The 52,794-nt window shown below is 39.8% G+C and overlaps 1 protein-coding gene and 1 long non-coding RNA gene across 6 annotated transcripts; both read right to left on the bottom strand.

The window, feature by feature from the left end:
* Nucleotides 1–28,961: 28,961 nt before the first annotated feature.
* LOC112432906 (uncharacterized) lies at nucleotides 28,962–31,478 on the bottom strand. 4 transcript variants are annotated; one of them, XR_013096506.1, is made up of 5 exons: nucleotides 31,035–31,478; nucleotides 30,428–30,553; nucleotides 30,068–30,176; nucleotides 29,841–29,962; nucleotides 28,962–29,720 (listed from the first exon to the last, which is right to left on the bottom strand). It is a non-coding gene; the product is annotated as an uncharacterized LOC112432906 (long non-coding RNA). The 4 variants fall into 4 exon arrangements; XR_013096508.1 differs by having other exon boundaries at nucleotides 30,138–30,176; XR_013096507.1 differs by having other exon boundaries at nucleotides 30,428–30,548.
* An 11,407-nt stretch (nucleotides 31,479–42,885) lies between these two features.
* On the bottom strand, nucleotides 42,886–48,406 carry LOC112432905 (kelch-like protein 10). 2 transcript variants are annotated; one of them, XM_076881540.1, is made up of 5 exons: nucleotides 48,176–48,406; nucleotides 46,608–47,088; nucleotides 45,581–46,195; nucleotides 44,712–44,861; nucleotides 42,886–43,321 (listed from the first exon to the last, which is right to left on the bottom strand). In XM_076881540.1, the coding sequence occupies exons 1-5, from the start codon at nucleotides 48,325–48,327 to the stop codon at nucleotides 42,959–42,961; spliced, it is 1,761 nt and encodes a 586-aa protein (XP_076737655.1). In that variant the 5' UTR covers nucleotides 48,328–48,406; the 3' UTR covers nucleotides 42,886–42,958. The 2 variants fall into 2 exon arrangements, with proteins under 2 accessions (XP_076737655.1, XP_076737656.1); XM_076881541.1 differs by having other exon boundaries at nucleotides 46,839–47,088.
* Nucleotides 48,407–52,794: the final 4,388 nt, after the last annotated feature.

Here is a 52,794-nt window from a genome sequence, read left to right as displayed (position 1 = left end):
AGCTGGATGCAAGCCTGCATTCAGCAGAGGACCACAGGCATCTTCATAAAGCCATCTCACCAGATACTGAATGACTGGCACTACAGAAAGCCATGAAGGAGAGAAGGGACAAGGAAGTTTTGTCCAGTGTAGAAGACGAAAAAGCCCCAAAATGTGCTGCTGAATCTTGCTGCTACTTGCATTCCTTTGAAAATGATCAAGTTTCAAGAGCTGGTGCAGAGGATTGGTGTTTATTTTAAACTCTGTGCTAGTAAAGCACATGATCACCTTATTCTGTGCTCTCAAAGTAAATGTAACTGGATTCTACATGAGCCTGTGAGTATAGTTTTACAACTAATATATTGTGTGGATTGTTCATAATGGAAACTTTACCTTCTTCATCTGCAGGGAAATTAAATTTTGGAGATTTCATTCTCATATGCAAAAGTAATGCTCCGTGATGTTTCATTTGTCTCACAGACAACAAATGTATTGTTGATTAATTACCTACAATGAAGCACTGTATCTCATTAGATGTGGAATTTGCTGACTAGCTGGTATCTGATCTTTAAGTCCATCTGGGAGCAATATATCAGCGCTACACTAATAGCCCACTATGCATCGCTTTGGAACTTTTTCTGCATGAAACACAAATTTCATTTGCAGTCAAATGAAATGGAAATCTCTGAAAGTCAAAATGAAAAAAGATGAAAGGTATGAGCAGCCTGTGAGATTGTGTATCCTTGTAATATTTCAGTGATGCTAACTTTATTGTTGATCGTCATGGCAAGGATAGATGAGAGAAGCTGGCAGGGAAAGGTCATTTTTCATGTCACTCTTTATCCTCTCCCCTCTCGTACTTCCTCGCTGTCTTTCTTTTGTCTCCCTCTTTTTTTCTGCCAACTTTGCAAATGTAAGGCTTCGCCCTCTCTCGTTTTCCCCCCATCATTCCTCCTCCACCCCTCTCCCACCTTCTCCTCCCTCCTTCTCCTCCTCCTTGCATCTCCCTCTATCTCTGTCATCATCTCACCCCTCTTGCTCCATCGCTCCTCTCTCTCTCTCTCACCACGCTCCCCCTCCCTCTCCTCTTTCCTTTTCTTTCTCGGCGTGAAATGTGTAGCTCATTAGTTTGCTCGCCACACCGTCTCACGTCAGTCTGTCCTTCACATCTCGCTACACTGCTAAGAAGTCATTTACGCTGCTGCGTAACCCCACCCCCACCCCCTGCAAACCTCACCACCACCAGCCTCCATATGGTTTCATCATGGGTGGAGGCCTGGGAGATACTTGGCTTGAAAGTCAAACGTGCCCTGTGATTAGTTTAAGTTGCTCTGTAACATTTACTTATAAAAGTTTACTGTCAAGTAAGTTGGGTACTATGATGTTATGCCAAATTATATGTATTTATCTCTGCCTGCTTACTATGTTGAAGGTAATATTGAACTAAATATGAATTATATTTATGTGTGGGTCACAGTTACTTTGTGAATCACATGGCAAGGAAAATTTTAAAATACAATTTTTACAATGTATAATGTAAACAAAGTGAACTTCACCTTATCCAAGACTAGAAAGCGGTTTGCACATTCACTCATCAGTAATAGTCAATAATAAAAAATCAATCAAATCATGTATGACATGCTTACTATTAAGTCCAAGAAGGCAAGTGCTGATATGGTGCTGATAAAAATATGTGAAAATATTCTAATTGTCTGTGTTTCATTCATTGAAATGGCTTGTGTTATGGCTTAGCATTGTGTTTACTTCTTATATTTCATAAAGATGATGATAAAATGATAAACATTTATCTGGAGCAATGGAACTCGTCACTAACACCTTTTTTTTTTTCTGAATAAAAGACCTCATGCTCCACTTTTGAAATGCTCCTGGTGTGATATGAAATCCTTCAAAGAGCAGCACAAAACTCTGTTACACAGATGCAGAAACAGACATGGCAGATGCAGTGCACTCCTGAGGTAACCCCGGCAGAAGAAACTGCCTCTTTATCAGGTCAGTGCACTCCTGGGTAGCAGGTAGTGTTACACGGTGTTACTGTCTAAAACTAATTACACTCCTTTCGAAGCATTTAGCAGTAATAACTTTAAGTACTCATTTCCGTGTGACTTTATCAGCATCTCACATCTTTTTTACAGCATTGAGTTCATTGCAGGCATTCACGTATGGAAGCTCTCTTATAGTTCAGCACTTCAACCAGGTTGAGGTTTGGACTTTGGCCGGGGCTTTCAGCACATGGTTCTGTTTTTTTCAGCCATTCTTAGGATAATTGTTTTGTTGCATGACTCAGTTTCATCCAAGCTTCAGCTGTTGGGGAGATCGCCTCACATCTGACTCTAGAATATTTATACAGAGGAGTTCATCGTCGACTCAATGGCTGCAAGGAATCAAGGTCCTGTGGCTGCAAAACAAGCCCAAATCATCACTGCTCCACCACATTGCTTTATCATTGTTATGAGGTATTTGTGCTGATGTGCGCATATATTTCTGCTTTTAAAGAGGTGTTCACACCTTTTGGTGATCATTTAATCAAGTGTGCATTTGATTAGCAATTCCTGGCTGCTACTTACCCTCCTAATTCCTATGGAAGGGGTGTACTTCCACAGACTTCACAGAGTTTCCTTTTCACACGACTGTATCTTTGTCTGCTGCTGTGATCTCGCAGAGCTGAGAGAGTGGCAGAAGAACATATTTAGAAAGTTTATTTAATGTAACAATACTGCATGGAAACCATATCCCATATGATTAAAATGTACTTTAGATATCCAGCATAAAATCACTTTTTTACAAAGTGGATCTCAGTGTTTCATGTGATTTGCTGTTGCTTAATGATTTTTGACATTTTAGCTGAATGAGATGGAGATAATGCAAATGATTTGTTACCCTGCTTAGGAGTTTAGTCGCGTAATTGCAATTTGTTTGGTTATATAAAAATATTACATCATTTACATGTGTGATCTCAAAGGCCCTGCACGCCCACAGTCTGCCCACACAGGCATTTTCACTTATGTTACCTAATAAGTGATGTGCTTGATTGACATTCAGCGATATCGCTAATTCCCAGTACAGCTTCACTCAATTTACACCAGAATAGAGGTCTAAGTGAAAACACCTGTGTAGGTGTGCTGGGCTTTTAAACTGCAGAGTAGCCCAATGTGCATAAAATATATGTAAATAAATGAAAGATGGCATATAATAAGAGTAGAAGTGTAAAGAAGTATAAAAAGGAAAACGTTCAGTAGTACATTAGTTTAGTGCTAGTGTATTAATGTTTTCCGACTGAGATTAATTATTGTCCATGCTTTATTTCTGCTGCTTTCATATGAGACTACAACTCCAAAACAGAGTTACAGTTATTAAAGTTTGTCATTTTGTAATTAGTTTTTATTTTTATGTCTTTTTTTCAGTTTTTGTTTTAATTCAATTTCGTTCCAGTTAGTTACCAGGGTTAGTTTTTAATGTTTCAGAATGTTTAGTTTTACTTTTGTTTCTTATGAATTTTTAGTGGGTAGTTTTAGTCTCATTATGTTTACGGGGATATGCCAGAGGCAAGATTTTGAAATATTAGTTGACTCGCAGTCTTGTAGAGATCCAAAGTCTCAATAAATATGTCCTATATACGCTTCATAAGGCAAGTTGGGATCATTTTGCTTAATTAACAAATACTAAAACACTGCAGGGTCTTCACTGAAGGAGAAGGGCCATCTCTAACAGCATAGAGGCAGTGGAAAAAAGGCGTCAGGTGGCTCTGGATAAAGAGAGCAAGCAAAGGCTTGATCAGCTGGGTCACCTGAGTGAAGGTGTCTGATGTTCGAGAGACCCAAAACACCCGATGACCTCAGGACACACCACAGAGGATGTACCATAGCTTGGCATCTGAATGTGTGTCATTACAATAAACAAAGGCTACTTCCTCTATATGTATTATTTTATTTTAGTTCATTTTCACAGCTCGTTTGTCAGCTTTTGTGTTTTTAAACGTTTGTTTTAGTTAACTAAGTTTTCGTTGTTAGTTAAATTTTAGTTATGTCTCCAGAAATACCTGTTAGTGCACTTTCATCGAGCAGTGAAGTTGTTCTACATTTCTAAAGTGTTGCTTAGATTTTGACCCCTCAGATTTGATCCACCTCTCCATCTACCGTGAAATCTGGTGACGTTGCGCCAAAAACTACTACTCCAGCGTTATTCTGTAGTTGAGAGATGCACTCACCAGGGGAGAGAAGCAGCAAATATACACATCCAGTCTCTCACTGTGCCATGATGACAAGCAAGGAGCAGCTGCCTTCTGTTGTTTTAATCCCCAAGGACGTTTTAAAAAAATGCCTCACTTTTTAAACCTGATGTGAATTATATGGATCACCTGAAGAAATGAGATGCTGGAGGATCCTTCACAACACGTGCAATCTAATTACTCCATCTGAATCAAGATGAAACTTCTGGGGCCAAAGCGAAGTGCCCAAAGTGCACATCCTCTAATAGCTACTTAAATGAGTCAGCCCCATAGACTCCAATGTAAAAACTTAAAATCATAAAGCGTGTTTACAGAAATGGTTTTCGCCTCTATAGATAGCTTCCTCCTTCATTACAAGTGTACACTTGATCCCATGGGATCCTCATAGATTATTCCATGAGGCTAAAGCAAGAATAATCCACGATGTCCCATAATGCCACAGTCAAGTTAAAAAGTTGTCCTGTGGGTGTTGCTGGTATTGATTTCAACCTGCTAAAGGATATTCTGAATTTGTTTGATCTACTCATAAAATAATTCATTCTCATTCTTATTAAATGATGTGTTTTGCTATATCACGAAGACATTAAATTTCATAACAGTCTGAGTTTTATTACATTTGAACTAATTTATGTTTTAACCATTTTTACAGTTCCCACACTTCAAATTTAGCCAACTAAGTGATTGTAAACTCGCTAAAAAATGTTTTTATCATTGGTTGCTCTCCATTTTTGTTTATGTGCTGAGTAAATATTATTTTGTTTGATTTGGATTTTTCCAAGCAGTTACAAGGCTCATGAATTATGTATTATGGCTGCACTTAAATTCTGTTCTGGCATTTCACGCAGGTGCATGCTTGTATTTTTAATATCAAGTGAAACTACTTGTGATTCTTCCAAGTGTAGATGAAAATGCATGACAAAATTACGCTCCTCATATTCTTTTGGTGTCGTAACAGTGCCTCTCTTTATAGCTTCCAAGTTTTATATAGTGTTTCCTATATTGTCCTTTATTGTCATTTCTACTGGAATGACTACTGTCGATAATGGACCTGATTTTCATCATTATTCACTATCAAAGGTTAAAGTGGATTTGGCAGGTGGGGGAATTCTAATATCAAGGGGCAAAGGATTACACAGTAAATTTAATTTTGGTTTGTTTTTTTAAAACTATATTTCAAAAAACAAGAGTAGTGCTGCTACGCCAATATTAAATGTTTTAATATTGGTGGGGTGGATTTAGGGTTCCAACTGATTTCAATAAGGTATAAGCAGATGTTTCATGCTTTTTATGGCTGATTTCAACTCCTATACAGTATAATGCTAGTATAAAAGGTAGAATTAGGTGAGTGAAATGAATAAAAAGATGAGATAATCATTAAATATTATAACTGATAATATATAAATTCATAACAACTCTTAATGTACACTAACACTGACCATGAAGAGGCTGCTTTGTAGCAGTCCAGCATACTGAATCACACTGTAAACTTCACCACGGTGCTGCAAACTAACCACTGTAGCCTGCTCAAAACAATCCTCAGTTTCTCTTGCAAGACGTTTCACAGAGACATAATTCAGCAACACATTGTGTATATACAATGTGTATCCAATATCTGGTTTAAAAGCTCTCAATAGAAATGCAGACATTCTATGTAAGCTTGACACTTCCTGTTTATCAAAATTCACATCCTGAGCTATGTTTGAAAATGTTTGTCTTTCAATGGACAACACAGCAGCTGTATCTTTAGCTAATACACATATTTTGTGACAAGCTGTGCAGAAACAATTTGTGTGTTTGGAGATTTTTTGAGTTGATTGAAAAGTTAAATTTGCTCGCTCGTCTTCTGTGCTAGATGCTAAAGTACCCCAGCTTTATTTACATCTGCACCATGAACGCATCACAGGAACGAGAAGGGCACGAGCGTGCCATGGGATGTCATTATTTTAATTGTTTTCTTATTACTGAGCAAGTGTCGCCACTGGAAGCAACACCGACCTACAGCACACAAAAAACTGGGCTCATTGGACAGTAATATGCATTAATCAGATTTAAATGCTCATTAATTTAAGGTGTCTGGACGCCGTTCTGGGCCACTTTAACCCCTGTTCATTTACTGGGTATACATAACATTTCCTAATAATTCTGCTTCTCTCTTGCAGAGTAAAATCATTATGGGAAAATCGTTAATCCCCAGAACAACCAAAGGCTCCTGTTTGGAGTGTGGCCACAAGTACTTTTGAGCGCTTAGAGACCTTACATTCTACGACTCTACGATACATATACTGTATAACTGAAGAGAAGTTTTGGTTTCAGAAGATTCATAGCTCATTAACTGTATTTATTGCTTTCCCGCAGTGGAAGGCACTGCACTGTATTCAGCATCAACAACCCTCTTTATTACTGGCAAAAGACAGGATTTATGCGCTTTGTGTTATAGCCTGATTCTGTCAAAAACCTGTCACAGTAGTGACTAGTCCACCCAGTATTACTTCCCCTAATCTTCATGTTTACAATAGTGCTGGGAATTTAAAATTATTCTATCTATATTATTCATACAATGCATGCATAATTTTGGGCAATATTGTGTTATGTGATGGCTTCTGGTTAACCATTTTCATACATGCACTGCAGCCGGAGCTTTTCAAGGCGTTAGGTAATGTGTGTGAGAAGTCCGACGCAGGTGGTCAGATTGGACCTCCAACAATCTTTAACTAACCAGCTCTGTAATACAAAGTCTATATGTGGTCCAATTCTTCTGATGTGAGAATAAAAAAGCACTTGTCTGTAAATTCTTCGCTAGCGGGTGGTCATCCTGTGACTTGCCTCCCGCATGCGCTGCTCAGTCAGCACACTCGTCTAAACAACAGTGAGTATTTTGAAAAGTCAGAACTCCTGCTATGTGCTGCATGTGATAAAAAGGCATTTTTGGAAAACCTCCGGCCCTGACTGATTCTGCTGTTGTCTGATATTCTGGGATATACTTCTCTTTTGAGCTTTATCCACTTTTAACTTTTGATCACAAATACACGGTTAGGTGGTGAAGGCCACAGCAAAAACCTTTAAGCTTTTGCCTCAATGAAGTAGTCTGTTGTGGATTTTGAGATGTGTTTACAGTCCTTTAGTAGAGGTCATCCTTTTTTCGTCTGCAGCTTTAGCGCGGAATGATGTCTGACTCAAGAATCTGCCGCTATTTAATTGAATCCATTCTTTCTCTGCAAGTGGAATGTAGCCACAAGCTACAACACAAGCCCAAGGCATGATCCATCTAACACCTGCTTAACACTTAGAGAGCTATTCTTTCTATATAAAGAACAGCTCTCCATTTATCTACTGTGGCTAAAAATTTATATTTCAACCGTAAAGTCTGGAAAACTTCCAAAGTGCATCAAGCTAGTTTGCGGGTGCTTTGAACAGCATTTCTAGCAAGCCAAAGAGCAATTCTCATAGATTTATTTCATATTTATATATCACCAAATCATAATAATAATTACATGAAAGCACTTTGCATTAGAGGACAAATAATTCATAAATAATCCATCAATCGTCTATGGGATTAAGAACCAGAATGGGCATAAAACTTTCTCTAACAGAGATAAACCTTCAGCAGCATGAAGCTCAGGGTGCTGGTTGAAGGTGAAAGAAAAGTGGACCTCCATTTACAGCCATTTCTCACTTACATTACTGATTAAACATATATGTGAAAAAATACATCATGTTGGCTTCTCTTGCTTTATGGCCATCAAATATTTTAATTGTGTGCTAAGCAGCTTAGAAGAGCCCATGGCAGCTGATTGGTCTGTCAAGGTTTGAGAAGTATTGAAAAAGCCCTGAGCTTTCTATCACTTGGCTTTTATAATGACGACTATAAACAAGCCAGGGTGATAGCAAGGTTAATAAATTCCGAAATGTTGGTAAAAGTAATCATTGATACCTTAGACCTCATATCTCTTGAAGAGCCTGAACCTTCATATGAAATTTCAACAATTTTGCTTAAAAAGTCAAAAGAAAATGTCATTTTCACTTTTCATTTGTTGTGAATGACCAGAGGTGACCAAACTTTTGCATGTCACTCAGTATGACTCAGGATGACTGGAGGGGGGCATTACTATAAGTGATGAGGTGCCTCTATTAAAGGGGATACTCAGTGCATTGCAAAATGTCAAGGGCAAGTATGCCTTAATGTGAAAATGAAACAGCCATGTGCACACATGCTGAAGTTGACATTTTAGTGGAACGCGGTGACCGGTCAACCCCAAATACAACTTTTTACCACTGCCAGGGTCCAATCACATTAGGATTATTTTTGGCTCTCGCTCCTTTTACCAGAATTCATCAGATTTTTGTCATTTATACATATTCCCTTCCTTAAACAAGAACCAAGAAACCTATGTCTTTTTTGAGGGGAGGGGACGGCAAAGGTACATGCATCCTCCAGGTACAGTTTTCTTCTCGCTCTCCATCACCTTGGATGTGGATTTAGAAAATGAAAACTCAGATTGCTCTATCCATTGCTGTCTTTCACGGTTTTCTTTCTTTCTGGTTGTTGACAAGGATGATAACAGAGTGATAGCGGTGCCTGCAGAATAAAACAATAAAATACATATATATTGTATACGGGCTTATGTAGGACAGCATGAACTAGAATTACGTTACCCTGATTGTGACAGATGATCGTTGTTCTGCAGTCTACCTGCTCAACAAAGAGAAATGTTTATGACTGCCAGTGTGTATGTGTGCGCACCCAATCAGGCATGCATTTTTGCCTCTGCATATGAGTGGGAGTACTTTTGAGCCACAGTCTGCATTTTAAAAGAGAAATAATAAAGGCAAGGAGGACAGAAAGGAATGAACAGGAGGGGGGGAATGCAGTAATAGGAAATCTGTCTGATGTGGAGTGTGTGTGTAAGCAGATTGCTATATTTTATGTAAATCTTAACCTTTTTCCCAGTGCTGGCTATCAGGCTTGTTGACAGCATGGTGCGTATCTGTCCTGTTGACAAGACGAGCAGAGAGACACAGAGGGAGAAAGAAAGAGAGAAAAGACCTGTCACCGCTGACTAATTACACTGCACGCAAACAGTTGAGTCCTCTGTTTACATTTGGACAGCCAAAAGAGGCCGAGATGAGCATCATTAATCAGACTTTCTATTGCGGCCTACCGACACACACACGCACGCGTGCACACACACACACACACAAACAAACACGTGCACCCATAAGATTACAAATAACCATCACTCATGTTTTTGATTTGACATGAAGGACGGTCTTTCTAATTACCAAAGAGTTTGCAGTGATGAATCCTGATAAAGAGTGCGACCAGATGTGGTTAATCAAAACTCTCCGGGCTTTCTGGAAGCCGGCACAGGGCTGAAAAGCTGCAGCCCGAGTCAATTGGGACACGGGCCATTTCTCTCAAAATCATTTGCAAACTGTTCAATTAGAGAGATATCATAGGATTTGATATGAATATAAAATAAACAGATTTCCCATGGACTCGCATGATGTGTGAAGCTATTGACTGCTTCTTCAAAACTTCACTGAAAGATCGGTCATCAAGGCCCGAGGAAAGCTTTGTGATTTTCCAATCAGCATCTGTAAAAGGATAATAAGTGGCAAATATGAGCAGGAAAAGTTCACTTAGCTTGTTTAGGATATGAATGTAATACTTACTCCTAATGCACTTGTGCAAAAAGGAAAGCAACCTCCATTTGAATTTAAATTCTGCTGTTTTTGTTCGACTCAGTGCTGAGCTAAAGAAATCATATTTATCTGTTTGTGACTCATTAATGCTGGTGATAACTAATGACATTTTTGCTTTTGAATATCTAATAGGGAACAGCAACAGCAAGGTAAGGCAGATGATGGGGAAGGATGAGAAGGAAAGGGAAAGAAGAGAAAATGAAAAAAGAAATCAAGGGGGTACAGCAAGCAAAGGACTCCCCTGCCTTATCGTTTTAGCCATGGTCCACTGGTCTTGGGTGGCTTCAGGTCATCTGGCACTAACACACAGAGCCTCAAGGAGAGATACACAAAATACACACTTAGACGAGGGAGAGTAGATAAAGGAGAGGGTGAGGACGAGGTAAAAACGGGACAAGTTGAGAGAGAGATGCATTGAGTGTAGTTAGTGCTGCAGGATGGAAGGCAGAGGTTTTGACCAGGGTCATCCACAAGGACAGAGGAAAGATGGAGAAGAAAGAGCAGGATAAGATGTGACCTCAGTGACTCATATCTGGAGAAGTTGTTGCAGATAGATGCAATGAAGCTACAGACCAAAAACAAAAAACAAAACAAAAAGAAAGGCGGGGGCTCTGCATTACATGAAAATATGAAAATACAAATCAAAATATTAAGATTTTAAGAAGGCTGCTCTGCACTATACTGTACGTAGATAAAGCTCATAGAGAAATAGAACAGGAATGCTGCTTGTTAGTGATCACAACCATTAAATTGTGTGATTAGAGATTATTAGAGTGTAAACCCTAAAATTGCTTGCATTGTATTTTCATCGTCATTACACACATCTGCACTTTATCTCATATTTCACTTCATGCCCGACAAAGGGCGGTGCTTTCATTAAATTAAAACAAGAGATTCACATGACATTAACTTCGTAATGCCTTTGTGAGCCACAGTATTAGAAAACAACAAGTGAGCTGGGAGCAAACATAAAACAGGAAGAATATGATCTATTTAAACATTTCACGTTTGCCCGTCATGAACTTTTGGAACCAACATGAAGAACAACCAGGTGGAAACTAAATGAAGTGGATTAAAAATGTAGGCTCTACCTTACAATATAAAGCGCCTTGTTGTGATTTGGCGCTATATAAATAAAATTGAATTGAATTGAATTGAATTGAACTGAACTGAACTGAAAGATGATGCAACTTTGATATCCAGGTTGTGTACCTTAAAAAACTATTGGCGGAAGCTTCAATGACACAGTTTGGAATTTTGCAAGCTCACGGCACATAAATATGTGTATATGCTATCAATATTAGTGTGTGTTTGTGAGTGTTTGTTGACAGGTTACAGGTCTTCTGGGCCACTGAGCCGGACAGACAAGACGCATCACTGTCACCTCACGGCTGGTCTGACAGGCAGTCAGGACAGCCATGACAGGCGTAAGTAACACGTTTTAGCTTGGACGCTAACTCACTGTGACATATGCTCTCTAACACACAGGCTTCCCACTCACCACTTACAGCTTCTGCACTAATTATAGGCATCGCACAATGTTTTCGCTGAAATGACAGTGATTTAGAAGAAACTTGTTGGAATGATGCCTCCTGCACATTTGTCAGAGATGTACAGCCAGTTTTGTGCTGCGGCATATTTCTCGGTTTCTTCTGTGGAAGTCTTGGGCACAATGCCTCGCATGTGTTTGTAGGAGCACTTGCAGAGATGACAAATGAGGTATTTGGAGAACAAAGATGTTATAAGTCATCGGTTTCTCTTAATCATGTCGCAATTTAGGAGAGAGGGGCTTTGTTGTTGTTAAACTCAATCAACATAGATAATGTGATCTAACGGGCTCTATCATCATGCAAATGCAGAGAAATCTATGGAAAATACTTTTCCTCTCATACAGTTACGTGTATCATTAATCCATGATGTTTAAAATGTGATGGGAGTAATTTTGTGTGATAAAGTTCTCGTTGGATCAGATAAACCTTCCTGCATTTTCTGCTCATTTCCAAATTTTAAAGAAAAGCTGTTGATCATGTCCGGCAAGTGCTGCATTTTGGCCTACCTAATGGAGGAATCAGTGAATGTTTGATTGATGTATCACGTTTTAACACTGATTTTAAAACAGAAACATTGCTAGTAGCTATAAGTCTGGACCTCCTTGTCTCTTCTGGGCCAATGTGTAGAGCTGTCCATTGATATAGTTCAGACAGACATTGCTGCGCTGCCTTGAAATATCCATTAGTTACACACGAACAGTTTTTAAAACAGGATCTGCCGGAGCTATTGTGTTTATAACCCAGCATAAGATTTAGTTTTTTTGTAACCATTCTATAAACAACCATTCAAATCACTGATGTTTAAAGATGTAAGGCATGTGGATGCTTGACTCAAATGACTTTTTTGCAAAGAAAGTCCTTCATAATATTCTATAGATCGTGTTTACTGGAATAAATAAGCCTTTAAGACTGACTGCATGTTAGAAATACTTGAGGTAAATGATACTTCAAATTCAATAAAAAGGACAATGTATCATTCTCTAGTGTTATGATGTTTTCCCTGTGAGAGACTTCAATTGTTTGCCACAAATGATATTTGGTTTTTTTCCTAATAGAATTTGTTCTTGTTGCTTGATTTACCAAATAATTGAGACGTCAATGTGTATTATTAAAAAGGTCTGGTAACTCGTGAAGGGAAATCACGCACTAACACACAAAGCATCAGTATACGCAATGTGCAATGCATCATACAATACATAAGCATATAGGATGCACATTAGGACACTGCAGGAGCTCATGGGGAGCAATTCATTGTTCAGCTTGAAAATTTGGATTTTACAAACGCACACACGTGCTATTGTGTATGTGTGTTAGTGTGTGTGTGTGTGTGACTGTGTACAGCTGCGTGTAAAATCTCCTCATGTTGAATGCAGACTTTTCAAAGTAATGAGCCATTTGTTTGTGGGGAGATTAAGTGAGCTCGCAGCTGTTACCATCTCACAACTATAATTTTGGTGTTCTTAATTGAAATTTTGCACAGTCTGTTATGTGCCAAGACACATGAAACAAATGAAAACCCATATTTGGGTTTTGACAGTCTGAAGCCCGTGAGCTTTTTTTTTTTTTTTTTTTTTTTTTTTGACTTTTTGTATGTTGTAACTGCAAAAACAACAGTTGCTCTGCTGTCACTTTATAAATATTGATTGTTTAAAATGTGGAGTTCTCTTTGGCTGCAGCTTTTTCTATGAATGTATCGGCTTTGAGCATAAAAATCAAGTTTACGCTGATGTATCTCTATACATCAAAGAGATGCTAACTCTTTACAGTCATGTGAGAAAGGACTAGGTGAGGTCCTGTGAAAAGTATGATGATGATGATTAAATAGCTTGTAGAACCACTTTTAGTAGCATTGACTTTAGATACTCATTTTCTGTGTGACTTTATCAGTCTCTCTGTTTTTAGGGCCACTCTTCTTAACAATGTTGCTTTTGATTCTTTGATGTTTGCAAGCATTAGTTTATGCACAGCTCTTCTAAGGTCCTGCCACAGCATTCACAATCAGGATGAGGTCTGGATGTTGACTGGCCCATTGCAGATCTTGACATCATTGCCCTGTTGCAATGCTTTAGCTGTCAGACAGATGGCTTTACATTTGACTCTAGAATACTTGAATGCTCGATAGTTAGCATGAGGTGTTTGTGCTGGTATTGTTTATTAGAGCCACTCTGGTCTCACCTGTCCAAAGGATAATGGTCCAGAAGTCTTGAAGGTTGTTCAGATGCAAATTTGCAAACCTAAGCTTTGCTCTCATGCTCTTTTAAGAAACAAAAGGCTTTCTCCTGGTAATTATTTCAAATACGCTAACTGAGGCCTTTAGAGCTCAGATGTAGCTCTTTGGGTTTTGCAGTTTGTTTGAGCGTTGAACAGTCTGACGTTCAGGTGAATTTGTTAGGATGTCCCCTCCTGAAAAGATTGTGGCTTCCTGATGATCAATTAATCAAGTTTGTGTTGATTAGTAGCACCTGCTCGTACTTGTGTAGTTGTTTAACTACATACAGTCCTGTGTTGTGCTACAGTAACATCTGTCAGTGAGCACACTATTACTAGTAGACTGTATTAAGACCACTAATGACTAATGGACCATCAGTTTAACATAATTACTGTCTAATTAGTAATACAGCACAGTGCAAAAGTCTTGAGCCCCACATTGCTTTATATATTGATTTCAGGGAGCCAGAATTTCCTGTCATTTGTCTTTGAAAGGTTTTCATTCATGTGACATCACCATTGTTGTGAACTATCAGTGCTCTTTTCTTTCCCCTCACCCCCAACCAGTCACTCCCTGAGCCTGAGTTGCCGTGGGTTTCTTACTTTTAAAAGGGAGTATTTCCTTCCCAGTGTCTCAAAGTGCTCATAGGCGACTTTTGTTGTGAATTGGGCCCATATAAATAAAGCTGAACTGAGTTTAACCAAACTTCTGCAGCCTTCTTCTTTAGCTGAGAGAACAAGAAAACCTAACATTCCATTTTTACTTCACTTTAATGGCTACCAGGGCACTTTAGGAATAATTGTAAAATTTTATTGATCAGCACTAGCTGCACTTTTCTCCTTAGAGGGGTCTAATAACATCACATGGTTCCACTGTTGCAATAAAACAGTCATTTAAGCTGTGTTGAATATAGAGACATTTTGCAGACATGAACAACTGTCTTATTATATCTCGTCACTCACATGGCTTTGTAACCTCTGTCACTCTTTGGATCATCATTCTTACAAATGAATACACTAGCCTGGCTAATGCTCATTATTATCTCCTTTCCCCCCAGTTTTACACTCATAAATGAAAAGTCAATGTCCTGAATACTTTATAAGGCCTGTATCGGCTCATTATGTTAAGGGTCGCCAATGTAACACCCTCCTATAGTCTGTTATTGCCAGAAATGTTGCAATTACATGTCATGTATACTATTAGAATTGGCTGACTTTCCTACAGCGGGGCTGAGCAGACAAACAGTGCCAAAGCTGGAGTCTGTCATGTGCTGGCCAGCGACCATCATTAATGAGTGGGTGAGATGATGGCACAATGACTTGCATGCCTCTAAGGCTCTGTAAAGTGGCACCACAGGGACTTCCTGTACTGCACAAGGAGCTGTCATTGTCTGGGCAATGCACCAGACTCAGCTGGTTAGATATTGATGGCACAGTTTATGTGAATGCACATGTTTTACCCATCTGTTACCAAATGTTAATATGTTGAAGAAGCATATCCAGCATCTGAAAGGTTTGGAGAGGTATTTTAACGGTGTTGATCAAATCCTAAACCACACCAAAGGAGGAACAACTGAAACATCTGGGACTTTAAACATCACAGACAATGTGACTGATGATCCACATTGAAAGCTCTCTACAGGGCCAAACCAAAATGTAATTGCACCATTTTATCATGCTACAGTACCTAATGGCCATTTATAGTAAATAACCTACCTACCTACCCAGAGAAACAGACAATCTACAACCGCCAGTTAACCTCACATTCATGTCTTTTGATTGTAGCCGGAAGCATGAAGAAAACCCACGCAGGCATAGGGACAACATGTAAACTCCACAAGTAAAGACCCCAGAACATTACTTTTTATATTAACAATGAATTAGATGACAATGACAATCCCCAGAGAATCAAGACATGACCTCGGAGTCTCTCTGACTTCTACTGACCTTCTGAGACTACTTTAGCTCATTGTTTTGGTCTCTATTTCTATCACAGGTGCTAAAGGCTGTTACAAACAAAACTTGCAAATGCACTCTGAGCTAGCTGCAAACAGATGAGATTTCTTAGTAGATAAACATTTAGCAGCTAAATGAATGAGCTAAATAGTCAAGGCATTTCCCTCTTTGCAGAAACTTAAAACTGAGCTAAAGGTAGACTTTTTGTTGGATGCAAATTTGCCAAATGGCCTGAAACTCCAAAAGAATGCTAATAATAGTAAATACACTGGACATAGTGGCTTTGTAAAGGGATAACAGAATCTGAGATGATGTGTTTTCACATTTTTTGCTGCCAAAAATAAATTATTGCAGCTTTAAGGATGACAAAGGGCCATCAGCCAAATTTGAGCTTGGACGTGTATTTAAAAGCTTTAATACCCCCTGATTCAAGAGGGATATTAACTACATAAGAGCAGCAGTCTGTTCTAAGTGTATATATTAGGTTGAGTTAATGTAGGCTTTTAGGTTGTATCTATTACATACATCTGATAGTGAGCCATGAACTATATTTCTAATGTTATTAAAACATAATCTTTGTATCACTGTACAGTCCAAAAGCATAAAGGGCTATAATATAAAAGCATAAAACATCCAGCAATCTTCTCCAAACACCTCCTTCAGTATAATAAACATAATAGGGTTTGTAGCTACGAAAGTGCTACAGCTGTAAAAGCTAGATACTTTCACCATTATCCACATTTTTTTGTGCCTTGACATGACACTTGTTCACACTTTCAAAAGACGTGATAGGAAAACAAAGCTAATTCTTGTCTGTAAAGTATAAAAGCATATTGTATATAGTAACCACAGTAACCACATTTAGCCATCTTGATGCTTTTGTTTACAAGTAAAATCCTTGTTTACTCGCACTTCTGCCTTCATACTTTCTAGTGTGAATAAAGCTGACACGGTTGTCCTTTTCTAGTGAGAATGGTACCAATATGAACATTTTAATGTCACGCTCGGGCCCTTGGGACAAAATATGGAAATTTCTTAAAAGTCTCTGGGCTCTCATTAATATCATTATCATCACCACTTCTGCTACTGTCCCACTTCCAATGGTGTGCTAAGGCTTTGTAAAAAAAAAACCAACCCTCAGTTTTCTACGATGTAGTGAAGTAACCCTCCGTTATGTGTCAGAATCATCCAAAAGCAAGCGCATCACGTCATGAGTGACATTAAGTTCTGCATCCGCACGCTCGTCCAGCGCTCAGAGTGAGGTTGTGTGAGAGTGTGTGTGTGAGTTCTGTTGCATTTGGATGCTGAGTGTATGGGTGTTCCAACCAGCCATCCCCCCTGGAGGTCACTTTGAAATGGAATAGATTTTTCTAGATCTCAGCCAAGGCTGTAGGGAAGGTCACTTCATTAATCACAGCTAAATGCCACTGTCTGCCCGTCTCCCTTCTTAACCAAGTAACACCCCCAGATAACATAATTGATTGATACTAATAATTAATTCTCCTCTGTTACAGAACGACACAGAGTATCATTCAGTGGTGAACCGTTAATTACTTTGTAAAGACTCATTAGGTTAATGCCATAGTGCGCTCCGGTGGCACGGGGGGCAAATGGATGTCTTCCTCCAGCAGTGGCCTTTTGTGAAACAGGACGCCCCCCATTTCCCACACACACGTTTCCCCTCCTCTCACTTCCTGTGTTGTTCTACATATCACCGTGTTAGCCTACTTTGACTGCTGATTCAGTGTTGCAAAATGTCATGTCAGATTTTGCTTGAGAAGATCTTGTCAGATGGGTTGAGGCACATGACGGTGGGGGGAAAGCACAGACAAGCAGGCTCAGCATGTGTGCTTTTTTATTCGTGGGGCATACGTGTATATGTTTGTGGCGTGTAAGTACATGTTTATGTTTGTGTCAGATTCTGTCTTGTTCACATGTAAAAGCCACCAGTCACGCAGCGCATCTGCATCGCAAGCAAGAGTAAGAGGACACGCCAGGTTATTTTATTATCTACCAATCTATGCTGTATGAAAGGAGCTGATGCAATAGAGGCTTTTACTTTGAAAATAATACCCTGTGACATGTTTGCATAAATAAATGTGTCATTTATTACCGTCTCGTTCAGTCTCACTGTTCATGTTAGAATATTATTAGTGGAGACGTTTGTTTTTCAGTCACTGAAAGCTTTTACGTTTGCTGTTCTGTCTACAATATCTTTCCTGGGAATAATCTCCTTTGCATGGGAAGTGATACGTTCCTGATTTGATTACGTACAGACGCAACAACTTAGCAGTGAAGAACACAACTGCTGAAAGGCAAGAACAGCATCCTCGGGACCTCCAACAGCATATGAAATAAAAGGGGGGAAAAATGGACCTCTGGACTCGTACTGTATAAATCAATTTTATAAAACAAATTGGCCACATATCACTCCAATTTTATCCTTTTCTCTAAACCTGTGGCCAGTTTATGACTATGGACATATTCTGATCTAAACAAAGCTGCACTGGTCACTAATATGAATAAATTAATAAATAAAAGCAGCATTCATGTGCATTCTAGCTCATCCCACTAGACATTAGCTCCATCTTGTGGGCTGTATTTAAAAACTAGACTTCTGAGCTGGAGGCTGGACGTGACATCTTCTCATGTCTCCACACTTACTGCTGTAGCTCCTAATCGGTAGCTGTCAGTATTGTTATGAAACTGCTTTAAAATTTTTATTGCCGTGTTTAAGATCCCCATAAATTAAGATTATTGCAGCTTTTATTTGCAGCTATAAATATTTCATATTTGAGTCTTTGGGTATAGATGATAGTAAATTATACTTTATACTACTATACCACTTCACGGAGTAACATTTAGGTTCCGTACAGTGATGTCAGAAGCTGATATAAGTCACTCACTGGAACTTAATTAATCAAAGTTCTATGTGTGGCATCAGAGACCCTGAAAAAAATCTCTGAAATTTGACATTTCACTGACATTTGCACAGACAGAATGACAGTGGCTTTCACTAAGCAGCTGATGGGAACTATTTTTGGAGATGACCCAGAAAGATTGACAAAATGCAAATAAACAGAGAAGAGCAAATGGATTTATGATCAATATTGGCAGCAGTAGGCAGACAACAGATGTCTGTCAGATTGGGTTTCTCGGCTAAAGTAATTACAAAGAATAAAGTATGCCAAGTTACTTATAATGTGCCTCTCTGGTAGGGGGAATTTAACTAATCAAATGCATATCTCCAAACTCCACAGAAGGGCAGAGGGACAGTGTGTCTGCCAGAATGTATTTAAAGTTACAGTTAGACCATTAAACTAAGTCTGTGCCACGTGCTAAATTGTCCTTTGAAGATCACTGGCCCAGCCATTAGTAGATTACTCTTTGAAATTTTGTCCACAAGAGAAAGCCTGTTGTAAAGTACATGCATGAATCTGATATTATGGCAGTAGGATCAGGTGGGTTTTATGAAATAGAATGAATGTGAAGTTTATTGATTTCAGGATTACTGTTGCTTACTGTTGAAAAAAAGATTTTAGGTTTGAACCTCCTGCTTTCTTCTGCTCTCCACATTAAAAATATATTGTACGTTGCTCTGTGCGTACTACACCTTTGATAGATAGGTCACCAATTTTCAAGGAGTGTGTGTTGTAAATGGCTTCTGGTCTGTGACTTCTTTTTATGCCAGTTTTATTTTAAATTCTGGTTCTATTAACAATAAAAATAATAGTATACAAATATATATTTTGGATCAAGAAAAGCTGTAAAGGTGACCAGTAATTTTAAAATTTCTTCTAAAATTATGGGCAGCCATTACAGAGTCCTTAAGACTGGTATAATATGTAAATTTTCCTTAGTTCTTGTATTTTGCACAATTTAAAGTCTATTTCATGGTTTCTAATTGATACCTGTTAATCTACCAAAGAGGAAATAAATGCATTAATAATAGTCTGTGTGTCAGTGTTGAATGCATTATAACAATATTCCCTAGGTGGTAGAAGAGGATCTTCTAGATCTTGCATATATGTCTCTTGAAGGTCAGACTATAATCAAATAACACACCCAAGTTTCTGACAGCTGATTTCATGTAAATGCATAAAAGACCAAGGGAAGACTTGGTGCTTGGAAGCAGCTCGTCTGAACCAATGATAAGAATTTCTGTCTTATACCAGTTTAATTTCAAAAAATGTGCACAAACCCTATTCTTAATATCAGTTAAGGCAATTTGTAGGGCTTGAGAGGATAGTTGAAACGGTGGAGATCGACCTGTGTCATTGGCATAGCAGTGGAATGAAATGTTGTTTCTCAGTAGAGAGCATAGGTAAGGGAAAAGGGATAGGTCCCAGTATAGACCCCTGAGGAACTCCAATATTTAGGGCAGATTAAAGAAAGCTGTGGTCATTAATGGAAACAAAACATTTTTGATTGGCCTCTAAATTAAAATTGTATGGTTTACTGTATCAAATGCTGCATAAGTCAAGTAGCAGATTTTATATTCTGTACTTAACACTTAAATGAGCTTATGTAAGTGTTACTGCTTATTGGTGCATCAGTGATTTATTATCTCAGAGAGCGTTAGCTTCAGTATAAAGTGCTTTGTTTGGGGGTGTTTGGCCATAATTAATTTGTTGTAATGCTTTTGTTATGATTTTTCTGGCCTTGTTAGCATTAGAGCATGTAAGAATATGTATTATTTACTATACTTTTAGTCATACAAATGCTGTAGCTGTAACACATACTCTGTTGGTAGGTTCAATTACCTGTATTTTGGTCCAGACAAATATATTAAAGTCCTGGACAGACTATCATTAACATGCATCCCATTTAATTGTTCCCCTAACTTTAGTCAAAGATTTAAACAGAGGCTCTGATCGAGGGTCTTATTGTTTTTTTCTTTGAGAAAAAAACATTTCACCCTGCTTGTTGAGAGCTCAGGGTTTCTCTTGAAAATTGAATCAACTACTTTGATTATATTTTAGTGCGTCCTGGGTTCCTCCTGGTGCATGGCAATCCCCAGCAGTTCTTGGAGGATGAAGGAATTGACACCATTGACTGAACCCCGTGCTCGCCTGACCTGAATCCAGTAGAGCACCTCTGCAACATTATATTTCATCCGATACCAAGAGGTTATACCTCAGACTTTCCAGGAGCTTTAATTACGATTACTATTAAAATTTTGATAACTGTTGACTGTCTTCCCTACACATTAAATGTGTATGACCCTTAATTGACCTAACACTTCCTTAAACCTGATGGGGCCTGCTGACTCTCATTCAGTTCCCCGTCCGCACTTAAGACAGAGAAATAACATTGTCCTGAGGCAAAAAATCAAAAAATGTTATTTTAAACAGCTGAAATCAAAATCTGACTTCAAACTACCAAATATAGTTCTTCAGATGTTCAAGTACATCCACATATTTTGAACATAGTTATTTCTATTTATGTATAAAAAATGATGTTATTTTTAGCAGTAGCTGATACTGCCTCCAATGTGAATTTGTTTCCTGAAAGGACTGCCAGGTCAAAGGTCAAACCCTCTTCAACTTCTCATTTTAGTAAACAGTGTTGTGTCTTGTGTCATCAAACAGAAAAAAATAATAATTACAAATTTTAGGGGACAGCGTAAAGCAAAAAATGTGGTTTGTTGCCCCAAGGCAGCACCGTGCCATAGAGGGCTAATGTGTTGTGATGTGACGCCAGACTACAAAGTGTTACAGGATATGGTGGTCTGTTTTTATCTTTTTTGAGGCATTTTTTCCAAAATGAAAAAAATAAATGTTTTGCTTTCTTTGCAAGCCCCTGGGAACTTGACTGGAAGCGAAGGAGAAGGAAAATAAATAAATAAATATATATATATATATATATATATATATATATATATATATATATATATATATATATATATATATATATATATATATATATATATATACATATATATATATTTTTTTTTTTTTTAAATCACAACAACCACAAATTAAAATACAAAACTGTTCTTACAATGTCAGAGTGTCTAGTTGGATTTGATCACATGGGTTGCTTGGCTAGGCTCACTTAAAGAAAAGAGAAGGTAGTGTTATTTCTTTAAGGACAAAGTAGAAAGAACTCCTATGAAGAGTATAAATGAAGATTGCATTCTGCACAAAATACCAAGGACACCAGTCACACAAAAGAAAGAAAGAAGCATAGAGATTGAGCCACCTGGAGCGCATAAAGCCTGACAGCCAGTTAAGAGCGAGGTCCCAGGACAACTATTGATCAGATAAAGGAAAGCCTTAGGGAACCGAGAGGACAAGGGGAACAACAAGCAGAGAAGCTGAACAATGCTTTCTGATTGACAGAAAGACAAAGTGCTGCTCATGTACTCATGTCTAGGATAAAGGGGGGTTGTTTTAGGGCACAGTATACTCAGCAGAGTAGTAAACACTTTTTAAGCATTGCCATTAGAGCAGCGCTTCCCAAAGTGTGGGGCCCGCCCCCTAGAGGGTGCGCAGAGCCATTGCAGGGGGGGCGTGGTATGAAAAGGAAAAAAAAAAAGAAGAAAAAAGAACGCTTGGACACTGCTAGCATAATGAACAGGTTCTTTGACGGGACGCCCACGCAAACGCAAAGCAGGAGATGAAGCATCGCTGAATATGTTTCCAAACTACGGTAACTTCCTTCTAACTAACTTCCAAAGACTAGAGAATATGGTGAAGCATGTCTTCCCTTTGGCTTCACCTGCACAAGTGCCAAGGTAGGTCTCCCCTGCAGAATTGGTTTTCCCTTTGTCGGGAGCAGCACTGGGCTCTCCAAATCACAGACAAACAGTATCCCACATTCTTGATTTTTAGTTCACAAACACTTGTTGTAATGACTAACTACTCCTGACATTTTGGAGATGTTAGCTCTTTATACAGTAAAGTTACAGTGGGATACAAATAATATCAGGCTGATTTGTTCCCCCTGTCGAAATCACGGAAAAACGGCATTCCACAGTTGTTTATGTTTTTAAGCCCATTTTGCACAGAGAGGCATTTTTTGATTTGATAGCAATGTTGAATATTATTACACAGGAAAAAAAACAACTATACGTAAAATAATCACACCGTGACGCCTCTGCCTTTCTAAACAGAGTGACAATAGGTGCGTGTGTAAATGTAAGCGCATAAAAACAGAAGATAGTCAGATTAACAGTATTTTGTCTCTATCTGCCATTCTGCAATTCATCTCATGTAAACAATAACGTGGTGCACAGCGTGACGTGAGTTTGGGAACCACTGCATTAGAGGATAAACTTAAAGTAAGAATAATCTATTATTTATGCAGTCTAGTATAGTATATTAGCCTCAAATGAGGCATAGACAAAGCAACCATATTCTAATTAATGAATTAATGACTAAAACTAATAGTCACCATTCAAATGTGTTCTAAACTTTCAAAGGTTTATTGACTTTCAGCTGCATCCATGAATACCAGTGAAACAGGACATCTGCCTCACTAAAAAGTACAACAGAGCGGCAAACACAAGCAAGACATAGAAATCTTCAGCCTTAACTAGAAGGTGAGTGATCGTAGGATTGCACACAGCAGAATTACTCACATGCACACATACACACACACAATGATATAGAAGAGAAAGATAGAAGGTGTGTTGGCACAGGAGGACTAGAGGATCATGACACCTTTGTCTTCATGCTCCTACATTGTCATCATATTAATGTTATGCTGGGTAATAATTGTGGGTCCAGATTTAGGTGCTAGCTACATCCTGATGCAAGTTGTCATCATGCAATGCTCTTCCTACTGTCAGTCGATGTTGATCCATTGAACACTTACATCTGTTTAATGGTGTTAAATATCCCAATCTTTGATCTTTGGGCTGAAGGAAGAACAACATAAATGTTCAATCAACAGTCTCTTTATTCCATACAATTCTCATTGTTCCATACAACACTTTTGAGCATTACCATCTGGACGGGAGATATGGAGAGGAGGGTGTCCGCCAGAACTCTTATAGCTTCAGCCCCCCTCCAAAGTCATAAAACCTAAACATCCACATTCTTTCTCTCTCAGTGAGCCTAAGTTATGACCTTGGCTTCCTGTGCAGTATGTTCTGTTCTTTCTAATCAGACAAATAAGGCCATGATTCTCTGAAAACAGTATTTCTTACAAATCAGCAGTATAATGCATCATAAAACAATGTCATTCATTCACAATAAATCAGCAGTCTAATGTAATACAAATCATTCTAATAAATGTAATAGTTATCACCTTCTTCTAAGTCAGGAGAATAATGCAACCTAAAACTACATAATGATTTCACAAGCTTTAATTAGAGGTATAACATGGCATAAAATAGTATAATAATCTCACAATGGACGTATCATACACTATATGGTCAAACATATTCACTCACCCATCCAAACAATTGAAATCAAGTGTTTCAATCACTTCCATGGTCACAGGTGTATAAAATTAAGCACTTAGGCATGCAGACTGCTTCTATAAGCATTTGTGAAAGAATGGGTTGCTCTCAGGATGTCAGTGAACTCTAGCGTGGTATTATGATAGGATGCCACCTGTGCAACAAGTCCAGTCTTGAAATGTCCTCAATATTAAATATTTCAAAAGTGGCACAAAGTGGTAGACCACATTACATCACAGAGCGGGCTCAACAGATACTGTGGCACAGAGGTTGCCAACTTTTTTCAGATTCAGTCAGTACAGACCTCCAAAGTCAAGTCAAGTCAAGTTTATTTATAAAGCACATTTAAAAACAACCGAGGCTGACCAAAGTGCTGTACAATAAAATACAAATATAAAATACAATAAAACACAAGTACATAAAACACCTCACTGATAAAACAATAAATTAAAACAATAAGTTAAACCTTGCTAAAAGCCAATGAGAAGAGGTGAGTTTTAAGAGCAGTTTTAAAAGTTCCTAGGCTTGTGGAGAATCTGATGTGAGGAGGTAAACTGTTCCACAGTCTGGGTGCAGCCACAGCAAAAGCCCTCTCTTCTCTAGTCTTTAGTCTGTACCTGGGAACATCTAAAAGCATCAGGTCTGCTGACCTCAAAGATCTCCTGGGGCGGTAAATGCTAAGAAGCTCTGCCAGGTAAGGAGGTGCAGTACCGTTAAGAACCTTAAAAACCAGCAATAAAATTTTAAAATCAATCCTAAAAGCAACTGAGAGCCAGTGGAGAGAGCAGAGGACCGGAGTGATGTGGTCTCTCTTTTTGGAACCGGTCAGCATGCGAGCAGCAGCGTTCTGCATCAGTTGGAGGCGATGCAGACAGGAACGATCTAAACCAGCATAAAGGGAGTTACAGTAGTCCAGCCGTGATGTAATAAAAGCATGGACCACCCTTTCTAGATCGTTCCTGCACAGGTAGGACTTGACTTTAGTTAAAATCCGTAGATGATAAAAAGATCCCTTGACTACGGAGCTGATTTGTTTATCAAATTTAAAAGCACTGTCAAAAGTAACACCGAGGCTCTTAATGGAGGAAGTACATTCAGAAGTTAGGGGTCCCACAAAATCAAAGGAAAGGTTGGGGTCTTTAAGAAGCCCAAACACAATGACTTCAGTTTTACTTTCATTTAGATGTAGAAAGTTAAGAGCCATCCAAGTCTTAATGTCAGACAAACAGGAGAATAACGGCTGCAGAGAGTCCTTACAGTCTAACCTCAGAGGGAGGTAGATCTGAATGTCATCAGCAAAGGTGTGGAAGGACACATTATGTTTGCGCCAAACTTCATGTGGCCATTAGATTAGCTAAAGAACAGTGTGTAGAGAACTTGATATAGAGCACAATATAGAGAAGTTTAAACTTTGCTGGAGGGGGTGTGGGGTTGTTTTTCAGAAGTTGGGCTCAGCTCTTTACTTCCAGTGAAAGAAACTGAAAATATTTTGTGCAATTTCATGCTCCCAACTTTGTAGGAACAACTTGGGGATGGCTCCTTCCTGTTCTAGCATGGCTGTGCACGAGTGCACACAAGCAGGGTCCTTAAAGACATGGATGAGTGAGTTTGGTGTGGAAGAATCTGACTGGCCTGCACAGTCCTAAACTCAGCCCGAGAGAAAACCTTTGGGATGAATTAGAGCAGCGGCCCCAACCTTTTTTGCACCACGGACCGGTTTATGCCCGAGAATATTTTCACGGACCGGCCTTTAAGGTGTCACGGATAAATACAACAAAATAAAACTAGTACCGGTACAGAAAAAAAGAAGATTTATTCATAACACACGTGAAAAGACCCTTGAAAACCGAGTTAACGATAAAAACAATAACAAAGTAACGCTGAAAACCGATAAAAACCCTGAAAACCATACATTTCACACCTGAGCCTCAACTCTCGCGGCCCGGTACCAAACAACTCACGGACTGGTACCAGTCCGAGGCCCGGGGGTTGGGGACCGCTGAATTAGAGCATACACTTCAAGGCCGGCCTTCTCATCCATCATCAGTGCCTGACCTCACAAATGTCCTTCTGGAGGAATTGTCAAAAATTCCCATAAGCACACTCCTAAACCTTATGGAAAGCCTTCCAATGAGAGTTGAAGCTGTTGTAGCTGCAAAGGGTTGGCCGACACCATATCAAACCCTATGGAATAAGACTGGGATCTCAGTTATATGTGTGTGAAGGCAAAAGGGGAAATACTTCTGGTAATATAGTGTATAATAATGTTTCCCACATACTGCCTGGGCAGCTGAAAATGGTCAAAACTAAAATGTGCTCCTTCTACTCAGAGATGAAAGAATGAGTAATGCAGTGCCTCCATGAGACTCACATATATGGTTTTGTATGAAATGACTTATCAGCTAGTTCAGGGGTGTCAATATGCCAGATCTGATCCAGTTCAGTGCACCCTGCTGCATGACTTTGCAATATGTATAACCTGCAGATGAGGTGAGCGCTGTTTGTTGTGTCAGGAGGATCATTACAGGAGGTCAAGGTCAAGGTAACTTTATTTATACCCACAGGCAAGGTAAATCTGCTTTACAGAAAAAATGATAGCATTTAGCATCCCTTCAAAAACACACATACCTAATAAAGATATAAACCTCCCTGTAGCACATATATAGTAATTTAATATTTCGAATCAAAAACAGTTCTTATTTAATTCAGTGAGAGCAACGGGGACAAAGCTATCTCGGAAATAGAAACCTCCGTCCTGAGGAAAGAAGCTGAAATTCACCCCTTAGCGGATGGGAACTATTTTTAAGGAATGATAAAGCCATCCTCTGTACCTGCTTGGAGTACAGGGAGGCTAAACAAGACTGTGGCTCACCTATCAGATGACTGGACCATCTCACTAACTGATTTAGAGAGTTTTTCTCTGTGACAGAGGTCTGACCAAACCATGCCACCAAACAAAAGGATAAAACAGACTCAATAAAAGAACGATAAAACAAAGTTAAAATTTTTTGGTCAATGTGGAAATGAGCACGTTTCCTAAGGCAATAAAGGTGCTGGTGACCCTTTTTACAAACTGATTTGCAATTTTGATCAAAGTTCAGTTTTTCATTGATTATGGTCCCAAGATATTTATATGACTGCACTTGCTCTATTTTCTGACCTTTAATTAAAGTGACTCCGTGCCCATTTTGTTGTTTCCTAAAATCAACAACCATATCTTTTGTTTTAGATATGTTCAGCTGGAGATAAGACTCCTCACACCACTGAACAAAGTCATCAATGACTGGACCGTGGTTAGTTTCACCCTCTTTCAGTAAGATGACAATAACAGAGTCATCTGCATATTTAATGATGGCCCTGTTTTCATATCTGCTCTGACACATGTTTGTATAGAGAATGAATAATAAGGGCGATAAGACACACCCTTGAGGAGAACTTGTGGAGGAGAACACTGGGTCAGACAGAATCCCATTTATTCTCACTCTTTGTGACCTGTCAGTTAAAAAAATCTAAAATCCAGCCCACCAGGTTTTTCCTGATTTCAAACTGTTCTAAAAGTCTTTTAATTAAAATATGGGGTTGTATTGTATTAAAAGCCGAAGAAAAATCGATGAAAAGAAGTTTTGCAAAAGTCCCTTTACTCTCTACATGTTTAAGAATCAGATTTAGTAAAGTCAAAAGAGTGTCCTCCACTCCTCTATTACAGGAGGCTTAGAATTAGAATTTGTGTCATGAAAATGGTTGTCTGAACTTTTAATTTCATCTGAGACAGAGATCTGATTCATCATTAGTTTCACAGACGTCTTACTTCCTTAATTTACCACAGTACAGTTTAATGACTGAATGTGGAGAAGCACACATATGGTTGAAATTGTAGACATAATCTTCTTGAGAAAAAATCCTCTCAGGATGACGTGTCATCATCTCAATAATCCTTATACTTTTCATATAGTACAACTATCAGGTCCAGTTTTTAACCTTGTTAATGTTAGTCTGCTTTGCAGGTCAGATGACTAAACAGAGGCTGATAAGATTAGGTCACCCTCGCTGCGGGCAGAGAGGGTGACAGGCGAGGATGGCACTGAAGAGAAGATGCTCGGTTTCTGGAGTCTCCTGGTCCTGTCAGTATTAGTAGGATGCATCTGCTGTGTCTTCTCGTGGATGCTCACCTACCTTGACTCATTCCAGCCTGGTATGGATTTCCCAACACTGTGGACAGTGGCCCACGTCAGAGACGTTTAATATTGATTACATATGTCTGAATTGCTAACCCTAGCTCAACAGACCACAATGCCCTGGACTGTCAGTATAGTTACATGCTGTGAACATAAGTACCTTTGATCACAGTTTGTGTTGTAAAAGAGAAGGAATATTGAAAAAAAGATCAACATTGTGATATTATTTCTTCCAAACTGACCAGAAACATGCTTGTCAGACTCTCACAGCAAAGGATCAGACTCACTGTGCATGACGGCTCAGGCCAATGATGTCTGTTAAGATTGTCAGTTGTTTAGTGCTTCTGTACAGTTAGGGTCACGTCTCTATTTCAGAATAATTAATATGCGGAAAACACTAAAAGTTGATTGTCTTCCAATATTCTAGCATAATTAAAAAACTTTGACTCTGTAAGTACATATTATTAGTCCTAATGCCAGTATGAGTCTTCATAACTCCTGCTTTGAAATACTGAACTTTGAAATTTACCTGATGAAAGATAGTTTACAGTGGCACTCTGTCAGGATCATTCTGACTATAAGATCACTGTATTAATCTGAATCCTTCTGAAATGTGCTGTGAATGAATGCTGATGCAACTCACTGTGGGAAAGCTGCTAATAAAATGAATCTGTGACACATGCAACACGTTCACAGAGGAAGAGGACTCAAAGGGAGGACACGCAGAGGCTGTGTTGAAGTCAGAAATCCAAATCTTTATTAAAAAAAAACAGGCGGCGGTTACAAACAGGAAGACAAGCAGTCCATCAAACAGTCTACAGGGTCAAACATTCAGAGAATTTAAACAGCAGTAAAAAATAACTGGACACTGAAAAACTTAAAGCAATGTGTGACGCAATAGAAGGAAGCAGTGTGTTACTGTGTTGTGTTGTTTGTTACGTTGTGATGTGTCATATCGTGTCGTGTTGTGTTATATGTAGTGCCGACGTAGGACAGTTTTTCCAATTTCATTGTACTACTGTACTATGTATGACTGTGCAATGACAATAAAGAGTTATCTTATCTTATCTTATATTCACTGAATTATCATCAATTACAAAAGAGAAAAATGACGATTTCTAAGGATTATTTTCTTAAATGCAATTAGAGTGTGGCTGGTAAAGATGGAAACATACAGAATGTAAACTGTGTGAGTTTGGTGAACTTTGTTAGTAACAAATGAGGTAAAAAAAAAACAACCCCAAAACATACAAAACACAGAAAGAGGCTCTCAGTATTCATTAATAATTAGAAAGAAAAATTCTGGTCGTGGATTTTTACAGTCTTAGTTCCGCTCGCTGTCATCATTATAATCATCATGATAAATGGCGAGGTCCTGAGGTGGGTGGGGCTGTCTCTGTGATGTCACCATGAAGGAACAGCATCTGGCACGTGTTGGTGAAACATCCCAGTACACTGGTGTAGTTTCCTCTCCAGCTGTTTGACATGTGACACTTGAATAGTGTTAGGTCAGGTGACCACATGGTTTCTAAAGTAACTGACAGGAAGTAACCAGGCCGTCAGAAATGGATGGCATGTGTGTAGAGTTACTGGAGTTGGGTAACTCTACTTACCAAAAGCAGAAGCACACAGATGAAGGATCAGATGCTGAATGTTGCAGGAACATGCTCATGTGTGGTGGTCATTCAGTGCTGCTCCGGCAGGTTAGACAGTCCAAGACTGATATGCTGCCCATCTGAGAGTTTGAAAACACACATGGAAAGATTTATTTTGTGTTACAGTCAAAGTTGGATGTTCATTTTTGTCCTTTAAAAATGTTTGTGTATTTGAAAGCACTAACATTTAAGGATGACTTGGATTGTCTCCTTTAAAGGGGAGACAAGTGTATCCACTGATCTACGTCACTTTACCTGGATGATGACTCTTCTCCCCCTCACTCAGAAACACTCCTAATATAACCAAGCAAATAAATAATATTGAAGATTTACTTACATCATTACAAAAACATCAAAAACATCTCCCTTTGATTCTATTTCTCCATTCCTGCTGAACATCAGGCAACAAATATCTCAATAAATCACAGTAAAATGTAAAGCACATGTTTTCTCTGCTTTGTCTAACCTCTGCAGAGCCTCTGTCAAGAAAAACATAACTGTAAGCATAAAACAAATATACATTCATAACACGTCACTGGACAAACCTCGGTCAGTTGATTTCCTCTGTGCAGTGCAGATGAGCATCAGTCAGCAAGTGACTCTGCTGGTTCTTCTGAGGAAACACCACCGTCTCTCCACACCGTCACCATCTGTGAGCACAAACTGCTGCTCTGCCAGCATGTAGGAATCACATATCACACACACAGGGGTGAAGAAACATCAGAGCTCAACTTTGGATACTTTAGATCTAAACAGATCAAAGTAGCTCTTAGTTTCAACAATCAGTGAGCAGACAAACAATGATACCAAACTGATTCTGTATGAATACAATATGGTATTTTCAATACAGGTGTCAAATTAATTTATTAAAACTAATACAGATATATGTATTTTTTTTTGATAAATTAGTTTGCTAAATTATAAGAATATATTTTTTTTTTCATTTAACAATTGCAACTAAAAGAAATTAAATATTGAACAAAAATATATTGTCACATTCTTTGCATGCTCAGCATGCTGAAAGACTTGAAGTTGCTACAGATTTTAAGAAGTGATAATTATAGGGAAGAAACTTCTCTTTTTCATCCGTTTAATCAAACATTTGATGCCTCAGCTGTCTCAGTCCTATAGCGTTCTGCAACTACAACTAACCTGAGGCTTGGATTTGGCTGCAGGTGCCCCTGTACATCCTTCTCAGCAGCACACATGTGGGTACCATTTAATCCCACTTCTTCCTGAGCTTTGCTTCATCACAAGACCAAAGGTGGCATCCCGTGTCACAGTCTTATCATCATCCAGAAGAAACATTTGAAGAAACATTTACGCGCCTCCTGGTTTTGTTTTCTGATCCTGCGAAAAGACTGAGGACAACAAAGCCCAGAGAACACAAGATACACAACATCCAACATTCAGACTCAACAGCCTCCATAAATGAAGAGCACCAGGTTGGTTCAGTTATAGTAGATATGAGCATACTTCACATTACTGGGTATGAATAATAATGAGGAGGCAAACTTTGACGATGCAGAGCATGATGTCCCATCATCAGACTGTAAACAAACATCCACCAGGCTTCTTTGTTGCCAAAATTGATGATTCTCCTATCAGAAAGCACAACAAATTTATAATTATGTAGATAATTACATGTAGATAATGTCCTCAAGTTCTGTATAACCACTTTTTCCTCTCTCTGTGTTTGTTTCTCGTTCGTTGTTGTGTGTGTTTGTGTGCATTTGTCTCTTTCAAACAGGTGCCGGTCCTCACCTCTGCAGTGCTGCCGTCTCCTGTAGCGCTGCATGGTTCTAAGCTAAGTTTCCTTTCCTTTTTCTGTTCTCTCAGATTTGTCCTCAGGTTTGAAGTGTCTGTGTTGTGCAGCTGGTCTGGTCTGTCTCTAGACAGTTCAGGCTTCACCCACTAGTTAAATGGTGGAGGCTCACAGCGACATACTCAACACACAAGTTTCTGAACTCTGCATGAGGGTTTCTCCGACGAAGTGAGGGCCGTGAGGCACAGCTCCCCGTCCCCCGGTGACCCTGCTAGGTCCACCTTCTTAGGGAAACCCTCTGCAGAGGAGCTGACAGAGCCAGGAACTTGTGAGTTGTGTGTGTCCACTCAGGCATCATTCATGCTTGTTCTGTAAGCAGTTCCTGTCAGAAGGAGGAGGCGCAGCAGGAGCGTCGGGGGGCAGTGCCTCTCTCCTTCTGACATTGTTAAAGAAAACACAACAAATTTATAATTATTTAGATATTTACATGTAGGTAATGTCCTCAAGTTCTGTATATATTTACATTTAAAGGATGATCATGGTGTTGATGATGGCGTTAAGCCAGAGGACAGTGTTTCAAATGTTGTTGGTAAATCTTCAGTCACTAAAAGCTCATCTAGTGGTAAAGTGAGCACAACTTCTTCTGCCAAAATCAAGGCAAAAGCAGAAAAGGCAGCATTACTCGCTTGTATGGCAGTCTTAAAAGAGAAGCATGCTTTGGAGGAGCAAGAGCTAAAGCTAAGGAGGAAACGTGAACAGCTTGAGCTTGAAGCGCTGCTTTCTGCCTCTTCTGCAAAGTTAGCTGTTCTCCAAGCTGCTGAAGTTCAAAGTATATCTAACATATCGTCCAATGCTATGAATTCATATTATGAAAGGGAAATCAAGAAAACAGCTGCTTCAGCCACAGTCAAGCCTAGTACACCAGTCAATGAAGATAAACCTGCAGTGCAAATAGTACAGACTGAAAGCAACATATCTGCAATGATCCTGCCAGGAACGGAAATTGAAGGTGAGCCACAAGCTGAAACGGTCATCACAATGCAATTTCACAATGTGGATCCTCCATCGCCCAGGTCAATTCCTACAGCGGCAGAAGGACGGTTGGAGGACATTTGTACCATTTTACAAAGACAAAATGAAATAACTGCAACCCTTGTTCAGCATCAGCGTGCATCGTCATTACCATCCAGGAAAATACCTGTATTCAATGGTGATCCTCTTCAGTATATCTCTTTCATTAATGTGTTTGAACAAGGAGTGGAAGAAAAGGCCAATAAGAGGGACTGCTTGTATTATTTGGAGCAGTTTACAACAGGACAGCCGAGAGAGCTGGTACGCAGTTGTCAACATATGGCTGCAGGACAAGGCTATATACAAGCAAAGCAACTGCTCAAAGAACACTTTGGAAATGAATATAAAATTGCAACTGCTTATATTGACAAGGCGTTATCTTGGCCTGCAATTAAAAATGAAGATGTGAAATCATTGCAAGCATATTCTCTTTTCTTACGTGGGAGTTGTAATGTCATGGAAACATTGCAACATATGCAGGAACTGGACATGCCAGTGAACATGAAAATCATTTTGTGCAAGTTGCCATATAAAATGAGAGAGAAATGGAGAGCGTTCGCATATGATATATTGGAAACCTCTAAACACAGAGCTCAGTTTGAAGATTTGGTTGCATTTATTGAAAAGCAGGTGAAAATTCTTTCAGATCCTTTGTTTGGGGACATTCAGAATGTAACGTCAACAATCCCTGTCTCAAAGGTTGACAACAGACTGAAGTCACAACCAAGCAAACAAATTAAAGGGAACAGCTTTGCTGCTACAGCCACACCCATGATCATGAAAAAAACCTACAGTACGGAAAGGCTGATTACTACAACAAGCCATGACTTTACAGTAAAGCCATCTTGTGTCTGCTGTACTCAATGACACACACTGGAGGAGTGTCAACAGTTTCAGCGGAAGAAGCACAGAGACAAAATGCTTTTTCTAAAGGAGAAAGGGCTGTGTTTTGGTTGCTTAGGTGCTGGGCACATAAGCAAGGACTGTGCTAAGCGTTTGATATGTAGAACGTGTGGTAAAGGTCATCCCACTGTCCTCCATATTGATAACGATGGTGTAAGCCCTGAATGCTATGGAGAGCCATCCTCTTCAAAGAATGTAAAAACTTGTGGTCATACAGGGGCCGGAAGAGAAAGCGGTTTGCTTTCCATTCTGCCAGTTCAAATAAAGTCTGTTAAAGGTAGTCATGTCATACAGACATATGCTTTTTTAGATCCTGGCAGTTCAGCTAGCTTCTGTTCAGAGCACCTCATGCAAAAGCTAAATCTTGTGGGCAAAAGAACTCACTTCCTGTTACAAACGATGGGTCAAGAAAAGGTCGTCTCTGCCCACTCACTTACTGGTCTTGAAGTTTCTGGTTTAGGCAGCAATGCCTTCTATGAACTTCCAGAAATCCTAACACAGGAAAGGATGCCTGTCACCATGGATAACTTTGTAAAGGAAGAAGATCTGATCAGGTGGCCATATCTGTCAAAGGTTCAAATTCCCCACATAATGGCTAATGTGGACCTGCTGATTGGATGCAACGCTCCCAAGTTATTGGAACCATGGGAGGTCATTCATAGCCAGGGGAATGGCCCATATGCTATAAGAACAGCATTGGGCTGGGTCATAAATGGGCCCATGGAAGATGGTAAAAGCAACTTGGACAGCGAGCACCCACCAACAGTTGTAAATAGGATATCTGTTTGTAAGCTGGAGGAGATGCTGAAAAGTCAATATAACTATGACTTTAATGAAAGGGTTACAGAGGAAAAGGGTTTGTCAAGGGAGGACCTTAAGTTCATGAAGATCATGGAAAAATCTGCAACAATGGAAGACGGACACTACTGTTTGAAGTTACCTTTTAAAAAGGATAACATAAAGATGCCAAACAATTTCTCCATAGTTAAACAAAGATTGCAAAGTCTACAACGAAAACTTCTCAACAATGAACAGTTGCATAAAGAATATAAAAACTTTATGGACGAGATGATAAGTAATGGATATGCAGAGCAAATACCTTCACAGCAGCTGTCTTGCGAAAATGGAAAGAAGTGGTACATTCCTCATCACGCAGTTTACCATCCCAGAAAACGATCCATAAGAATTGTATTTGACTGTGGGGCATCATTCCAGGGGACATCATTAAACAAGCAGCTCTTACAAGGTCCTAATCTCACAAGCACATTGCTTGGGGTTTTGCTTAGATTTCGACAGGATCCAGTCGCATTTATGGGTGACATAAAGGCAATGTTTTATCAAGTTAAAGTTGCCAAAGAAGACAGAGACTTTCTGCGTTTTTTATGGTGGCCAGATGGAGATCTGAGCAAGGACATAATTGAGTTTCGCATGACTGTTCATCTGTTCGGTGCAGTATCTTCCCCTAGCTGCGCCAGTTTCGCTTTGAGAAAAACAGCTGAGGACAATAAGACTGAATTCCTAGACAAGGTATGTGAAACGCTGAAAGAGAACTTCTATGTGGACGACTGTTTAAAGAGTGTGGCCTCCACCTCAGATGCTGTCGATTTGGTCAAAGATCTTTCAGCACAGTCAAAGGGGAGGATTTACACTGACCAAGTGGGTCAGTAACAATCGCACCCTGTTGCAAAGTATCTCTGAGGAGCAAAGGGCTAAAGACTTGAAAGAATTAAATCTTGACAGAGACAAACTTCCGGTAGAAAGAGCTCTGGGCTTGCAGTGGTGCGTGGAAACTGATACATTCAACTTCAAAATGGATATCCCTCAAAAATCCTGTACTAGGCGTGGAATGTTATCAATATCAAGTTCCATTTACGATCCATTGGGATTTCTTGCACCAGTCCTGCTGCCTGCCAAAGGAATGCAGCAGGAGCTTTGCAAAAGGAAACTGGGATGGGATGAACCAATACCCCAAACCATGTTGCAAAAGTGGAAAGGTTGGCTCAGTGATTTGCAAATGCTTTCCCATTTCAAGGTTAAAAGGTGTATACAACCAAGAGAGTTTGGACCTCTCTCACATGCACAGCTACACCATTTTTCAGATGCTGGTGAATCTGGATATGGAACCGTGTCATATCTGCGCATGCAAGATAATAGGAAATCCATCCACGTCGCGTTCTTGATGGGCAAGGCAAGAGTAACACCTCTAAAACCTGTCACTATTCCACGTCTGGAACTAACAGCTGCTGTAGTTGCCGTCCGAGTGGATCTCATGTTAAGGGCTCAGTTGAGAATGAAACTCGAGCAATCTATATTTTGGACAGATAGTACATCTGTATTAAAATATATAATGAATGAGGATAAACGATTCCTTACCTTTGTGGCAAACAGAGTCTCATTCATTACAACTGCAACTAAACAATCACAATGGAGATATGTAAGCTCGAAGAAAAACCCAGCAGATGATGCTACAAGAGGGCTCAAGGCTGGGAACGTTGTTCATAGCAGCCGCTGGATCGAAGGACCAAGCTTTCTGCAGAAGCCGGAAAGTGATTGGCCAACCAATTTAATGGAATGCTCCTTAGAACCAGAGGACCCTGAAGTCAAAGGTGAGGCCACAGTAAATGTTACTCAGGTAAAAGACTTGCTAGATGCTACATGTCAATTGATGGTGTACTTCTCAGACTGGAGAAGGCTCAAGGTTGCTGTTGCTTGGTTCCTTAGACTGAAGGAAATCCTTCGTTCAATGAGAAATAAGAAAAAAAGACCGCAACCTTACTCAGATAACCCAATTTGTAAAGGTACTACAAAGGAGAAAGTAAAGAAAACGCAACTGTACAGACTATCTTCAAAGGATCTTCTGGAAGCTGAGCTTGCCATTATTAGATTTTGCCAGCAACAACGATTTGGAGAGGAGGTTGCTACGTTGTCAAGTGGGAAAGGTTCTGTGAGCAGGCACAGCTCAATTTATAGATTAGATCCTTATCTTGACGATAAAGGCCTCTTAAGAGTTGGGGGACGACTGACAAAGTGTCATGGTCCTGGGCCATGTTGGCCCAGTGTTCTTAGTGTTCTTGTATGTTTGTATTTTGTTCCTTGCTTAGGCCATGTTTTCTGAGTTGCCCTGTTGTGTTGTTCCCTAAGTGTTTTCCCTTCATGGCTTTTACCCCCTGTGTGCCCCTCTGTGTATCTGTGAGCCCTCGTCTCTCCTTATGTTTTATTCCATGTTTCCCCTGCCCATTATGTCTAAGTTCTCCCCGTGCTCTCTCTTCCCCCTGTGTGCCCTCTATGTATTTATGAGCCCTCGTCTCCCTTTGTGGTTGTTTCATGTTTTCCCAGCCCGTTATGTCTGTGTTTTCCCCGTGCTCTCTCTCTCCTCCTGTCTGAACCTCTGTGTACTTCCTGTTTACTTTGTGACTCTCACGCCCGTACATGTCATGTTCAGTTCACCCTGCCCTGTCTCGTTATGATTATCAGTGTCACCTGTGTTCCCCGTGTGTTCCCACCTTCCTCGTTAACCCTCTGTGTATTTCTGTCTGCGTCTCCCTCTGTTCAGCGTGACGTCGTCCCTCATGTTGTGTGGATCTCCCTGTGTCTCTCTGCGTATGTTAGTTTACTTTTCCCAGTTTAGTTTTGTATTTCCTGTGTTCTGCCATTCCAGCATTAAAGCTGTGATTTTGAGTTCATCCCCGTGTCTGTGAGTTTTGCGTTTGGGTCCTCCTCCTGCCTGCCACACAGCCGAGCCTTGACACAAAGGGCTCCTTACCAGAAGAAATAAAGCATCCCTTTGTTCTTGCAAAGGATCAACATGTAGCAAGTCTCATCCTAAAGCACATTCATCAACAGCTTGGTCATAGCGGTCGTAACCACACCTTATCCACACTAAGGAGAAGATACTGGATCACAAAGGCCAACTCAGCTGTAAGGAAGGTTATCGCAGAATGTAATTTTTGCAGGAAATATCATGGAAAAGCCTTGGAGCAAAAGATGGCAGATTTACTCAAGGAAAGAATCTTGCCAGATAACCCACCATTCACCAATGTCGGGGTTGATTACTTCGGACCTATTGAAGTGAAAAGAGGACGAGGTACAGCTAAACGCTATGGAGTCATTTTCACCTGTTTAGCCAGCCGAGCAGTGCACTTGGAAGTGGCTAGCTCTCTAAACACAGATGCCTGCATTAATGCTTTGCGTCGTTTTGTGAGTCGAAGAGGTCAAGTCGCTCACATCCAATCGGACAATGGAACCAACTTTGTCGGAGCAGACAGAGAGTTAAGGGAGGCTCTTGAATCGCTGAAACATACCCAAATAGCGGATGCTTTGCGACACATTGGAATAAGATGGAGTTTTAATCCGCCTGGAGCATCACATCATGGTGGAATTTGGGAACGGATAATTCGTATGATCAGAAAGATTCTGAGATCCGTTCTTCAGCAACAACAGTTGGACGACGATGGCTTAAATACGGTTCTATGTGAAATTGAAGCAATTTTAAATGACAGACCCATCACAAAGCTTTCTGATGATCCAAAAGACCTAGAGCCACTTACACCAAATCACATCCTCCTGATCAGAATCAGAATCAGAATCAGAATCAGAATACTTTATTGATCCCTGGGGGAAATTATTTTTTGTTACAGTGCTCCATTTGAAAGGAAAACCATCTTTACCACCCGGACTATTTGACCCTCAGGATATGTATCTGAAGAGAAGATGGAAACAGGCTCAGTACATCTCAGACCTTTTTTGGAAACGATGGATACGCGAATACCTGCCTTTGTTACAGGAGAGACAAAAATGGAACCAAAAGAAGAAGAATCTAAAACCTGGAGATATAGTCATTATAATGGATTCTTCTGCACCGCGTGGTTCCTGGCCACTTGGAAGAGTTCTGGAAGCCATTTGTGACAAAAAAGGACTCGTGCGATCTGCACGTTTAAAAACAAAGACTAATATTCTGGAAAGACCTGTAACCAAACTTTGCTTGTTACATGAGACTGTAATCTAAAAGTGTGTTACTTATGTTTATTTATGTGAATGTATAGGTCTAAAGTAGACTCTATTAGTGGCTCCTTATTTTCTTTGTGATTAGAATTGCCATGTCTGATAGCCATTTCAATTAGGGGCCGGGGTGTAGGAGCCATTCTTGGGTTAATACCTTATGTGGTCACTAGAGGTTACCTTTTTCTGTTTTGATTATGTAATGTAAAGGTATTTAAGGTAGACGCACGTAATCGGCGTCAGGTGTGTCATTGAGAAGGCAAACAGTTTGTGACCGTTGCGCTGTTATGCTATGTCGATACGGAATAAAGACCAAAAATGACAAGATACATACTGCTGGATTTATTGGACTGTGAACATTCATGCATACCAGTGACATCGCGTCACCCCCGTTAACGACCACCTCAGTGGCTTCAAGCGTAGGCTTAGCCTCTACACCAAGGAAACTTAAAAACTCCTGAAGACGCCTGGAGACGGAAGAAGCCCCCCCACTCGGAGAAGGAACACCGCTGCGCCTTTTTCTTTTATCAAATCAAATCAAATCACTTTTATTGTCACATCACATGTGCAGGTACATTGGTACAGTACATGTGAGTGAAATTCTTGTGTGCGAGCTTCACAAGCAACAGAGTTGTGCAAATACAATAACGTAAACAAAGCAAAATACAAGGATGGCTAATCTGAACCTAATAAATATATGTACAATATATAATAGTATATGCATTTCTGGATGTGTATACTAAATGTTTTTCTGTGTGTGTGTGTGTGTGTGTGTGTGTGTGTGTGTATACACATTTTTACAAATTAAATAGAGTAAAAATAAAATAAAATATATAAAAATATACAGAGTTGAGACATGTGCAAAACAGTGGCATTACTGTACAGTGTGTAGTGCATAATGTTGAAGTTCCAGTAGTGAAGCTGAGGTGTCTATGATGTGTTTTAACTTCCCGTTCAGTGTTCTCGTTTCTAAACACTACTTTACCCAGAGTTTGTACAAGGCTTCATTCTCACCCCCGAACAGTTAATAAGGTGATAACGAGCAAAAGAAGTTGATAGAAAAGTTAACATCATTTTATCCGTTAGTAAAAATCAGTGTGTTTGGACTCGCTGGCTGATATTTTAGGGAATCGAGCTCATTCGTTCCCTTGCAGAGAGCTCAGTGTGGTATCATTCATCAGTTCGAGCAGCCAGTTTGGTTCTAAAGAACATGCAGCTGACTGAATGAGGCGTTTCATGATATTTAACCCACCGACAGCATAAAACAGAGTCGTTAGCTGATGAGCAGACTCTGGATTTTCTGTTGTTTGAGACTCGGTCATAGCAGCGTTTCATGTTAAAGTAAAACATGTTAGACTGGACTGACCTTGACCTTTGAGAGGTCAAACTGAAGGAAGCCTTTGTGTTTTACCTTCATTTTTCTGTTTATGAACAAAGACACGAGTCTGCAGAACATATCGTCGATCAGGCCTCTGTTCCCTAGATTTAGACACATTTCACACCCCTTCAGTGAGTCTTGATCATTTCAGCTGTGTTCTGAAATGAGAAACTGAACCCTTGAACACATCAGGGAACTGTTCACAGAGGTCCCAGAGACCTCTATAGGGCCAGAAGTCTTTTACAGACGCAGGGGTCGCCCCCTGGTGGCCTGTAAATGGAGTACAGTTTTTTTGTTTTGTTGCTTCACTTTTCCAACCTGGCAGCTGTGTCAATGTTCTGATGTCTGTGGTCCTTTTTGGCAGTGACGTCATTCCCGAGTTTGTGCATTCCAGCAGGAAAGTCAGAAAAGCAAAGTAAGATGGGATTTATTTTAGCTGCAGCACGTTCATTGATAGAATGTGGTAAGTGCTTAGCATGTGGCTTATATCATGAGTCACAAATACAGGTGAGTGACAGAGCAGATTATGTTTATGTTCTCTGTCACCATCTTGGATTGTTGAGGCTGCCTGCTCTGACTTTCCAAGAAGGAAATACTAGTTGAGGGGGAGTTCCAGATGAAAATTACTACTGGGAGCTCAGGAATTCCGACTTCCGACTCAATCTGGAATGCACCGTAAGCCAAGGGCCAACAAGACAACAGCAGATATTTTGACGTCGCCCCCTGGTGACAGGACAAGGTTACAGCACCATTGTACAACCACACCGCTGCCTTCAGTGACCTTGCTTTTTAGGTGTAACCACTTTTCTGTATCTCTGTTGACACTTAATCGCAAAAAAAAATGTTGTTTGAAGTCAAAAATAGTCTGATAATTATGGGGCGCCGTTTGTAAACTGAAACATGCTGAAATTAACGGCAACATTTTTCCACATTTAGCTCAAAACCTTACAAAAACATGTTTTTTCGAGTAATTTTTTACAACATTTAGTAAAATATTTGTAACTTTTCATCAAATGTTAAATATTAAATCTAAATGTTAAATATTAAATCTAAATATTATATTTAAATCTAAATGTTAAATGTTAAACCTAAATGTTTAGGCTAATATGCAAATTTATTGTACGAATCAACGGAAATACCAAAATAAAAGCTTCCCGAAAACCTCCGGTGCAAAATTGTGTCTGTTCTCACCCCTCATTTCTCCCCGCCATGTGCTGCTTCACTTCTTGCCTACGAGCATGTCCAGCGATTTTGCTGGACATGCTTGAGGATTTTGTTTAAGTGTGGTAATGAGATGATGATTCTTTTTTCTGTATAGCTGAACAGGCTCTTGAGATCCTACATGTGCTGCCATCACTCTTCCCATCCACCTCTGCTCCTCCAAAGAGGGCACGGGATGCGAGTGAGGCTCTGGTGCATGTCCTTGAGGTGAGTTGTGTAAAATGTAGTAGTTGTTTTTTGTTTTTGTTCTTTTTGGGACAACAGTATTAAAAAATGCTTCTGATGAGTGCCAAAGTATTTTATATTCACATATTATATGTTCTAAGCCTTCAAAAGGCACCTAAAACACATTTTTGGAATGAGGGTTCTCACAGGTTAGATCTCTGTGACCAGTAAATACAAACATGGATGCATTACGTGGTAGCACATTTTTATCACCTCAATGATACCTAATTAAATGTAGCCTTGGTTTTCTGTTTTTCAGGAAGGCTAGACAGATGTGAACAGTAATTCCATCGAGAATAATTAAAAGTAGCAATTTCAGATGTGTTTTCTCAGAACCTCAACTTTTGTTGTAATTTAGCTTTAGTTATGTGTTTGAAACAAAAGTGCATCATCCTTACAAAAGTATGTCTGTGTTATGTGTTAAAGGACCAAGAAGACCCTAATACCTATCTGATGAAACGTCCTCTCTCCTGCCCAGTCCTGATTGTGAGTCCATCCAACTGCATCCTAGCGGTAGGAGATGTGCCAATAACCACATTTCCAAAAGACTTGGTTACCGAGGGTGCTTTATACCTTATGGCCTACTATTACACCCTTCACCTTACATACCCAAAGTGTGTAGCCACTCTGCTTTCCGTCATACAGACGGAGGTTCTCTTGGACAAAATCCATGAGAGAGATCTCACATCATCTTACAAGAAGAGCATGGCTGAGTGGACTGCTTTTATTGGCCAGTAAAGCCAATATGGTCAGATGGACTATAGGAAAGGACTTCCTCTCTCCTTCCACGGCTACTACAGTCCATGTTGGTTGTGATTGATTTTTGTTTGTAATTTGGCCAGGTTAGCCCAGTGTTATAATTAAGGGTGCACGATAATATTGGCTAACATGCCGACATTTTGTGTTTGGTTTGTGCAGTGCAGAGACAGCCTCGCTTTTAGTTAATTTTAAGATTTTTTTTTTCTTTAATCTTGAGTTTAGACAGAAGACTATTCAGAAAATAGGCTCTACTGTGAAAGAGTAAATTGACTAAGCTGAGACTGACTAGTTTGGTATAAAAGTAAGAATTGCTTTATTGGGTATTGGCTAGTACAACTGTAAAATATTGGATACATCCTTACTCAAACCTATAGACTGTTACCAGACAGAACCGCAGCTGAAATAACAAGGGAGAGTGAAAACTTCCCTTTATTCTTATGGTGTTTACCTAGCAAGAGTTGAAAAGTCCGACATGCGGCTTATTGTGATCTGGTCACCCTGTGTGCATGTCTGGTATGGCTGCTCAGCAGCCATACATTACAGGGAATGAAAAAATCTTTTCAATTTGTTATTGTTGCAATTGCATTCTCTTAATAAAACCCAGTATCTACAGTGCAGGCTCTCCTACTGAAAGTTTTTGAGATACATACATAAAATGTCCAGTTCACCAGCAGTTTAATGCTCTAAAGATTTATTTCAGTCCTTCATGTTCGAGACTCAGATGTTGACACATGGCAGTACTGCACTTTAAAGATTTTACGTGGACTCTGCTGACTCCATTGCTAATTTCAGAACATCCTCAAGTGGCAGGAAGTCACGAGGAAAGGTGTACTCAGTCAGGTTGGAAAGTCCGGACATCACACAGCAGCTCAAGTCTGTGCGGAAAATATCCATGTCGCACGCCTCATACCACTCATTGGTTAAAGCGGTGTAGTACTCGACGTCCGAAGTGGTGGTGAAGCCATTGAAACCCCCGACGACAAAGAGGCGATCATCAATTACCTCAATGCCAAAGTTGCTGCGGGGGGTCAGCATAGAGAACACGAGGTTCCACGTGTTGGTATGCGGGTTGTAAGCCTCAGCGGTGCGCAGATAGTTGTTTCCATCGAAGCCACCAACCTAAAAGTAAATACGTGGCTCAAATGATTGAATGTAAGTGTAACCAGCTTCACCGTACCCCTGTAAGAAAATGCACCTGCTATATGTCTTTAGCTGCTTTTGCACAGATACTCCAGAAAGTGACGGAAGAATTAAGTTGCAATATTGTCCAAAGTTGCCCTTAATATGTAGCAGATACAAGGAAATTGTTTACCTTAGGTGTGATCTGACTACTGGAAATACTCTGATTGGTTTAGGGTTTTACCTGGATAAAGCGAACAGCTACCTGACATATTCTCATGCTGTTATATGGAGTTTACACATAAAAGTTGTTTAAAAAAGGCCCATTAACGTCCCAGTATTTGCATTTTCACAGGCCCGCATTTGTTGGGAATGTCTAGAAAAGATCAGGGTGCAGTGGTGTGTGAAAATGACTTCTGAATTAAAAGGAGAAAGTAAAATAAAGTAGAAGCCAGCTGTTGTGGAAGTCTGTATGAGACCTTTTTTCACTCAAGCCTCAACTACAGCTATTAAAGTGCTGTTGTCTATTACACCACGCTATTATCAACAAAGATGAATAGCCCTCGACAAAAAGTATTTGTGTTTTCAGTATAAATGTCTTCACAGCTCTTTTGCCTTTAGTCCAAAAAGGAACACTGAGTTCCAGTCCTTTCTTCCTATAACAGATTAAAGTAGCCCTGACAGGCTATAAGTGCCTATAAGCCTGATCAAAGACCCTGAGGTCAGCACCAGGGTAAGGTCACTGCATTCTGCTGATGATAACTTTTCCTTTTTTTGAATAGAGACTTAGTCTGAATAGAAAATAAATACTAAACGGTAGCTAGCTAAATAAAGAAGTGTGTCTCAGAAGGTGAGACTAAAATCTTTGCTTTTTACCAAAGGGTGCAGCTGCAAAACAACTAAATAAGTGGTTTTAAGGCAAATAGCAAGATAAATTTACAGCTAAAAGGCCTACCGTCCCCAGAGGATGAGTTCTAATCACTTGGCTTATTCCCTCATTTTTCTAAAGGTATTGCAGGATAAGTTTGAAATTGTCTCTAACATATGTCCTCTATGGAACGATGAGGATGACAATGTTGGTTTTGAATAAGTATTTCTGTTGTACTGAGTGAAATGTGAAATCATCAAAGACACAACATTTTGGGAATGAGGCACATGAAAAAAAAAAGAGAGGCAGAAACATCACTAATCAGTTAAATTAATACATAGAATGAGTAAGAATGCCTTCTCTGAACCTGTGGTCAGGATAGGAATCTGATCATTGATAAATACAAAACAAAGTTAGCCAAATTCTGTGTCAGCCAAATCTGTGTTAAGCCTTGCTGATCAAAGCACATTACAGATTTGATTTGTATGTTACGTGAGTGTCAGCACTACTTTGTGGTCTTACTGCAAAGACATGATCCGCATATGCAATGACACCTATCCCGCTGCGGCGGCTGTTCATGGGACTGATCATCGTCCACTGGTTGCTCTCTGGGTTGTAATATTCAGCTGTCTGCAGACACTCGTTGCCATTGAGTCCACCACAAATGTAAATCTGAAAACAAAAAAGGGACATTAAAAATTTTTACATTTCTTAGATTTCAGTTGGAAACAATGTTACCTGTAAGTGAAATGTTTCCACATCATTTGTGAAGTAAGACCGATACTCAGTACCCAAGTGTCCAACTGAAAAATATGACAATTAACAAATGTGTGTGTTTTACAATTTTTTTAATATCTGTTATATTTTAGTTGACAAGTCAACTCAAATAAAGTACTGTACATAAATGCAAAGATGCACTTGTGATCAGTTAGAAACAAAATAGATATATATTAGTATATTTTTCAACTTTTTAAACTATACTTTTAAATTTGAAAACATGAACATAGAAACCAGTTTGTGACCTATCTTGCACCTCGCTTCACTGTAAAAATGTGTATTCCCTGACTGGTTGGCAAGTGGTTGCTGGAGGTTGATGGCTGTCACTACTGTGAAATTGTAACCAGGAAGGTTTTGCACCACAAGCCTCCTTGTGTTTCCTTTGGTTGTAAGCAGACTGTTGAGGTTTGCATGGAGTACTCTGACTTACTGCAAATACTCAAACTATTTGCTGTAGAAATCTGTAGAGTCTTTCATACAACCACTGCCTAACCAGCTGAGGAGTACACATTTTCCCCTAGCAACTGGTTGTTACCAAAGGTTGCTGACAGGTCTCTAGGCCTGTGTGCCTTAGACCCTACTCTATTTCTCTGCTACTGTTTTACTTCACCCACCCGGTTGTTAAGTGTTGTGCAGCTGGCGTGGCTCCTCTGTTCGTGCATCGGTGCAATAAGACTCCACTGGTTGATTTCAGGTTGATAGCGCTCTGCACTGCTGAGTCGTACATGCCCGTCGTGGCCTCCCAGGGCATAGATGAACCCGTTCAACACAGTCACGCTCACATAGCAGCGGCGGGAGTGCATGGGCGCCACCTCATTCCAGGCGTGAGTGGTCAGGTCAAACCTACGGACGCTGTTGAAATGCTCCACCCCGTCGAAGCCACCAACGGAGTAGACGTACCCGTTGAGGAAGGCGGCTCCATGATAAGCACGAGGACACTCGAGGTTGTTCGTTACGTTGACCCAGCGGTTAGCCCGGCAATCGTAGGCCTCGATGCCGTTAGTTGGCTCACCACCACTCCACCCCCCAATGGCCAGCAGGATGGAATGAGGCAGGCGGGGACGAGCAAGAGGGTGATACAAGGCAGACATGAAGGGTCTGCTTCCTAGATCATGTATGTCTAAGATGGCATTACTTATCATGGACAGGCACTCAGAATTGGCCTCCACCAGCTCACTAGACAGCACATTGTCCTTTAGGTAGTCTGACGTCATCAATCCCAGTCGGACCTATAGAGAGATGACAGAAGAGAATGTGACTATGAATTTCAACTACATCAGTTTTAGTAAACTCAAGCTTCTTTAGGATAATGCTCCTAATGTTGTTTAATTTTCTTATTGCTAGCAAGAGAGCGACCAAAGTCAGACACCATTAGCCTTTTCGTCAACAGGGACAGTTTTTAGTCATAGCCCTAGCAACTATACTTAATAAATATAATTTATTCTATAGTATGTGTGTAGAGATCTGATACGGTTTTAATGCTCTTGAAGAGAATTTCTTAAATGTGGTTTGGCTACACCTGAAAAGAGCAACATCTCAAGATATTAAAGCATCCTTATACCCAGATGGATCGACTCAATCTATGACTTAAATGCTGAAGATTTAAGTCCAAACTAAATGTAGTAATGAAAGTTTATAGACCTTGGACAACAGAGCGGTGAGGTGTTGTTTCCGTTGTACAGGTACATGGCTAATCCACTTTGTAAGCGCTTCATACAAAGTGGTCTCCCACACATTGAGGTCCTCTCTATCAAGGATGTCAGCAAGTTCCTCCACAGTTAGGTGCAGGAACTCCTCCTCAAGAACAACCTGCTCAAAGTTACTGATGATGTAGTGGTAGGTCTTGGTGCGTAGTTCGGGTGATAAGCATACTTTTGTGAACTGCCAAATGCCAACGCAGTTCTCTGGGCACAGTTGCTCCCCGAGGAAGTCAGAGCAGAGTTTCACAATGTCCATTGCATTGAATTGATCAGCTGCCATGAGAAGTTCCACTACATTTTCCCCCGTTATGGAAACTGAGCCGGTGTATGCAAAGTTAATGATGAGTGCCATCATCTCAGAAGACAAGCCAGGTATGTTGAAGACCTGTTTGTCTGGGTCGCTGCAGTGGGTGAAAAGAGCCCTGAGGGTAGAGATGGAGACAGAGTAGAGAATATTAAAAGGTGTGGAGGCAACAAGATAATAAACTATGTCATGCACAAGTACTCCAAGTAACTCCAAAACAGAGTTTGTACATGTTTAGTGCACTTGATTGTTGGGTTTTCAATGTCTTTATTACATTGGCAGCATGTTTATGAAGCTATTGCCAAACACAATGCAGTCCCACACCATGACAGAGCCTCCACCGTGCTTTAAAGTTAACTCTAAACACTCACTGTTGTACCTCTATGACAAATATTGAAATCAACTCCATAGGGCCAGTTTACCCTGATATTTAGTCTAGTTATTGCGTAATTTGGCATACCTCAGTCTGTTTCCTTTCCTTATGGAAGTTCCAGTGCATGTTGCTTAATTACAGTCTCTGTTTCCCTTCCACAACCATTTCTTTTCTTTTTTTTTCTTAACATTTATTTATTGGTTTTAACAGGTTTTACATGAACCATGAAACCATTTCTGATGAGGATGAGGAAACCATTCCTCTGAAAATGATCGGGTACAAGCACTGGACTAAAAAGGGTGAAAAATGTCCAAACCAAACCTTTATAAGTCTTCAAAAAAACACAGAACTATTGCTCAAGTGGACTTTTAAAAAATCATCTGTTTCAAAGCAAAATATAAAAAAATGAGAGGCAACTCAAAACTTTTGCTCAGCGTATAACTGTATAACACAGTTCAACCTTTTTAGTATCAGGAAGTCTGGTGTGTCTTACTGTCTCAATAACAGTGGGGAAGATATTAATGTAACTTAATAAAACACTTCAATTAGACTTCACACAATCACCAAGTGATTCACAGTGCTTTTTAAATGGCACATTTACTGAAGTGGAATCTGGAGCTCTGTGAAGGTAATGATGAAATCTGCAAATGTTTGCATTATGTTTTGGGTGTATCTGTCAGTTGACCGTGACAAAGTCTTTCTATCAGAAAAGTTTTATGATTCAACCTGTTCCTTTTGGTTGGCACTGTTTCACCAACTAAGACCATGAATTACATTTTTCACAGGTATAAATCAGTCAACTGTCCTTCACATTATCAGGTAAGCAACTCACCTGAAGTACGGCGTACAGTTACATAGGATGATCCTGTGGACCGGAAATTCAACATCCTCCACTTTGATGATTGCATCACAAAATTGTCCCTCCAAACAGAGTTCATTATTTACTGAGCTCGACTTGTATGGCAGCTGGCCTTCTTCACTCATCTTGAGTTTTGTGACTGCTTTTCTTAGTTTTTTTGTCTGCAGTTTGTCTTGAAGTGTTCAAAATCAAACCTAACTGTGGAATTTGGGGAATGGAGCCCATGACATCATCATGACTTGGCAACTGTTGCCATGAATTGTTTTGAAATGTATATTTACATTGCATAAAAAAAAAAGCTTTGTTTTGATTTGATTTGGATTTAAGAAATTGCATATGAGCCTCACAGATAGCATACAGCATTTTGTATGTTTGCCTCACAGAGGTCACCTAGTAAAATAAGCACTTCAAAACACTCTTACGAATGGACTACAATATCATATTTAGCTCATATTTAACCTTAATAGGCCATTTTGTTTAATAAAATCACTTTGTAATATCCAAACACAGATATTACAAAGTGTGATTCATGGCTAAGCTGTTTTCTTGGGTTGTATTAGACTTTTATCTAGTTGGAAAAATGGGCTCCTGCACTTTACTGATGTACAATAGTAGTAAGAAAGAAAGAAACAAAACACATATATACACTGTATGTATAGTACAAGACTGTTATAATGACGGTGCTTGACAGTATTACCTCAGACAGGTGCAAGCAGTCACCTGTCTGAGCACAGACTGCAGATCTGTTGTTGAGCAATTTCTTTCCATTCATAGATAAATGCAGCATCCAGCTGCAATGGGTTCTGGTTGCCTCTAATGAACATGCCAGCCCAAAATTACCCAGGCATATTCAGTGGGAGAGACATCAACACTAAATGCTGGCCAAGGAAGTGTCTGGATATGCTAGTGATCTTTGGCAATGTGGAGGCGACACGCAAACTGCCACAGGCCAGGTTGTTGTACAGGTTAGAGAACTTCATCTCGATAGCTCTGTCAAGTCACTTCCACCAAGAACAGTCAGATGGTCATGCAAGGGATCACGCGGGATCATGCGTCATGCATGCTCAGCCTGGCATCAGGATGCTTCAGTCAGTTGCAGCAGGGTGGCAGTGATGACAGTATAAGGCATAGGTGTCAAACTCTGGCCCGCGGGCCAAATTTGGCCCGCAGCCTAATTACATTTGGCCCGCGAAGCCATACCAAATTATTATTAGAGCTGGCCTACTGGTATTATACAACTAATATACATATTGTTTAGTATTAAACTTTGCTTGTTCCATATTCAGTTTTTCAGCAAAACTTGTTTGAGTCCATAAGAAGAGATTCATTCTTAAATCTGGAGGAAGATTTTTTTTTCAATAAATATTAATGTTAGCCCGCGACCTTGTTCCAGTTTTGAATTTTGGCCCACTGTGTATTTGAGTTTGACACCCCTGGTATAAGGCATACACCAGAGAAGTCATTCCTTTGTCACTATCAGTGGCTTCATCCACCTGCAGAGGAAAGCAGCTACCATGCACCTTATCATTAAGCACTCGATAGGCAACTTTACAGGGGTAGAGCACAGACGCAGTTTTAGCAGAGACACTGTTGAGCACGACGGTTTAGAAGTGTGTGTCTGAAAAAGCCCTCTGACTTGTCTTTGTGCTCTGGATGTTTGGCGTCTTAGCTTGTTAAGCTTTAAACTGTCACAAACTTGCACTTTAAGACAGACACGCTGCGGCCTCTCCTCATCACCCACCGCTGCGCAGGTATGCTTCATCTTATCTTCTTTGGTTTGGAAACTGTAAGAAACTCCATTCCGGGTTTCTCTGAGGCGTGGGCTTTCATCATCAGAGTTCATCCTCCTATAACAATTAAAATATTCTCAAGCATGATCAACGGTTAATTACGGCACCGGCCGGAGTACCGGGAGCAGTTTGGAAGAACAAAAAGACGCGGAGACTGTTCTAAATTGTCATCCCAAACTAACTCAAAGTTTATTCTTTGTGCAGCAGTTTTTATAGGCAGAAGGGTTTGTGTGTCAACAAGTTTCAAGTTACAACCATATAAGGAAGTTCCCCCTAGCTCTGAAAGGGGCCTTCTATAATCTCAACATACCTTTGAAAGGTCCGTTAAACACTAGACAGTTAGAATCCTTTAGTGATATAAGTTTGCACATGGTAGAATACTGCATGTAGTTATTTGCATTAGGAAATGTTTAACCATGTATACCCAGAGGCACATAATCAATTGTGTGTGATCCTTAGCAGGCTGCAAGCCTGGTGTGCACTCCAGGAATGCACCCCCACGTCCTGGGAGCATGAGAGCTTGCACCCCGTCCTATTGTTCCACGGCAGGATCAAGCAGCTATGCCTGTTCCAGTTTAAGTGCCTTCTTTACATATAGATGAACTGTTGGATTTTCCAGACCAGCAGGCCAAGGGAAGTCGCCCATGGGGTCACAGCAAGAGGAGATGAGGTTCAAACAAAGGGCATTGCAGAAACAGGGTCCTTTGTATAACATCATCAAAAACAATATCCTGTAAATGCTACCATGTAGAGCTGGGCGATATGAGATTTTTTCATATCACGATATGTTTTTTTCATTTCAGGCGATAACGATATCTATCACGATATAAGCCAAATAACTATATTTGTAAGATTTAAATGTGCCGTTGCTCACAAGTAAAATGTGAAATAATCAGCAGCTTGTTTTTATTTAAATATTTATTTCCCATAATAAGTTCAACAGGGTAGATGTACTTAAGGAACATGAGACTTTTTCAGATAAATAAAGGCAAATATTGCAAACTACACAAAAGGGAGCCGCTGAAGCGTTTAAGTTTCAAAATAGAACAAACGAAACAGACTAAATTGTCAATTCCACTTAGAAACAAAATATTAATTCTAAAAATAAATCTTAGTTTGTTTTACAGAATAACAGACAAAACTGACAAACTTTTGTCAATATCAAATAAACTGAGAACTAAAAGGAAATTCTCAATCTCTCCTTGTTGTATAGCTGAGCTTTTCAAACAGTTTTGTGCGGTCAGCTGAGCGCACCATCCGCTCCGAGCTCCCTGACCTGCACTCAATCTACAGCAGGCGGTGCTGGACCAAGGCCAGGAAGATCGTGAAGGACCTCAGCCATCCCAACAACGGACTGTTCTCTCTGTTGAGGTCAGGAAAGCGATTCCGCTCCCTGAAGACCAACACAGAGAGACTGAGGAGGAGCTTCTTCCCGCAGGCGATACGGTCTCTCAATCACACCACCACACAGTCCTGACCCACACATACAGTTCTTACACACACACTGGACTTTCTGGACTTTGGTTTTGCACAACACTGGTCACTATATTCTTCATTTCCGGTTAATACTTGTACAGCTGCTGTTAGTGTGTATATATTTATTTATATTTAGATTTCTTCATACATTCTTATATAGTTCTATATTGTGTATTTTGTTGTACAGTTATTTTATTTTCAACTTTAATTTATATATTTATCTTTATCTTATTCTTCCCAGTTAAATTTACCCTTCATTCTAATTTGTGTTGTACAGTTATTTCATTTTTAACCTTAATTTATATTTTATTCCTTCCTAGTTAAATTTACCCTTTTTAATTTTTCATATTTATTTCCTATCTTATTCATAGCCTTTTCCTTTTTTGTTCTCTTTAGGTCACGAGCAGTTGTCCAAGCATTTCACTACATATCGTACTGTGTATGACTGTGTACGTGACAAATAAAATTTGAATTTGAAATTTGAATTTGAGTTTTAACAGTTACTTTAGTCTGACAAAAGCCGAATGACGAATTAGCGCTTCCAGTCAGAGACTGAGGCTACGTCCACACGTACACGGGTATTTTTGAAAACGGAGATTTTCCGTTTTCGTTTTAAAAAATAATCCCGTCCACACATAAAGGCAGAAATGAAGAAAAACGCTGCTATGAACATGCCAAAGCAGCAGGTGGCGCTAGATTCCTAACTGTGCAGAAATGTTGGCCAATCAGAAGTCTAGAAGCCTCGGTGGGAAAAAGTAAACAAAGCTGCGGCATAGAAGCAGAACCGAGTCGTATGTGTGGACAGACAGTAACTGTGTGTATATGTAAGCATTTAAACACTGCAGAGAGTAGAATTAACAGTATTGTAGAAATTCATTTCACCGAAACAATAACGTGGCGCACAGTGTGACGCATGCACCAGTTTATTGTATTTCCAGACTTGCTTTCGGCACAATTTACAGTGCACGCTGCTCTGTTTTTTGTCAGACTTGAAATAGCCGAAATACCTTCACACTACGGAACTTCTATGGCTCTTCCGTTCGACAATCTCTCCGGCATTGGAACCATCATCTGTTTTCTCTTCGGTCACGCTCGGTTGATTTTTCTAGTCGGCACACTCATTTCCTCCATTACGCGCTGGCTGCTTCCCAAACAAACACGTGCGGCTTGGCACTTGTGCTGAACAAGTCACGCGACGTGACGCTGCGGCTGTGATTGGTTCGGCTCTGCGCTACTTAGTTTGGATTGGCTGACCTTTTTTAAAAAAAAATTTTTAATTTTTTTATTTTAAGAGGACAAGAGCGGCGAGGTCTATCGCGATAGCTT

Source organism: Maylandia zebra, unplaced genomic scaffold, assembly GCF_041146795.1.
Source record: "Maylandia zebra isolate NMK-2024a unplaced genomic scaffold, Mzebra_GT3a scaffold17, whole genome shotgun sequence".
NCBI classification, from domain to species: domain Eukaryota; kingdom Metazoa; phylum Chordata; class Actinopteri; order Cichliformes; family Cichlidae; genus Maylandia; species Maylandia zebra.
This window is presented reverse-complemented; position numbering and strand designations above follow the sequence as displayed.

Bases quoted from the DNA above. Each gene is read 5' to 3' on its own strand.
- LOC112432905 (XM_076881540.1), bottom strand. From the start codon at position 48,327: ATGAGTGAAGAAGGCCAGCTGCCATACAAGTCGAGCTCAGTAAATAAT. The intron at 44,862-45,580 runs GTGGGTGAAGTA...TTTTGTTTTCAG, and splicing joins GCACAACACTTAACAACCGG to ATTTACATTTGTGGTGGACT. The intron at 43,322-44,711 runs GTAAGACCACAA...ATTTACTTTTAG, and splicing joins ATGCGGATCATGTCTTTGCA to GTTGGTGGCTTCGATGGAAA.